This window comes from Trachemys scripta, chromosome 13 (genome assembly GCF_013100865.1).
Source record: "Trachemys scripta elegans isolate TJP31775 chromosome 13, CAS_Tse_1.0, whole genome shotgun sequence".
NCBI lineage: Eukaryota > Metazoa > Chordata > Testudines > Emydidae > Trachemys > Trachemys scripta.
Window position 1 is genome coordinate 41,782,014 of NC_048310.1, and position 69,558 is coordinate 41,851,571.

Below are 69,558 nucleotides of genomic sequence, written 5' to 3' on the forward strand. Positions count from 1 at the left end.
ATTTGGGGGGAGGGGGGTCATCTGTCCGTCACAGGAAAGCAAAACCAGAAAAGCCCAGTGCTCGTGCTGCACGACCCTCAGCAGAGCGGGGGTCTGCGTGGGGCCCGATGAGGTGACCGGGGGCTACTCCCCCCCAGATCACATGGAGCGCATTTTGAGAACAGAAAACCAGGCCATTTTTCGGACTGTGCCCCCAGGGGAGGAAGGGGTGGGCTGGAGGGGGGACGTGAAGAAGGGGGGGGCTGGAGGCTGGGCACTGTGGGAGCATTTGGGAGATGCAAAGGGGTCTACTGGGGTTGCTCCTGACGAGTGGGAGGTTGGGCTCCTTCCGTCCCTCCTTGGTCGCTGCAGCAGACCAGGGTTTAAATGCAGAAGGAACAGTGTTAAACATTTGCACAGGGTAGTGATTAAAGGAGCTGGAAAGAGGAGGGGGAGCTGTGGGGAGCCCCCCCTTCGCCATACTAAGTCCCGTCTTTAACCCCTGGTGCACCGCCTAGCACAGTAGGGTCCTAATCCCTGTCGGAGGCCCCTAGGTGCTGCATCAGTACAACTAATCAATACAAACACTAAGAGGAAAGCTAGGGCAGGGTGGGGAACAGGGGAAAAGGGAGAGTTTCACACACACAGCGGGAGAGTTTGACAAATCTTAGTAAGGAACCAGAGACATACAGTCATGCGGTTGTCAATGGGACGAGCTGGTTTGCTCCGGCTGGATACTCCCCTCTGGCTGGCTGGCTGAATGTAGTCCAAAGCCCAGGGCAGGGAGAGCTCCAGTGAATGGTCCAATGTGAAATCACTCCTTCCTCTCCACCCTTTGTGGGCATTTCTGTCTTATTTCAGTAAATCTCCTCCTCCTGCTGTCTTCGTCCTACGTGCCATTCCCGCTGCCAACCAAAACAACACCAGATAGAGAGAGCGCTTGCGTCTCCATTTTCACTCCTTATCTCCCCAAGCCCCAAAACACACGTTGGGATCAGGGTGAGCTTAAAAAACAAAACAAAAACAAAAACAAGCCTTGGAGATACTTCTGCTGTTCTGCTATTTATTTAGATTTAAAAAGTCCCCGCAATGTACAGCCCGCCTCACAGCACGCTCGGCGCCCTCAGCACAGACTTATCCAACTGAAGGACAGCACATCAGAAATGGCTAAGAGGAAATCCTTTTTCACCAATGCACAGCTAGTTTGTGGAACTCCATGCCACAAGACAGCACCCAGGCCAATTGTTTAGCAGGGTTAAAACAAAAGGAGTGGACATTTATATGGATAACGGGAACCTCCAGAGTTGTCATAGTAAGGATTAAAATGACTAGGTGTTTTGGAAGGGATCTAAACCTTCATGCTTCATGGCAGCAACCAAGTTCTAACTCAAGTGGGTCAGGAAGAAATTCCCCTACGGGCAGGTTATTCCATAGCTGCTTACTGCTGGCCATTGCTGGAGACAGGATACCAGACTAGGTGGATCATGGGTCAGTTCTGCAGTTCCTGTGTTTCTAATCCATCAAAGAAGCAGCAGCCCTTCTGCTTCCCCACTCCCCCAGCCACATCTCACACTAATCAGTAGTCAGCAGACCCAATATGGATTAAAATCATGCCCTATACTACATTTTTCCCTAAGAGGGAATCCCACCCCCAGCCAACTCTGCTTTCCTCATTCCAAACAAATCTGTAGGCAGAGAATAAAAATGTTTCTCTGTTGCCCTTTCTTACCCTTTTAAAATAACCCATGTGAGTGCTTCTCTCCCAGCAGTCCATGAGGGAGCAGGATGGAAGTCCTGCGAGAGCATGGGGAAGAGGAGGAGGAAGAAAAGCAAGTCTTTGTGATTAGTAATGAACTCCAAGACCTGGAAGAGAAGCTGTCAGAGATCCAAGTCCATATCCCAAATGTTGTACCGTAAGTAGGAATCTGTGTGTGTGTGTGAGAGAGACAGACAGACAAGAATACATGACAGACTGCATTTCTGAAACAGCGAAGATGAAATCCATTCTCACCAATGCATAGCTAGTTTATGGAACTCCGTGCCACAAGATAGCACCAAGGCCAATTGCTTAGCAAGATTTTTTAAAAAATCCATTTAGCTGGATAATGGGAATCTCCAGAGTTACCAGAGTAAGGACTAAAAAGACCAGGTGTTTTGGAAGGGAGCTAAGCCCTCATGCTTCATGGCACAAGCCGCGCTCTAACTGGCTCTCTACATTGCATTTTTCGTGTGTTCCCCATTGGATCAGGTATACAGAGATCATAGGAAGATACTTACAGGCCCACTGGGCTGTGCAGCTCACTTGCCATCACTGGGAGCAGCTTAGTTGGGTTTCCTGCCCTCCTGTTTTGAATTGGGCACTTTTCAATATGACCCCAAAGTTATTTAATTTGCACCAACTGCTGGGAAATAATAGAAGAGAGACCCTAGTGGTTCTTCAGACAGGATTAACCCATCTGAATCTCACTATGGTCATTATCCGTTTCTGTTTGCCTCCTCCCGTCGCATGAAGTGAATTTGACTGGAGTTCCATTGACACCTCCCAGTTACCAGCCTCCTACAAGACAAATTCTGCCAAGGAGCAGATGCTGCTGCAACTAGCTGACAATTTCCATCGACAGTATGCGCATCTCTGCCCGGATCGCCAGCCACTCTTCCTCCACCCATTAAATGAGTGTGGAGTGGAGGTAAAGGAACATCTGGAGACAGGGGTGTTGGGGACAACCTGGGTTTGCTTATGATAGCATATGATATGGACTATGTACAATTCTGCACAGTTACTTCTTTCTTTCTTTCTTTCTTTCTTTCTTTCTTTCTTTCTTTCTTTCTTTCTATGCTGATTATCTTTTTATTCATTTGCCTATATTTTTTACTGCAAACATATTTTAGCAGTAGAATTGTCCAAGGGCCAGTCCCATGTGCTCTCTTGCAATAGTCACAACCAGTGCTGAAAACCCACCAATTGTACAGTCAGTGCCCAGGTATGCACCGAGCACCCCAGTTAAACACCCATCCTACCAGGTGTAGTTCCACTAAACCAACTTCACACTTGACACAGCAGTTATACACACCAACTGTATACCTATCGCACTGACTGTATACTCAGCATACAGTACATTTGGGGAACAGAAAAAAGAAGTGAATCAAACTAAAAGAAATACCTGAGTCTAAGAGATCAACTCTGAAGACCCACAATATGCTCAGCCCTCGAGCTCGATCTGAGGCACAAAGTTTAGATCCAGATTTGGATCTTAGTCTGAACCTCTCCAGATGTTGGGTGTTCAAATATGGAGTCCTGTTTGGGCTGGTTATAGAGACAGGCCTGAGCTGCAGAGCTCGCGTCCAGTTCTGGGCCTGTCTCCCCCAAGTTAAGGATGGGCAGATCCAGCATTCAAAATTTTTACTGACAACATGTCAGGCACAACATGTGGAAGCTGGAAACATACAAGCTTTCTATGAACCGTGGCTGCCGGATGTGTAACAATAGGTGTGAGGCTTCCCTAAGATTAGAAGATAGCGGGGAAGGGCCCAATCCAACAATGGGCATCTTGAACTCAACTCCCATTGACTGCCCTGGGAGCTGGCGGTCGGACGCTGCAGCACTCGATCCTAGTTGCAGTTACCCAAGTGCTGAAGGCTTCATGTCCAGGTATATCCCATTGCTCTAGTCCAGCCAGGAAGTGGCAAAGGCAGAGGACAGACAGAGACGTATTTCAGAAGCTATGGTGAGACGGCCTCTCTGCCCACTGTATTTCCCATCTCAGAAAGAGTCAATTGTAGAGCAAGAAGGTTGATCAAACGCTTGCTATATTGTAGAGAGGAGTTGGACATTAGCTCTGGCCAGCTGGCCCCGGAGTCCCTCCCTGTCACCTGCTCTGCGTGCCGCTTTCCGATGGATTCCCCACCGCGTAGCCGCTAACCAACATCCTCTTGCTGCAGAAATTTGTGAGCACCACAGTGCGCCCGACCCTGCAGCCGTACCCGGAGCTGTATAATTGGGACGGCTGTGCCCAGTTCGTCTCTGACTATCTCACCATGGAGCCCCTCTCGTCCCCCATCACGCCGGTAAGAAATGGGCACTTCCTTTGAGTCTTCCAGTTGCCCCCCTTGGCGCATTGGGAGTCCCACATCATTAACAGTAACGGGTTTCTCATCAGGGTATCACACTGGCACAACCCGGGTTATGGAGCTATGACGAGTCTTGCCCTTTGACCCCTCCAGGAGCCTCCTCCCCAAGAGGGCCTGTTAAGAACCCTTTCTTCCTCCTTACTCAGGCAAAACTCCCATTGACTTCAGTGAGCCCTGTGCATGTGCATTATTTGGGCACACGACCATGTTACAGGCATGATCATTTCCCAGCTGCTGAGTGGAGACTCTGGGCCTCCCAAACCTGTCAGCCTTCCCAAGCCTCCAGCTAGCCTACTGGTCCTGATCCTGGTCTCACCCACAACCATGTAGCTCCATTGAAGTGGGCGTGTACAACGCAGATCAGGTGGTGGCTCCTTGCATGCTAAAGCATCAGGCTTCCCTTCCAAGGACCGGGAGGCTGCTTGCCTTGGAGAGGAGGAGCATGTACAGGGACAGAAGCTGGTAGGTCTCGGTGACCCGTTATGAGGCACCTCGATGGGATGTTGTCTCAGCTCCACAGGAGACTTTGAGGCACCCTGACAGAGGCTTCCAGAGGGACTGGGAACACAGTTAGAGATGAAGGATCAGATCCTTAGCTGGGGAGGATCAGCGCAGCCCCACTGATTGCAATGGAGCCACGCTGATTTATACTTGCTGAAGAGCGGCCCTAAGTTGTTCAAATTGGTGTGGGATTCAGCAATCAAATCCTGACACTTCTCTAGCTCGTTGTACTGACAGATCTCATAGAAAGTATCATTATCTCCATTTAATGTATGGGGAAACTGAGGCACGAGGGGTGAAGCGACTTGCCACGGTTGCACAGCAAGTTTCCAGGTCTCCTGGCTGCCAGCCTTCTGCTCCATCCATTAGCCCACATGGCTTCCTAGCAAAGGAATCTACAAAGGAGAGAACTCTGGGGAAACAGTGAACTCGGGCAGAGTTATTGCACATGCAGGGACCATAGATACAGGGAATAAACTCACAGGGAACGTGTGGGAACCAGAGGGCTCCGTTCTCTCCTACATGTGAGTCCCATTGTAGTTCTGCAGTGCCTGGCCCAGAGAATCTCACTGCGTCTGAGAGCCTGTGGTTTGTTTCTGGAGAAGGAGGGGATTCGAGGGTGGAGGTAAAGAGACCAAGAAGATGGGAATAAGACTTTAAGCAAGGAAACGTGTTTGCTCTTTAAAGCCCAGTTACCTCCCCTCCCCGACCACAATCCTGAAGTACCAAAGGGGGAATTGCTTTGGCTTCAGCGTGCTCCTGTGCTCCCTGCTGATCGGTGCGGGCTACGATGCCTACTGTGTGAACGGTTACGCCACCCGGGAGATCTGCATGATGGACGAGACCAGGGAGGTGTGCCCACTGCTGGAGAAGTCAAAGGAGGTGAGGAGCCCAGCTCACTGGTTCTGGCGAGTCAGCCACAATGCGGTGAGAAGGGCCAGGCATGCTGAACGTGACTGGCGTCCCATAGGTCTGTGACTGCCTTCTGTTTAACACGCTCTGGTACCGACTGGGGGCTCCAGTGTAAAAGGTCTGAACCAAGGGCAGTGTCCATGCAACTGGTCTTCTCTACGCCTGGGTGATCTGCTGAGTTCTTTTCCATGTCACTCTTCCACTGAAGAGGCCTGGTTGGGCTCTCAGAGTTTACTGAACCCCAGATCCATGAAGTACTAACCCACAGACTGTTAAGGGAGCTGAGCACCACGGGGTGCCTGTGATCTGCCTGTCCTGTGGGCTCCTTTACATCCCTAGTGGGTTAAATAATATATATTGGAGATATATCTATCTCATAGAACTGGAAGGGACCCTGAAAGGTCATCGAGTCCAGCCCCCTGCCTTCACTAGCGGGACCAAGTACTGATTTTGCCCCAGATCCCTAAGTGGCCCCCTCAAGGATTAAACTCACAACCCTGAATTTAGCAGGTAAATGCTCAAACCACTGAGCTATCCCTCCCCCAAATAAGGCTCTGTAGCCCTCTGCTCTTGTGGTTGCAGGTCCTGAAAGAGCCCGTGAAGGAGAAGATCAAGAAGTACGCGGTCAAGCCCCCACGGGACCTGCGCAGCAAGTTTGAGCTCCAGCAGGTGGCCAAGAAGGAAGCCGATATTGAAGCCGCACAGAAGAAGAAGCAGAAAGAGGAAGAGGAGAAGGTCATGGTGAGTAAATGTTCATGTGTCTCCATCTTTCTCCGAAGTCTCAGCAGCAAGATCCCTGACACAGCTAGTGACTGACTCATCAAGTTGCTAGCCACCTCCCATCATAGAATCATAGAAGATCAGGGTTGGAAGGGACCTCAGGAGGTCATCTAGTTCCACCCCCTCCTCAAAGCAGGACCAAACCCCAACTAAATCATCCATCATTGAGCTGTGAGAAACTCTCAGCCCCCACTGACTTCAGTGGGCCGGTAAGTCACTGTGTGTTTCAGCGAGTATTTAGCCTGGGAAAAGGCAGCATAAGGTAGCCCTGAAATATGGGTCAATATACAATCCCTTACACCGCCAAGATTTTCAGATGTTAAGTTAAGCTTCACAACCCCCTCCAAGACAGATGAGTAATATTAGCCCAGTTGTGTGAATGGGGAAACTGAGGCACAGTGCCATTGGGCCCTGGATTTTCAAAAAGTATCCACTGATTTTTTGAGATGATGAACACCTGCAGTTTCCATTGACATCTACTGGAAGTAATAGTGGAGGCTCAGAGCCACTGAAAATCAGGCCCTAAACATCTCAAGTTGGACAACCCAAAATGGAGGCAGGCAAAAATGGTGGCCGCTTTTGAAAATTTGCCCCTAAGCAGCTTGCAAAGGGGCACACGCAGAGTGGCAGAACGGGGAACAAACGTCAGGGGCTGGATCCTCAGCTGGTGTAAAGTAGCATCGCTCCGTTGACCTCCGTGGCGCTTTGCTGATTTTCATCCCTTGAGGATCTGGGTTCGAGGAGTCCCTGATTCCCAGCCTCATGCTCTGTCCCTGGTTCAGTGCCACCTCACTGACACTAGCGCCATGACTGACCTAGTGCATTCTGACTGCTGTAGAGACGAGGGGGCCACAGCTCAGCAGAGAGCAGATTGTCCACACAGACGTACGCTGTATAAACAGACAAGCTGCTTAAACGAATGAACTAGTTACTGGCCAGCTTTGGTTTTCTTTGGTACCCATAACAGTAAATAGTGACCTGGCATTTAGCAAGCTGATTAACTGGAAAGAATTCCAGCTGATATAAAGAGGGGATGTGGCCGGAACTCTGGGTTCCATTGCTGGTTGTTCCCATGACCCACTGAGTGACCTTGGGGACACACCATTTCCCCGCTCAGTGCCTCAATTTCCCTACTATAAACGGGGCTAATGATACTTACCTACTTCACAGCGGGGGCCGTGAGGTTCCATTAATCAGTGTGGCGCCTGGAGAGCCGTGGCAGAACGGTACCAGAGAAGGGCCAAGCACAATTGTTGTTGTGTTGGATTATAACTTCAGACCATTACTCTGTCCTGCAGGAAGCGGAAAAGCCAAAGCCGGACCCTTTGTACGGGTTACGTGTCCACGCCTGGGTTCTGGTGTTGTCGGGGAAGCGGGAGGTGCCGGAGAGCTTCTTCATTGATCCCTTCACAGCACACAGCTACAGCACCACCGACGACCATTTCCTTGGCATTGAAAGCATCTGGAACCACCAGAACTACTGGGTCAACATGCAGGATTGCTGGAATGGCTGCAAGGTAACGCTCCCGTTCTAAATGTTCCTGTCCTGCAGGAGAGCAAGCAGTTGGATTCGATGGCATGGGGCAAATGGAGACCCACGTGGCTGCTCACATTTCACTTGCCATCCCTCCCCCTTAGCTCTGCTTACACTGGCTTTAGGTCCAGAAGTCAGAGCAGCTGCCCCCCACGCCAGCGTCTGAGCCAGGGTGTAGGCCTGGGCCCAATTCACCGATGCTCTTTGACCACTTTACGTTGCTGTAGCCGGTGGGATGTGCCTGCAAAGCTACCATTGCAGCCCATCCCCGGGGAATATCCCCAGCCGGCAAAGCTGGCTGCGTGCCCCCTCCCTCAACAAGGGCCCCATACAGGGGGAGTTCCAGAGGCACATCAGGGATAGACCAGGATGGGAGGAGACGTGGCGAAGGTGTTTCTACACCCTCGCTATTCCCCAGCTGCAGCAAAGCCGTGGGGCCACGCCAGCCAGTGCACAAGTTAGAGCGGCCCTCGGGAATCCTCCAGCTGACACCAGGCTCCCCAAGCTGCTTCCGCTCACCGGTGCAGTGTTGAACTGCGTCCAGGGCCGTTAGTGAAGAGGTGCAGCCCTTGGGCGTCTGACAAGCTGCCAAAGTGGCCATGGACAATACCAAGAGGAGGATGTAGGACGGGGAAGTGCTCTGCAACTGTGCGGCCTTTTTCCGTTCCTCTCTGGTTGCACGCATCCGGGCAGAGTTCCACTAGACAGCTCTGAGGAGCAGTGGGCACTGTCCGGGGTTCTGTGCTCGGTGTCCCCCTCTGGATCCTTAGTTCTGAACCTATGACCCCTACTCCCGAACCTGTTATTCCTTAGTTGTCCCCAGTCTTCACTTGAGTCCCGGGTCCAGTGGCTCCTCCCCAAAGGTTGGGGGAGGGGTCTTTACACAGGGGCGGGCTTGTGCCCACCCACCTCCCGGAATTCAATAAGTCCCTCACTAAGGATAGATGTAATGCCCCACTAAAATCCTTAGAACTCCACATGGTACCGACAGGTTCCGAACCTCTGCTGCTGAGCGGGAGTCGCATGCAGTTGAGTGCTCCATGGCAGGTCATATGTCTCTTGGTATTAGCATCGTAAGCTGAAGACACCTTTATGGCCAACCCTGGTTGTTCTGTCCTGCTTAGGATCTCACCTTTGACCTCGGGGACCCAGTGCGGTGGGAGTTCATGCTGCTGGGGACTGACAAGCCCCTTCTGTTGCTTCCGGAGGAGGAAGAAGAGGAGTTAGCTGATGAGGATTTGGATGATTTTGTAAGTTTCCTATGTTTCTACTCAGACTTCTTGATAGAGGGGAGTGATGTTGTAATGAACTGGGCCTATGTGTATGTGTGCCTTTGCCCCCTGCTGGAGAGAATCAGAGGTGCTTCACTGCCTCAGTCCTATAAGGCTGGTAGACATTCTCCTTTAGCTCAAGTGATGGGGAAGGGACCTGTGCTTTTTGGAGCGGGAGGATCTAAATTCAAGCACTGCTGTTACTGTGTAATTCCCTCTGACCATGATTTGCAGCATAGTGGCACCACCGACATCCTAAGTGGTCACCGATTTGTTACAGCGCCTGCCAAGTTTTGATTGATGGGAGAACTGAAGGACGGGACCCATGTTCAAGGCCCACGTGCACTGAAGGCCACTAGCCTGCCCAGGATGAAACTGCTTTTTAAAAATCAAATTAAAGTATACAACTTTTCAGGACACCTTCTACTCGTCTCCCTGGGGCTGAAGGAACGTGGCAATGGGATTTGGAAATAATACATGTGTTTTTATAATATTCACAAAAGAAAATACTGTGTGTTGAGAGGAACAACATCTTAGTATGAAGGACACAGTGTGATAGTGTAGGGATGACATCAATACATTCTCTCCCTTTATCTAATCTGTTCATACCATGCCCATCACCATGGTATGCGAGTGCCCTTCTCAGATTAGAGGAAATAAACAAGCAAGTCATTGGTTCTAATGAGCACTGCCCTAGTCAATCAGTCCTGAGCTTCTCCACAGTCAGCATGATCTTAAACCAAAAGAAAGTGGAGTCCTTTAGGCCATGGCTGGGTTCTGTTAGTGGCAATGTGTGAGGGACTTCTGGATGGCGTGAACATAGCAGTGTTCCTTTAAATGGAACAGCCACGCAGTTACAGTGGAAAAAATCCAAGAGCAATTAGTTGTGAAGCATAAAATAGCACCCACTCTGCAAAATTATATGGTCAGAAATGTCCCACCGGCTCTGAGACTTTATTGACTAAACAACCTGTATGATTTTTAGTGTGAGCTTTTGGATGCAAATACTTACATGCATAAAGCGACAAAGAGTCCGGTGGCACCTTATAGACGAACAGACGTGTTGGAGCATAAGCTTTTGTGGGTGAATACCCACTTCGTCAGATGCGTGCATCTGATGAAGTGGGTGTTCACCCATGAAAGCTTATGCTCCAATACGTTTGTTAGTCTATAAGGTGCCACAGGACTCTTTGTCGCTTTTTACAGATCCAGACTAACACGGCTACCCCTCTGATACTGGTCACATGCATAAATATCTCATGTGTCTCGTGGAACTATGACTGTATAAACCATACTTTGCTGCATGACTGTATCCTCAGCAGTGTGTATAACTCAAAGAAACCATCCCTTACCGTACCACTGTGTCGCCTGGGAATGTGTATAACTTGCATGAACCGCAGTCTAATATAACAAGTATTTCCAGAGACAAACATGCTTCCTGTCATGGCAGGAGAGTACTGCCAGCTTTGCTCAGGGCATTGCTCACCTAATGGAAACCCCTGCTCTGTCTTGATAGGATAAGGAGGAGGAGGAAAAGGGTTTTGACATGCCAGCATCCTGGGTGGACCCGATTCAAATATCTCGGAAAGGTATTTGTTCTTCCTTTACCATGTTGCATATTCTTCTGATGGCAACAGATACAATTTTGTGTATTGCAATGAACCTTTATTGTAACATTCTGGACAAAGTCAAGCAATGAAATAGCAATAAATCAGGATACACAATTATTATTTAATTACACAGCTGTGTTTTGTGCCCATGGATTCTCCCAGAACCTATTATCTCATCCTAAATTGGGAACCTCTGCCCCCACTGTGGACATAGGACCTGGTTTCTTCCTTTGCCTGCTACCTGGGTGAATTCTACCTGCCAGGATATCTTTCCTGGCATTACCCATGTTACATGGCAGTTGATGCATTATCACGTATGTGCTGTAGCTGTACAAAGTGTCATTAATCATTATATGTGTCTAGTGGTTAAAGCCCAGGTTTGGGAGCAAGGGGATCTAGGTTCTAGTCCTAGTTTTACCATTGACTCACTGTGTGACTTCAGGCAAGTCCCTTAACTTTTCCGTGCCTCAGTTTCCTTATTTGTAAAACAGAATTAATAGCCTACTTCACAGGCGTGTTGTGAAGCTTAATTCTTTAATGTACTTTGCAATCCTTGGACAGAAGATGCTATAAGAGGAAAACCTTTTATATTTGGTAAGAACTTTAGTCAAGAGCAGCCTCTAGATAAATTATTTGTAAATGGGAAATTCAGGCGGTAATTCAGAAGGTATTGCCCACAGTCTAACCAGTCAGAGAGAAGTGAAAGGTTCCTCATCCCATTGCTAACCCCCTCTGGAATCCACACCCCCAGGACTGTGTCTTTCTTTTCTACTTTAATTTAATCATCACTAGCAGAAGATACACAGATGTTAAAGGACAATACCAATCCATACACTCCATTGCAGTATGTCGTGATTATGAAAATTAAAGACCCGATCCAGCTCCCAGAGACAGTTGGATCAGGCCCAGTCCTGTGAGCTCCTATGAGCTCTCAACATTCACTGAAGTCAGCAGAGGGGCCTAAGCACCCCACTAGATTGACCCCTCCCCGCCCCGAAAGTGCATCACCTTCCTGCAGCCATGGAGAGTATCAGGAACAATGTTCCCTCTGCACGGTAAGGATGTTAATACATTCTCAGGCAGCTGAATGTGACAAAGGAACAAATAGTTCCTCTGGAGTCCTTTATTTCTCCCATGTGAATTCCTTTTAGTGTTGGCAGCAGCTGCTAAACACAAGCAACTCTGTTCCTGTGCTCTCAGCTCTTGCGGCTAAATCCTTCTCCTTGCCCTCTGCAGAATTTGAGACCCGCTGTCCCCAAGGGAAGAAGGTGATCCAGTACAAGAACGCAAAGCTGGAGAAATGGGCACCGTACCTGAATAACAATGGGCTGGTCCAACGCCTCACCGTCTATGAGGACCCAGAATGTAAGGGGAGATGAATGATCAGCGCGAGTCCATTGAGACAATACACAAATGGGTGGGGTGCATAAGAACGTAAGAACGCCCGTACCAGGTCAGACCAAAGGTCCATCTAGCCCAGTATCCTGTCCACTGACAGTGGCCAATGTCAGGTACCCCAGAGGGAGTGAACCTAACAGGTAATGATCAAGTGATCTCTCTCCTGCCGTCCATCTCCACCCTCTGACAGACAGAGTCTAGGGAGTGGGGGGAAGAATAGGATAGAGAGGTGCCAATGTATCTCCTATCCTTTCTCCCCGTCCTTTCACACTTCTTGCTTTTCCTCTTCTGCTCCCTCAACCCCTTCTTCACATTGCCCTGTTCGCTCCCCTACAAACCCTTAGGCTTCCAGCACTGCTGGGCACTCTTACTGGAGTCTATATATCTATCCTAAGATGTAACTGCGATGCTGGTTGGTATCATTGATCACTTTTGTACCTCTGGGTCTGATTCAGGGCTACTCTCAAGGGCTTTGTCAGGTTTGGGAAGCATCATGGGTCACAAGCCGGATGGCAGGCCACTGAGCTGTAAGGTTCCCAGAAAGCAGTGCAGTCACTGTGCTGTTTGATGGCTTGATCCATCCAGGCACAGAGCAGTTTAGCCTGATCCAACAAAGCACTTAAGCATGTGCTTTGTTTAAAGCAGGTTAGTGATCCTTTCCACTCCCCTGCTTGACATTAAGCTCTTGCTTAAATGCTTTGCAGGATCGGGCTAGAGTGCTCAGCGCCTCTCAGGATCAAGTCCTGAATTGTGAGCAGGAGTTGTCTATAGTTTTCTCCAGTAGAGAAACGGTGGGATAGTGCTAACTGATCCCCCTGTCTTCCACTGATGTGACGGGGAGTCACGCAGCTAAATCTCTATGAAAATGAAGGGGACAGTGTGTGTTATGCTTAACTAAAGACCTTTCTTTATTTCTACGTCATGTCCATACGCAGTTGGTCCAGGAAGCAGGGTGTAAGCCCCTAACTGGACAAACAACCTCCTTTCCCCAGCATTGTCCTTCAGCACAAGTCACCTGATTTTCTCTCCCCTACCTCCCGTGTTACCATCACCACGGAATGGCTGATGTCTAAGATTTTCAAGGGGCCACATGGTTGTGCCATGGGGTTTTTCTCCTGCTAGGTATCAGAGTGCTGGAGGTGAAGGAGTGGTTCGAAAACAGAGAGGACATGATGAACATGAGACAACTGAATAAAAAAACAGAGGTGACGACAGAGTACTTCAGCCCGGGACACATCCAAGGTCTCAAAGGTACAATGTGGGCTGCAACCCAATGACCGTTCCTCCTAGGTTTGGCAAAAAGGCCAATCATGGGACTGTAAACTACTGGACACAGTCACCTGGTTCAGCAACAACAAAAAATCCTCCACCACGCAAGGTTCAAGGTTTCATTCTAGAGCCTTTGTAAGCACTGGTTACAACACAAGAAACTGAAGAGGTGAAATTCACAACTTGCAACCTAGTTGCTTAGGTGTGCACCTTCCCGATCCTGGGGTATCCTGGGTCTGGAGAGGTCCCCAATGCAACTTAGACAGACCTGGGGCCTATCTAAGATATAGCAGCTTCCTCCGGCTCTCCTATGGGCCACAGTGCTGCCTGAAATCTCTACAGCACTGCATGCTGCAATCTCACCTCCGACACGCCCCTCCCACCCCCAGCACATCCTTACATCGAGGAGTGTGAAGGGGTGCTCAGAAGGCAGCCTGGGTTGTCTTCTGCAGCTCCAACCTGGGGAGAATCCTTCCCCAGGCAGAACCAAGCTCCTTTATGCTGCTCTGGCCCTTTTACCTGGCATAAAGGGATCAGAGCAGGGACAAAGATCTCACCCAAGAAGGTTTTAACAGAAATAACTCTCCCCTTGCAGTTGGTGCTGACTCCAGAGCCCCCCCCCAGCACAGCGTTACATAGGGATGTAAAATATGAACTGGTGAACCGATAAGCATTAGTCTTACCGGTTAACAGTCTTAACCATTAACCCCCAGGCCTGCCAGCTGGCCCCAGCAGCCCCGCGCCGGCCAGCCTGCCGACCCCAGTGGCCCTGCGCCAGCTGGAGCACCCCGAGCTGCACCGCTCGACCGGAGCCGTGCCGCCCGGCCAGAGCGACCCCAGCCGTGCCACCCAGCGCAGCAGCCCCAGCCATGCCGGCTGGATCGGTCCCAGGCGGTTAACCGTTGAAACGAAATATTTTTAATCATTTAAACTAGGGCTGTCAAGCGATTAAAAAAATTAATCGCAATTAGTCACACTGTTAATCACAGAATACCATTTATTTAAATATTTTGGCTGTTTTCTACATTTTTCAAATATATTGATTTGAATTACAACACAGAACACAAAATGCACAGTGTTCACTTTATATTCATTTTCGATTACAAGTATTTGCATTGTAAAAAAAAATATTTTTCAATTCACCTAATACAAGTCTGTAATGCAATCTCTTTGTCATGAAAGTTGAACTTACAAATGTAGAATTATGTACAAAAAATAACTGCATTCAAAAATAAAACAATGTAAAATTTTAGAACCTACAAGTCCACTCAGGCCTACTTCTTGATCAATCCAATTGCTCAAACAAGTTCGTTTACATTTGCAGGAGATAATGCTGCCTTCTTCTGTTTACAATGTCACCTGAAAGCGAGACAGGCGTTCGCATAGCACTGTTGTAGCCAGAATCGCAAGATATTTACGTGCCAGGTGCACTAAAGATTCATTTGTCCCTTCACCCACCATTCCAGGGGACATGCGTCCATGCTGACGATGGGTTCTGCTTGATAATAGTCCAAAGCAGTACGACCGATGCATGTTCATTTTCATTATCTGAGTCAGATGCTACCAGCAGAAGGCTGATTTTCTTTTTTGGTGGTTCGGGTTCTGTAGTTTCCGCATCAGAGTATTGCTCTTTTAAGACATCTGTAGCTATCTTTAGAAATCTCACATTGGTACCTTCTTTACGTTTTGTCAAATCTGTAGTGACAGTATTCTAAAATGAACAACATGTGCTGGGTCATCATCCAAGACTGCTATAACATGAAATATATGGCAAAATGCAGGTAAAACACAGAGCAGGAGACATATAATTCTCCTCTAAGGAATTCAGTCACAAATTTAATTAATGCATTATTTTTTTAACGAGCATCATCAGCATGGAGTCATGTCCTCTGGAATGGTGGCCACAGCATGAAGGGACATATGAATGTTTAGCATATCTGGCATGTAAATACCTTGCAATGCCGGCTACAAATGTTCCATGCAAATGCCTGTTCTTACTTTTTGGTGACATTGCAAATAAGAAGACAGCAGCATTATCTCCTGTAAATGTAAACAAACTTTTTTGTCTTAGCAATTGGCTGAACAAGAAGTAGGATTGATTGATCTTGTAGGCTCTAAAGTTTTATGTTGGGGTGTTGTTGTTTTTTGAGTACAGTTATTTAACAAAAAAAATTGACATTTGTAAGTTGCACTTTCATGACAAGGAGATTGCACTACAGTACTTGTATGAGGTGAAAGGAAAAATACTATTTCTTTTGTTTATCATTTTTACAGTGCAAATATTTGTAATCAAAAATAATATACACTTTGATTTCAATTACAACACCGAATACAATATGTGAAAATGTAGAAAAACATCCAAAATATTTAATAAATTTCAATTGGTATTTTATTGTTTAACAGTGTAATTAAAACTGCGATTAATCATGATTAATTTTTTTGAGTTAGTCGCATGAGTTAACTGTGGTTAATTGACAGCCCTAAGTTAAACAGTTCACTTTTTAAATGGTATTTACATCTCTAGTGTTACGTGGGGTCATCATGGGCCACACCCCAGCCCTCTCAGAACTAGGGTTCATAATAGAGTTTCCTATGTTTCCGCTGAATGCTTGGCTGGATGTTTATTTAATGTTTGCAAAGAGCTCTGAAGTCTTTTGGGATAAAAGGTCCTGTAAACATGCCAAGTGTTATTACAGCTTTACAAAACCGATGAAAATGTATCAGCTCATGCTGTCACAGAGTCCCCAGGCGATGCTTTGGAACTGCTCCCCACAAAAGCCAGTCAGGACTTTGGGGCGTCTCCTCTCCCATGGAGTAGACTGTCTTTAGGGCAAGAAGCTCCCACGGCTTTACTTTCTGGGTCTGCCCTTGGAGCATTCCGCATATGCCTCTCCGTGCGCTTCCCACAGCGAGTTCGCCCAGGCGGGGTCCTGGGGAAGCCAGAGGGTCCTGCATGCAGCCCCACTTTGCAGTTAGACGTGACTCTCAGCCAGTCAGTAAAACAGAGGTTTATTAGATGACAGGAACACGGTCTAAAACAGAGCTTGTAGGTCCAGAGAACCGGATCCTTCAGCTGGGTCCATTCTGGAGTCCCGCGAGCCAGACACCCCCATCTGCCCTCACCTCCCGTCCCCAAACAGCTCCAAACTGAACCCCCCTCCAGCCCCTTCTTCTCTGCTGAGTTCCTTTCCCCGGCCAGGAGGTTACCTGACCTCTTTGTTCTCCCACACCTTTAGCATCCCCTTGCAGGGGGGAAGTGCCTGGCCATTAGTTGCTAGGCGACAGAGTGTTGGTCAGAAACTGAGGCACCCACACAGCATTTAGAGGAAACATTAAGAACAGTTCCACTTCATCACACATGCGCAGGCTTTACTCCTCCACCTCTCACTACGGGATCAATTGTTACTTTACTACAAGCCCCATGTGGGACAGTTTGCATTGTTGCCCTGCCCCGGGGGCAGATCGGGAACCTGATTGTTACTCAGGACTTGTTTAAATGTGGAAGTTATATCAATATAAACCAAGGGGTGAATTTAAACCAAGATAGTTATTCCAATGGAATTCCCTGTGTGGACACACATTCCAGTATAAGAATAGTTGTTTTTTCCCCCCAGTTTATTTTATATTGCTTTGGAAGGGGTTTTAGCTAACCTGAAAACAGCCACATGGGAGTTATATTGGTTTAACTATAGCAGTATAATTATACTGGTTTAACTGGTAGAACTATCCTGTTTAGGCCAGTCTCAAAGTCACAATTTGCCTCCTAGGTTTCCCCTGCTCTGGGGCAGACATACCCTGTAACAGCCATAAACCTAGTGCAGCACGTACCTCCAAGCCAGCTGCACACATGGAGGCCTCCAGGGGTGGAATCAAGGCTCCACCTACTCCCAGCCCAGATGCGTGGGAGGCTGCAGTGGCCCTGTGGATGCTGCTGTCCTTCAGTGCTTGTGCAGAAGAGTATAGGGCGTTTCCAGAGCTGGCTCCAGGGTTTTGGCCGCCCCAAGCAGCCAAAAAAAAAAAAAAGCCGCGATCACAATCGCGATCTGCGGCGGCAATTCGGCGGGAGGTCCTTTGCTCCCAGCGGGAGCGAGGGACCGTCTGCCGAATTGCCGCCGAATACCTGGACGTGCCGCCCCTCTCCGGAGCGGCCGCCCCAAGCACCTGCTTGCCAGGCTGGTGCCTGGAGCTGGCCCTGGGCGTTTCACATTCTCTTACTCTCCTGCACAGGTGCGTGGGACATTCAGGCTCTATGATGGCTGCTGGGGCAATCACAAAGCAAAGCTTGTCACGAGAGATGCTACTTGCTCACGCCTAGTAATATTTTGCAAGTCTGTATTCATCGTCGCTGTCACTCTTACATTTTAAGATTTACACAGCATCTCTGGCTTTCCTAGCACACACCTACAAGACGATGGAGCCAGAGACTGAGCGCACCATGGAGTTTTACAGCGAGACGCGAGTAGATGGCCTTCAGAAACGGGTTGAAAATGCCAAAGAGATGACGGAATATTTTGAAGGGCGGTCAGATTTCCTGCACTACCGGCACACAATGTTTGGCAAAAGAACAAAAAGAGCACAGAAGCTCCTCGTTAATACTGAATCAAACGCCCGGCCCATACTGGTACAAGAAGAGGGAAATATTGAACATTACCGATATTAGAGCTGTGCAGAACATACCAATTTCAGTTTTGTGTGAAGATTCAGATTCATTTTCACTTGGCATAGCCAAGGCAAAACTCCAAACGAGAGAAGGGAGCCTTGCGTATGGGCAAGTCTGACCCAGAAACCCCACCATGTGACCAATTGTCATGAGCAACTCCAATTGACCAATTCCATTGAGTAACCAAAATGAAATTAAGTCTTCTAAAATCTGTGCCAGACAAAAGATTTAGCTATGAGTTTGGACAAAAAATGTTCACAAGGACCCCCAAAATACTCCACTGGTCTTGTTTCCATGTTCAAGCCCCACACTAGCCAGGTTTGGGGTTTCATTGTGAAATGTGCCCATAGCTCTGCATAATGACACAAGCACTCTGATTTGCACCATGTCATTAGCAGGGAGTCATATAAGCCCTAATTCAGGACAGCATCCCAATCCATTGAAGGATATTAAGCAGCTACTTAAAGTTAAGCATGTGCTTCAGTGCTTTCTTGCATTAGAGCCATAATAATGACCCTCTCCAAAATAGTTGGTACTGCTTATCACAGTAAGACCTCGAAACCAACCCTTGCTGTTAGGTCCATGGTCCTACCTTGTTTCCCTTGTGCAGAGAGCTTGTAAGATGGAGATGCATGAGATCCCCTCCAGTGCACCCTCTCCCCCACTTGGCATTCCATCTCCCTGCTGGTCCTCAAAACCAAATCTGATAATGGGGGGGGTGCACACCCACATCTGACCCCCTGAAGCCTGGGTCACACATCCCACCTGTTAATATAGGGCCAGAGCATGTTTGGTTCTTGGACAGGTGCTCAAACGGGGAGGTTGCATCCTTTTCCCCCCTGCATGTGGGGAGCTCTCGGAGGCACTGGGTCTCTTCAAGGCATAATGCCTCATGGAGCAGATAGTGCAACTCTGGTCTTGTGCTTGAGGGGTGTAATCTACTCCCATAAGCAGCAACTCTGCTTGTTGCACTGAGCAGCTCTGACTTTGCTCCTTCTCCGTGACACTGCAGTCACAGGCGAGAACAGTAGGACCCTGGTCCTAGCATTGAGTGATGGCATCACAGTCCTAGTCTGGACATAGTTACTTCTTCCAAAATCTTTATCATGTTATAGACCTTGGAGTTGGAATGGGCCTAATTTTCACCTGGGATCTCTGTTTTCCACCTGTTTCATCTCAAATCCCCCCAAACCTTGTCATTTTTCTAGGCCTTATGTTTGATTCTGACCGGTTTATATCTCTTTTCCCGATCCTCCCTAGCAAATCAAGGAGCAGTTCCATAGGAACCCAGAAAAGCCCGCTGATGAAGATGTAGCAGAGCGCATCTTTATGATCTTGGAGGAGCGGATTATGCTGACGTATCATTGCAAGGACGATTACATCACTGCCTCAAAGAAGGAGTTCATCAAACGGAAGGATGTGGATAATAAGGGAAACAAGATCATCATGACCTCAGACATGTGCATCAGCTATCGGGTACGGAGAGAGTATGACAATGATTTGGAGTTTTTCAGCTCAAAAGGACACAAAGAGAAGCTGGAGGACTAATTGAGGTTTGGGGAGACCCAATTTCTGTAGTTCTGAGGCTCAAAGCTGGCTGTTCATGAAGGGAAAGCTAAAATCTCTCTGCATTTCTCTCTCAGGGGAGCGATTAAAGCAGGGGACAAGAAGTCAGGAATACCCACCTGGGTTCTAGCTCCATTTCTGCCATGGAGTTGCTGTGCGATGTTGCCATCGGTCCTAAACTCTCCATCCATTAGTTTGCCCAAGTTTAGGGTTTTTTCTGCAATCTGAATGCTTTTTAAAACGGTTGTAATTTTTTGTCACGTTGAAAAGAGCATGCAGACTGTAACGGAGAGGCTGCTGCCCTGTGACCTCAAGTGTGCAGAAAACTGGTTCTAGCCACACAGCAGCAGCAAAGAGGTGAACAATACACTTTCTGGCTCAGTGAAGTGTTAGATTCAAAACCTAGATGGAGCTAAATTAACTGTTAACCGTGGGCCAGATGGCGTAAATCAATATAGCTCTATTGAAGTCAGTGGAACTATGCCAATTTATACCAGCTAAGGATTTGGTCCCACATGTCTGGAAGACCCTGCCATCCAACACCGGTGTTTTTGTCTTTAGGTGGGGTCTTTTGTGAAAAACAAGAAGCTGCTGCATCTGTACGAAATGATGCTGAAGCTAATGGAAGCAGAAAAGCAGTCGAGGCATCTAGTCTGGGAGTCTGAAACAGAGGTGATGGGGAAAATCTCCTTGCTAATGTCAAAGTATGATAAGAGTCTGGAGCCAGGTTCAACTAACCATCTCTTCATGTCATGCCATATGTTCAAATATTATCCAGTAACTAAACAGTGATCAAAGTTCTAATGCTGGTCCCCACCCCAGAATATACAAATCATGACTTGCTTTTGTTCTGTGGAGATCATTCTTTGGAATGTTTATGAAAAGTCATCCTCAGTTCTTGTTCCACAGTCTAGGGGAAGGGGATAATCTAAGAGCAAAGATCTGCAACAGGAAGGGTATGTACTGGGATATCTAGCAGAAAGGGTACGTATTGGGATATCTGCTGACCAGAGCCGGGAAGAAGAGGAAGCCCAAGAAGTTGTATTGATTAAAATCTAGTTGCTAGCTAAGCACTTCTAAGGTTCCAATGGCCATAGTATCTAGGTGACTACCACTGTGTTATCTGTAGGGAAGAATTACTTTAAAATAGATGGATTGCAATGAGTAACACATTGCAACCGCATAGAGCAAAACCCATTCCCATGGCACTGATTGGAGAGGATTGACTGAGCACAGCCATTCCAGCATGTGAAGAGAAGGCCACTGGATCTGAAGGTGAGAAAGCTGCTTTGATGAAAGCCCTTTAGGAGTTGGTTAGGGAATGAAGAGGATTGTGGAGCCAGTCTGATGGCAAAGTAGAGGGCCACCAAAATACTAGGGTAAGATCCTTGGATTATGGGTCTATAATTCCATCAACGGGTTTTGGGCACCCATCTTTCACTCCCACGGTTCATAATGTCACCAGAATACCTCAATGAAACTATAACCCCATTGTTCACATTTTACATGTTGTTTATTCTATATATAACACAAACAGATTTTTTCTTAGGATTGCAGTGGTATTACCACATTTTGTAGAACAAGAGGAAATAGGAGAGGAGGAAACAGTGAGGGAGAACAGGAGAGGCAGTAAGTCTAGTGGTTAGACTGGGAATCAAGATATCTGGGTTCTAATACCAGCTCTTCCAATGACGTGCTGTGTATCCTTGAACAAGTCATTTAAGACCCTAGTGCCTCAGTTTCCCTATCTTTAAAATATGAGGCTTCTTTAATTAAATATTTGTAAAGGGGTTTAAGACCCTTGGATAATAGGTGCTGTGAAAATGCAAGGTATTAACAGTACTTATTAAGACGAAATGGATTGTAGAAGTACATATTGCAGAACAGTGAAGGGCATAAAGTGGTTTCCAGGAAATAACTTTTTAGACTCTTTCAGTCTTGACACATCAGCAGGTTAGCGTGTGGTTATATTGGTGAGTCCTGTTATACACTGGGATACAATATGCCAAAGCCAGCATTGCAATTTTTAGAGCCAGTGGGGAGTTTAGACTCTCAAAGAGTGAACCGATTTGGTAATTCTATCAAAGAGTCTGTAGAAAATCGTAGATAACATAAAGTTCTTGTTATTAGATATTCTTTTGGTCACATGGATATATCCTCAGCATATGAATACATACATGCTGCTCCCTAGCTAATATGTATACCAGCTCATACTACAGTCCCTGTACACAGAGCCTTGCATATGTTCTTTTAAGCAGACCAACCACGTGGGGGGCTTCATATTTTGAGGAAATGTCAGGGCGTCTTTCATTTTCTGATTTCACTGAAGGTGCTAGAAATTCTCAAGATCCGGGAGGAAGAAGCAGCCGCCAGCAAACTGACAGTTTCCATGTACGATACAGAGAGGAATGAAAAGAGCAAACAACAGCGAGAGACAATGGTAGGCAGCGGTGTCTAAGAACGAACTAACACAATTTTTCATCCCACCGTCTATCTCTTGTACTAAAGGCAGGTTTTAGTAAGAACCATGGGATAAGCCTACTCTGTTTGAGTGGATCAGCAAAATCCAGTTCAAGTTTTTTTAGCAGGGTTGGATTCAGAGTTCATTACCAGCAAGCAAAGAAATCCAGCTCAAATTCGTCCCTTCTCGGGGACTCTCTCCAGAGCCCATTCTAGTACCATTAAAACTCCCTGGGTGAGATCCTTGGCTGCAGTCAATCGTCATACCTCCGTTGATTTCCAGGGAGCTACAACCATTTATATTAGTTGAAGGTCTGGCTCCTTGTGCCTATGACTTTCTGGAAGACCCATGTCCAAAAAAATCACAACTTTATTTTGTTTAATACAATAAATAAAATAATGAAGAATGATTACACTCATTGTAGTTGGAGCTGTGGGAGGAGTTTGATAATTGTATCTAAATCTGCTCCATAGCCAGGGTTCATTTGGTTGGGAAAATATCAACCTCTTCCCCTGCCTCTGGAAATTTCCATGACTTGCATCTGTAGAAGTGAGGTTCTTACCCACGAAAGCTTATGCTCCCAATACTTCTGTTAGTCTTAAAGGTGCCACAGGACCCTCTGTTGCTTTTTACAGATTCAGACTAACACGGCTACCCCTCTGATACTTCACTTCTTCCCTGAGTACCAGGTTTGGAATAGATGGTTCCACCATTCTTAGTCTTTTTGATAACAACAATATTGATTTTGGCCCAGAATATCTCTTGAGGAATTAATACCCATATGAGTTTTCTGGACAAATGTAAGGATATTCCAGTCTAGCTATCTGAGGTTGTTACATGGCTTGTTTACAAATTCCAGTTCTCTACAAGATGTTTCTTTGGTATAGATTTTGTATTGGGCACGACTGTAACAGTAAATTCCAGGAACAATACTGTAGGTGCTCTCCTGATGAGAAGGGTAATAAAAAGAGGTACTAGATTTTAAAGTGTCAAGCACCTATGGACTGAACAGAAAATTGAGACAAGCAGTCCAGAAGCAAACATTTGTCAGCCAGTTCAACCAGGTGAATATCGCCCAGAAAGGTTTCAAATGCAACACATCCCTCCACTCTGAACCACTTCAAACCCAGAATGACAGTGTACCTTGTGGGGCCCTTCCCACGCCAGAGGAGATGACATTTCATGTATGGGACAAGCTCTGTATTCTAGGGGAATGGGGAGAGTTGTTGAAAAGCACAGCCAAAAATTAGGTAACAGAATAATAATCGGATTGGGGCTTTATGTCCCTGGCGGGGGGGGACAGCTAGTCTGCCTTTGGCTATGGTAGTGCCCTATACAGGGATGTTTGGGGCACTAGTTCTTCTCACCCTTACCCTCCAGGAGCGTCTGATGCAAGAAGAGAGACAGCGACAAGTGGAGCAGGACCTAGATTACCTGGCACCCTTCCTGATTCAAATGGGCAGCACAGAGAAGATGTCCAAGTGGCAAGCCCTACGCCTCAAGGAAGATTGCCTGAATGATTTCAAGCACCGTCTCATTGACAAGGCCAACCTCATCCAAGCTCGCTTTGAGAAGGTACCCACCCACCTTCTCTTTGTTCACTCCTTTGGTTTGGTCTCCTTTGCTTTGGGAGTGGGCAACATGTGGGGTTCTCTCTTCATTTTACAGCAAGTGAAAAAGCAACACTCCTCCAACATCTCTGTCTAGGAGGAGGCAGTATGTATGCCCTCATGTTTCTCTGTCTTTACCCAAGGAGAACAAAGGGCAGAATAGCCCTAGGACCAAATTCAGTAGATTTGTTCCAACTTATATCAGAGCAGAATTTGACCCCCAATGTTTCTTATGTCCAAGGAGGCAGCGCTTCTATGTTTCTCTCTCCTTCCCTTGCTTTCCATATTTTGCTTACTTGTTCTATGTGTCCTCATCTCATTCATTGCTTCTCACTTATTACATTTCTTCTTCTACGTTCTTTTTTCCTTCCTTTGGTTCCTTTAATCTTGATACACTACTTCTGTATCTCTCTCTCTCTCACTCTCCCTAATACACTGATTTGTTCCTTCTTCCCATCAGGAAACACAGGAGCTGCAGAAGAAACAACAGTGGTATCAGCAAAACCAGCTCTCTATGACCTTGGAGGATGAGGATGCCTACCTAACCTACTGCTCTGATGCCATGTTCTGTATCCGCATTCTGGAAATACGGCTTAACAGGTAATAACAACAAGTATTTAATGAATGTGTGGCAGTCTGACAAGAGTGATTTAAGGGAGATCTACAGATGGAGATTCACTGGGGCTTTGCATTTCAATTGTTTGATAATTTCATCATCTGAAAATATTCCACTTAATCTCATCATCATCATCTAATACAATGCAGCTTCTTCCTCTGATTTCCTCCTTATTTTAGACACAAAGAGATGGCGCCACAGAAATACATAGAACTGGAAGAGAAATTGTGCAAGGATCCTCGCCTGGCTGAGTATCTCAAATGTAACGTCTGATATAGTCCCTGTTCCCTCACAACAGTCACTGGGAATCAGTGCAGGAACCTGCACAGAGTTGGCTGAGCTAACCGTATGAGCTGCTGGAGAAAAACGTGGCATCTTTTTCCTACTTGTGTTCAATGAACCATTTGGGGTCTGACTGATCAAATTTCCCTCAGTGCCTCTCTCCAGCTTTCCCAGGAGCTGCTGGGATCTCCTCTGTAGAGGATATAATAGCAGAAGTAACTTCTTCTTAAAATTTCATTTCCACACATTTCATTTATCCCTTTTTTTTCATTAAATGTTTTCCTAGTGAGGCTTTTGTCCTGTGTTAATTATTTCATACTTGTATATCTGCCTTCTTGTTACCTTGCTGTTTTAAGGCCCACCTACACTACAATTACAATTGAGTCAAAGAGCTGGGGTAGAATACAGTTGTCTTCTAGCCAGTTACCTCATGGTTCAGTTCTGGAGTCTAAATGAGCCCTCAGCTTTAGCCTCTTACTTTATAAGTTGCTATGGTCAAGGTTACATGTTGGACACTAGAGTTTTCTCCTATAGCATGTCACATGCTTCACACGATTGCTGATATCTAGAGATACATTAAGCTTGTCTCTCTCACAGGGCCGGCTCTAGGCACCAGCAAAACAAGCTGGTGCTTGGGGCGGCACATTTTTAGGGGCGGCATGGCCGGCGCCAGAATGCCGCCCCTAAAAATGTGCCCCGGCCGCCCTAGCTCACCTCCACTGCTGCTGCCACGGCGTGCGAAACACCTGATTCGCGTGACGCTGCTCGCCCTCCCTCCCAGGCTTTCAAGCCTGGGAGGGAGGGGGAGCAGCGGCGCGCGAATCAGCTGTTTCGCGCGCCGCGGCAGCTCGGGGTCTCCCCCTCCCTCCCAGGCTCTCAAACCTGGGGGGGGCGGGAGACTCCGAGTGGCCGCGGGCAGGCGCCACTTCTCCCCCTCCCTCCCTCCCTCCTAGGCTTGAGAGCCTGGGGGGAGGAGGCAGGACTGGGGATTTGGGGAAGGGGCGGAGTTAAGGTGGAGCCGGGGCTGGGGTAATTAAAGAACGGGGGGGAGGGGCGGCCAAAATTGTTTTTGCTTTGGGCAGCAAAAGTCCTAGAGCCGGCCCTGCTCTCTCACCACCAGAAGTTGGTCCTCTAAAAGATATTACCTCAGGCACCTGGTCTCTTTGATTTTGAGAGACTGCATTATTTAAAGAGTTGATTCTTCTGAAATCCAGTAATTTCTGGATGTGCAGGAACTACTGTTCTGGCTATATAACTGAGACCACCAGTGAAATCTTTTAACTATATACTTGCTGGTTTTCCATAAATATAAGAATTCAGTGATTATCATTAGAATTACTCATTAATTCCAAAAGGCAGTAAGGAGTAGAACAGCTGTTATTTGATAGAATTTGCCAGAAATCCAGTAGTCCCAAATTTTTGTAAAGAAAAATATCAACCATTTTCTTTACTGTCACTAGAAAACATCTTTTTTAGAAAAATATAATTAGAGAGTTAAAGGGGTCTTTATTTTTCTCTCCCACTCTCCCCAGTTACAGCTCACAAATGTTGGTAGATACGAGGAAATGTCAGGAGTAAACCGAACAGTGCATTTCTAATCAAAGGAACGTTAGGTAATAAAGTGCTTTGGGAAACACAGTGCTTTGAAATCCATAGATGGAAGACACTATATAAATGCCAAGTATTATTCTTGTATGCAGCGTTGTTGTAGCCATGTTGGTCCCAGGATATTAGAGAGGCAAGGTGAATGAGGTAGTATTTTTTATTGGATCAACTTCTTGTGGTGAGGGAGACAAGCTTTTGAACTTACATAGAGCTCTTCTTCAGCTCTTTTTCACCAACAAAAGTTGGTCCAATAAAAGATATTACCTCATCCACCTTGTCTCTCAAGTATTATTATTTTGTAAGGTACGGAAGAGAAGAGAAAGTCACTTCATATGTATATTAGAGAGGCAAGGTGGGTGAGCTAACATCTTTTATTGGACCATCTTCTGGTGGTGGGAAAGACAAGCTTTTGAGAGCTCTTCTTCATCCAAAGTGTGTTAGGCATTTTACAGACAAGTCTGAAGACAATCCTAACTCACAATCCTCAAAAGATTACTTGTAATTATCACCTCTAACTAGGCTATCACAAGTCCAATCAAGCACTCCCTCTTGGCCACTCTTCAGACTGCTGTGAGGGGATCGAGCTGCTGGATCCCATGTGTTTTAAGCCTCCATAGTCTGAACACTGTTCAGACACTGGCCGTATTGTATGGCCTCTGAGCACTGTTGAGGTGCACATCTTCTGTCTGGTACCCCATCCAGAGATCTGAGACCATGTGGCTCACTGTCCTGTCCCCGGAACTAGTGCTGACACCAGTGCTGACACCTCAGACTTTCCCTGGTAGCTTAAACACACCCTCTCCAAGAACTCCATGTAAGGTGTGAGCCTTTTGAGTTACCTCTTCAAGGGACATAGTAGATGTAATGCATGAAATGCACAGACACTTTGCACAGGATCTAACACTCTATTGCTTTTTCTTTAATAAAATGAGAAATACATAGGTCCATACAAAAATAATGACCCCTACACACATTTCCCTGTCTCAGTTTCATCACCATACTTGAGCATTCTTTGGGCTGAGGTGAGAGTTGTCTGGGGCCATCCAAGGTCTTTCTGTTTCAACATATGACTTGGGTTCTGAAATAAGGAGCCTCCTCCTGCCCCAGCTCATTTACTCTGATCTTGGCTGGTCCATCCATTTCCTTCCTCCTGCCTAGAACTTCCTGTTTGCCTCTCTTGAGCCTCACCGTGAGTCCTTTTATAACCTCCTGCTTTGTCACCTGTCTTTTTGTTCTGTTTGGTGAATTTCCAGTCTCTTCACTCTCCACTGCATTCAGACAAGAAGAGTACATATCTTCTCCCAGCGCCAGCAAACCCACTGTCCCTAGGAACTAAATCAACTTTAATAGGTGGTCACAGAAATCTAATGACCCACTATTGAACCTGGTTTGGGAGGTACATGCTGAAGGGCTTGTAAGCAATAGTGGATACACACAGACAAAGTGGCATTCATGCTACAGCAATTTTGAAAGTAACAACTTTATAATAATTTCATGGGAATTCGTGTTGCACATAGTTCACCAAATCACATAGGTATACACTGATTACAATCTGGGGAAGTCAAAAACATATTTTGCTGTGAAATATTAGAATACCCCAATGCGGGGCATTGGAAGGGGAGAGGGGATTTACTCCTTGCTCTGAAGCACACAGCTTTGGCCAGCGAACAGATGGCCCATCTGTTACAGTGCTGCTACCCATCACAAATAATGTAGCATTATTAGGGGGTTGTTAGCAGATCCACTGGGACAGGACATGTCATTGAAATGTGGCCATTTTCTCTTGCTACAAAATATTTCCTCAAGATGTAACCATAATTTTATTCTTGATCTCATGGAGTCATAGATTTTAAGGCCAGAAGATCATCCAGTCCGACCGCCTGTATATAACAGGCCATTAAATTTCACCCAGCTGCCCCTGTACTGAGCCCAATAACTTGTGTCTGGCTAACACATATCTTCCAGAAAGGCAGCCAGTCTGGCTGTGAAGACACGAGGAGACAGAGAATCCACGACTTCTATTGGTGGTTTGTTCCAGAGGTTGTATCACCCTCACTGTAACACTCTGGGCCTAATTTCTTATCTCCATGGGTCTGGCTTCAGCTTCCAGCCCCTGGTTCTCGCCATGTTCTGCCGTGCGACACCGCTCCGCCCGTCGCGCCGCCACACCAGTTCTGGCAGGGCCACATTCTCCTGTGACCTGGCTGTGTCTCCTCTCGATGGCATCGTGTCCCCCTCCGAGGACGCTGTCCCATGGGCTCTCAGGGCTCCATGACCCCACCTCATGCCCAGGGACAGCCTCCAACTCACTGCAGGGGGGCGTTACCCCAGCCTCACCCGGGGGGAGGGGCAATGACCGGGCACGAGGGTCACTGGGGCTCAGGGCCCTCGCCTCAGAACAGTCAGGATAAGCCAAGTCCAACCGGCCTGCCCTCAGCCAATATGGCGGCCACACGGCTACACCACCCCGCTGGGTCTCTCTCTCTCCCTCGCTATTGGTTACCTAGTAGGGGCTCAGCCAGCAAGACGCGCTGTGAGTGGCCAGAAATTCCGCGGTTGCTAAGGCGACCAACCGACCTGTCATTGGTAGCGCTCATCCTCATGGGCGGGCTTTGACCCCCTTCGTGTTTGGTGATTGGTCAGTGTGACCGGAGAGGCGGGACGAGACACCTCCGCGGCGGCGGCTAGACGGCCGAAGAACGGCGGGGATAAAGGGCTGCTCTGATTGGCGGGACTGCCGCGGAGCGGGTGGGCCCGGATGCAGGCGGCGCGTGCGATTCGGCGAAGGCAGCGTGGGGGCGGGGCCAGGCCCGAGGTTTGTTGTGAGGGTGAGGGCCCGGTTGTCAGGCAGGGGCCAATCAGGGTGGGGGATGGGAGCAGGTGCGGGGTCGGGGCTAGGAGCCGCTGCAGGTAGGAGGGGGCGGGAATGGAGTCGGGTCCATCCCCCGCCCTCCGGCTGCCGGGGGCCCCCCGACCGCGGGGGGGCTGAGAGGGTCCAACCCCCCTCCCCGGCTCGCGGGCCCCGCGGCCTCGGGCGGGTCTGACTCGGGCCCCGGGGGCCACCCAGGGGCGGGTTGGGGGGGGGGGAGGGAACCCTCGTTCTCCCCTCCCCCGGCCGGGGGCGCAGTGTGGGGGGGGGACCCTCCTTCCCCCCGACAGCCGGGCGGGGACGTGTCAGGGGCTGGCTCCTGCCCGCAGAAGAGCGAGGGGGAGGGGGCTTGGCTATGGCCCCCCCGGTGCCCAGCCCCGCCAGGAGATCCGTGCTGTGGCTCTTCCCCCAGTGAGGGGTCTGGGGGCTGCTTGCGTGGAGAGGCGGTCCCAGGGAGACACGGGGAGGAGGGAGATTATTAGCACGCCGGGCCCACCCGGCTGAGGGGAGTCTTATAAACATGCTCTCCTATGAGCCCCGCCGGAGAGGGGTGGGCAGGCGGTAGATCCTAGGGCGAGGGTGCTGCTCTGCCGCAAGGATCCTATGTTAGCAATGCCAAGGAAAAGCTGCCACCTTCATTCTGTTTCTGTGCGGGGCTTGAGTGACCACTCAAGGGTTTAAAACTCACCTGCTTAACAGCAAAAACAACAAGGAGTCTGGTGTCACCTTAAAGACTAACAGATTTATTTGGGCATAAGCTTTCGTGGGTAAAAACCTCACTTCTTCGGATGCATAGAGTGAAAGATACAGATGCAGGCATTATATACTGACACATGGAGAGCAGGGAGTTACTTCGCAAGTGGAGAACCAGTGTTGACAGGGCCAATTCAATCAGGGTGGATGGAGTCCACTCCCAATAATAGATGAGGAGGTGTCAATTCCAGGAGAGGAAAAGATGCTTCTATAATGAGCCAGCCACTCCCAGTCCCTAGTCAAGCCCAGATTAATGGTGTTAAATTTGCAAATGAATTTTAGTTCGGCTGTTTCCCTTTGAAGTCTGTTTCTGAAGTTTTTTTGTTCAACAATAGTGACTTTAAATCTGTAATAGAATGACCAGGGAGATTAAAGTGTTCATTTACTGGCTTATGTATGTTACCTTCCTGATGTCCGATTTATGTCCAAATCGGAACTTAACAATGGCTTCCTTATAAAGGTGGAGTAGAACTTGACTCAGTATGTTTGGGGAAACTTTTGGGTGACCTATTAAGATAAGTGGTTGCCTAGTAAGCGTCTTCCCTTGTGCTAGTTACACTGATGTGTAAACATCTTCAGGACCTAGCCATTGAACTATTCTAATTATTTTAATAGTAATAATTAGTGTATGAATAACCCTGTGATAATCTTATTGAATTGAGCCTTGTTTTGCTTTTGTTGCTGAAAGCTGGGAGATGGGAAGCGGTCATATAGGCAACCATTCCATACTCTTTAGCCTACACTAGAACAGGCTTTGATCACCTTCCTCACTAATAATAATTAATTAATTACATATTTATTATTTGTATTGCCATAGCACTACCAGAACTCCATTGTGCTAGGTGCTATGACAAGCAGAACAAATAGATGATTTAAAAAATTTTATTAAGATGATGTTTAAAACAAGTGAACGGTACAGAGTTTAAGCGTAGAAGTTTCTGGTTATCAGGGAATAATGTACAGATTCTCAAGGGGTGCAAAGTTCGGTTTAAGATCAGATGGCGTAAGGTATACATAATCTGCAATATCCCCGATTGGGGGTAAAAGGTTAACAGGTAAAAGTGCAGACATTGAGATATCAGGCATGTTGTTCATATAATGGCTATGTTCAGGTGAGGAGTATAATGAGTGGATATGATGATGAGGATGGATTGACCCTCATCTGGTGAGATTAAACGTTCAGTGACTTTACCGTTCCAGTTCATATGGTCCAACGGAAAAAGTCTCTTGGTCCCTTTCTCGTAGTCGATGCACGATGTCGCTCTGGCTCACGCCTCCTGGTACTGTCAGTGTCTGGCGATATGTTTGGTGTAGATGTCCCTGGACCATCGGATGGTGTCTGAGATCATGAGGCGCTGCATGAGCTGTGCGTAGCGTCGACCGATCCCGCAGGTCCGCAGCACATGTTCATTGCAGGGATCTGACGATCAGGGCATCCATCTGCACCTCATAGCCCTTCGCTCTCAGGGTGTCAGCCTGGGGAGTGTACTTTTCCAGCTTACGAGCCCGGGCTTCGCGATAGGCCGGGGTCTTGTTCTATGCACTGAACTATGCACCTGCTGTACTGACTTAGCGGTATCACAAGACAATGCCATAAACATTAAGATGCTTTTTTTTTTTTCCCTCCAGGCAAACATCACAGTGATATGGAGCAAGACTAAGTCATAACTCAAGATCTAGCCTGTTGATTGGAGGAAACTGGCCACTGTTCTGGATACGACAGAATAAGCACTTTGAAAGGAATTTCATTGGCCTGAATGTGTCTGGACAGATCACCCAGCAGAAACTGAGGCCTGGGGGGTTGAGCCCCACACAATTCAGCAAAGTGAACCTTTGTTGGAAGGAAAGGGGGCACTTTTTCAGTGGCCATCAGAAAAGAACCGAATAAGGAAATGGCAGCTTCTGTTGCCACCAAGACATCTTGGAAGCTGCGTGAGTGTCTTTCATAGCGTTCTCTTGTCCTTCATTAGATTTCTCTGTTTGAAAATGGGGAAAGGGGGAGAGAGAGGCCCCTTGTTCTATCTTGTGGTATGAATTACGTTTTCCAAAGGAACTGTCCCCTCCCTTTCTAATGTGACAAAAGAGCACTCTTTTACAATTCAGTGGTCTGTTTGTGGATGGAGGGGGAGAGAGAGAATTGTGGAAGGGCATAGGGCATTCTCTGAACATCAGCCAGAGTGACTTAAGGACATAGCTAGATCTAGGGGATACGTTCCTTTGGGATTTGCGAGGATGAAGATAGGGCATCCTCCTTTCTGTCTTCAATTCCTGTTGTTTGAGGGGATTTGGGTCATTAAATCTCTCTTTTTCTTTAAATTTCTGGGTTGTAACAACCTGCTAATTCTTTAATATAATATAAGAACTGCTGGTGAACAGGTTGGAACTCTTATAAAGCCAAGCCTCCCTTGGAATGTTCCACTTGTTTAATGTCAGTATTCTTTTTGGATTGCTCTCCATTGCTGCCTCTACCATTGCTATAGGTACAGTAGGTTCTTGGATCACTGCAGGAAGGGTGGTCAGATCATTACAATACCTGTATGTCCTCTTCTCTTGATTATGTCTCTGGCTTCAGCATAAAAGATTGATGAGAGGTAGTGAACTTCTATTTTTAATTTTTTCTCCAAAGAAAAAGAGTGGCAAAGCAGCTCCTAAATGTCAAAAAGAGAAACTCAGAAAAATGCTTCTCCTGCAGATGTTGTACACTTTTTGTGAGGTTTTAGAGGATCAATAGAACAAGTAGGAAGTAGTTGATTATCCACAAAGGTACATTCCAGGTTGACTATTTGAGATCCAGAACTGGATTAGTGAGAATGTTGTCTGTCTGGGTTGCTGTATGATTAATAGAGTTAACTGGTATATACGATCAAAGGCTATACAGTAACTCCTCACTTAACATTGTAGTTATGTTCCTGAAAAATGCGACTTTAAGCGAAACGATGTTAAGCGAATCCAATTTCCCCATAAGAATTAATGTAAATGAGGGGGTTAGGTTCCAGAAGGAAAAAATTTTCACCAGACAAAAGACTACACACACACACACAGAGTATAAGTTTTAAACAAACAATTTAATACTGGTACACAGTGATGATGATTGTGAAGCCTGGTTGAGGTGGAGGAGTCAGAGGGTGGGATATTTCCCTTACTGCTAAATGATGAACTGGCAATTGGCTGAGCCCTCAAGGGTTAACTCTCTCACTCTGCAAGGCAGCAGGAATGGAGGGAGATATGCGCATTTCCCCTTTAAATACACTGCCTTGTTAATTAGATCAGCTTGCTGAGACCCCCTCTGTCCTGAGCCCTGGCGTGTCCCCCCTGCTCTATGGAAGATGGGGTAAGCGGGGTGCAGGAGCAGGGGGGAGGGGGAAACCCTGATATTAGCTCCTGCCTCTTCTGGCCCCCCCACCCCAAGCAAGCAGGAGTCTCAGGAAGCAGCTCCTAAGGCAGAGGGCAGGAGCAGCACATGGCAGTGGGGGGAGGGACAGCTGCAATTGCTAGCCTGCTGGGCAGCTGCCAGACAGGGAACGTAGGGGAGCAGGGAGCTGATAGGGGGCTGCCGGTCCACCCTGATTCCAAGCCCCCACCAGCTAGCTGCAACGGGCTGCTCTTCCTGCAAGCAGTAGACAAAGCAGGCGGCTGCCAAACGACTTTAGAAGGAAGCATTACACAACTTTAAATGAGCATTTTCCCTAATTGATCAGCAACGTAACAGTGAAACAACGTTAACCGGGACGACTTTACGTGAGGAGTTACTGTATAGCACCTTCCCTTACTGTATACCTGGCATCAGTTGGTGCTTCTATTCATATTTTCACACGGAGAAAAATATTTTTCTTACTTCCCATCCCCANTGGCTCAGCAACCTTTAAGCTCCTAATTAACCTGGCTACACCTTTTTTCTAGCACTTGAATGATTACTACTCTGAAGGTGGAGCTAAAATGAAGTAGGACATAGTGATATTAAAGATCAACAGCACTTGGTCAGTTTCAAATCTCCATCCCATTTCATTCGGCAACTGTGCCTGTGCTGTTGATCTTTAATATCACTATGTCCTACTTCATTTTAGCTCCACCTTCAGAGTAGTAATCATTCAAGTGCTAGAAAAAAGGTGTAGCCAGGTTAATTAGGAGCTTAAAGGTTGCTGAGCCAATGTGTAGTAGCTAATGAGAGAGCATTTTATGAAAGGGTTTGTGGGCTTAGGGAAATCAGCACTTCAGAGTGTGAGGGTTCTGCTACCAGTTTTTTAAAGTTTGCATAAAATTATAATCTGGCATTTATGTCATGGGGATGGAATGCTTCAGCAATGACTCTTAAAAATTATAATAAATTATTAATAAAAGATAAAGGGAGGCGTTGCGAATATTCACATTTCACAACAACATTCAGCATGTACACAATCCAATCTTAAATAGTCACTATTGGTCCCTTAATACCAGAGGAGGATTTATATAGCTATTATTGTATGTAACTTTGAATTGTAGGTGTTGACACATGCTCTGGTTTAGTATTGTCATGTAGAAATATTGGTCTTTCATTAAACTGCAAGTACATCCTCAGCAAATGTCCCTTATTTAATTAATAACCTAATTACAATTGTAACATGAAAGCTGTTTCTCTAGCTAATGTGAAAGTTGTGTGGTTTCGCTTTCTGTAAAGTGCTTTGAGATCCTCAGATCAAAGAGTATGTAATTATTCCTGCCCTCCGAAGTCTTGGAATATTAGTGTCACTTATTATAAATGAGCCGCTTCACACCCAGTTATCAAAACGAAGGCTGGATTGGTTATTAGCTAGCATTTTTACAAATGTTTCAGAACCATTTCATATACAAATCTAGTAGTCTTTAAAACACAAGAACTTTTTAGCTGTGATATTAAGGAATTGGTAAATGCATTTGGCAAAAACCTAACAATTTGGGTGCATTTTAAAGTGCCCTTAATGTAAAACAAATGCAAATCTGGCTGTTTATAGTGGGACTTCTCCAGAGTCCACCGGGGTATTGGGGCTATCTTCTCCCCCAGCCTTTATGAAAAGCTACTTTAAAAAAAACCCACCTTTTTAATTCTACTTCCTCATTCAACCCCTCTAAAGCGTATTTGTGTCCATCCCTCCAATAGGGACATCTTTTGTCACTGCCCCCAACTAACTGTATTGCTCTGCTTCACCTACATTACACGCTGAGAATATAGGCAAAGTCTCTGCCTAAACTCAAGTAGAAGGGAGCCCCACCCTTCCCAGGTGCTGAGTCTAATTTTCTCTGCAAGGTAGCACACTGTGCTACTGCAAACCTGCCAGTTTGGCTCAGATAGGACAGTCTTAACTTTTGCTGCTATCCAGAACAATATAAGGGAGCCTCTCTCTAAATGCTCGGCAGCTGCTTTGTACCATGCCAACTTCTGAGACCGTTCATCTTGCCAGGAGAGTTCACACAGGTACAGATGATAAATTAGCTTCTGTAAGGAGTGTGCTGGAACCAAGCAAATTCTCCTTTTCAAAGCTACTGGGTCACTATTAGTAAGATAAGATAGTGACTGTGAACCACATTGAGACTAGAGTGGGATGATGAGGGTTGATTGGCCCACATCACCAAGCATAGCAGATAGGGCCAAGAGGGGCTGCTGCAAGCAAGATAAATAGGTAGTGTGGCTTCTTATCTGAACTCTAGGTTACTGCAATTTGCCCAGTGAAAACTGGGAAGTCTTTCTGTAGCGTGAGGATTACTAGTCTTTCAGGAGAGGAATTGTGTATAGTAAAAATACTTGTTGTGACTGTTGTTTGCTTTATCTTGTGCAGAAGAGATCACAGCTCACAGCAGCAATGTGTCCTCGCTGGTTCTGGGCAAAAGTTCAGGTCGGCTGCTGGCAACTGGCGGAGAGGACTGTCGAGTCAATATATGGTCTGTTAACAAGCCCAACTGCATCATAGTAAGAGTTGGCTGTTTTTTTATTTGCTTGTGGTTAGGTTGGGGGAGGAGGCAATTGGTCTGCATAATGAGAGCCAGAGAGAGTCTGGCAATGTCATAAATCCCCCAACTAGGTTTTACCAACCCCTCTCGTCTGCTTTGGAGTGCTACAAAGCTATATTGGGACACAAACACAGCAAGCTAGCTGAGGTGGGCCACGCACAGTTCGAAAATGGCTTTGTCCCTTCAGCTCACATGACTCTGAACCAGCTATAGCTCTCTTCCCGTGCCCTGCTAAGGCCCGACGTGTGACAGGGACTTCCAAAGATGACAAAGGTCTAAAATGAGTGACATTTAAAAAAAATGGAAATGATTAATTTCTTCAACATGTAAATTTGTCTATTCTCCTAATATCTTGATTTATTCATTCATATTGGGGAGATCACCAGCTGTGTGAGGAGCAGAGGTAAATCTGGGTCTCTAGTAAGTGATATCCATTCAGTGAGGTGATAGGAGCAGGAGGAGTTCGCAGTTGGCTGAATATGTGGGGTGGGCAATAAGATGCCCTCTTTCTGTGTCCCTATAGTTTTTCTCATTCACCCCCAAATTAAACTTGTAATTCTTAATTCTTTCGAGAAGTCTGGTGGCACCTTAAAGACTAACAGATTTCTTTGGGCATAAGCTTTCGTGGGTTAAAAAACCACTTCTTCAGATGCATGGAGTGAAAATTACAGATGCAGGCATAAATCTGAAGAAGTGGGTTTTTTACCCAGGAAAGCTTATGCCCAAATAAATCGGTTACTCTTTAAGGTGCCACCGGACTTCTCGTTGTTTTTGTGATGCAGACTAAGACGGCTACCCCCGATACTTAATTATTTCATCCCTCTCCATTGCAGGCATTTCTTCTTTTTCCTCTACTCACCTTTTCTTCTTTACACTTGTCCCCTCCTCCTCCAGTCTTCTCTCCAAAATGTTACCTATTTTATCGCTCCTCTCCATCTGTCACTCTTCTGTTCTCCTTCCTCTTGATTTTCCACTTCATCTCCTTTACCCCATCTTCTCTCCCCCCCCCCCAACTCTAGCACTGGCTTGACTCAAAAAGCACTGGTTCCTTTCTCGTCCTCCCACTGAAGACAGGCCTGGGCAGGTCCAATCTCCCACTGAATGCCTGAAGATCTTCATGATGTGGGGGGGTTTGGAGAGAGCAGCGCTCCTGCCCCTGCAAAGTTCTTGGTTTTGTGTCTCATGTTCAGTGAGAGGGCAGACATCACTTCTCTCTGTTGAGCAGCTGAGTAGTGGGGTTGGGGTTGGAGGAAAAGATCTCACTAGCTCATAGCACGTCAGTGCTACTGAGTGCAGGATGACCAGAGTCTTGTTTCCAGTGAAGTAGGAACAAAATCCTAGTAAATAACTGATGGGAACTGTCTCTCAAAACAAGGGCAATCCAGCATGTCTGACTACCTTTAACATCAGTCCTAGCATTTGCTCAGACAATACATATTGGGCTTGCTGTTCTTTGCAGCATGCAACTATTACAGGGTTGCAAACGATTAAAGGCTTAGTCTTATGATATTTGATTTACAGATTAATATTCAGGGTGCTGAGGTTTGCACCTGGAATTGGGGCACATCCTAGGCCAGGCTGCACTCCCAGTTGCATCATGTCTACGGCTGACCAGCAGTTGCCTCTGCATAAAACTGTGTCAGGCTATTGTGCTGATTTGGCCATACGCTGGGCAGGGAGAAGCTGTGTGCAGCACGTTCAAATGCACTATAATAAGAGTAAAGCTACCACAATAATATGAAATGATGTTAAGTACATGCCAATTATAAAGGCAGCTAGCATTCATCTGTGCTACATCCTGCTTTGATGTTTGAGTTGGATGTAGGGGAGGTGGGCTAGAGACACTTGGTGTGATAGGAGAGTTGAGTTGAGAAAGATGGAAAGAGGAAGTTTTCACTTCATTTCAGACACGCCCCCCCTCAATCACTTGAACTGGCATCTCTCAGGAAATGTGAAGAGGATTAAGTAGAAATCTCTACCCCTTATCGGCAGTGCTGTTCCCTTCCCATAGGCTTTTGCAATGTCTCTGGAGGATCTGCATGGTGATGTCAAAGCAGTGCGAAACCAGAGCACTGGTTTCAGTGTAGTCAGCAGGGGCATAAGATTCAGCATCTCTTCACTCCTCAATTGAGGGCAGAGAGAACTGTAGTGCTAGTTTTGGACTGCTGTGATGTTACCATCCAGGCTTCTAAACATTTGCCTGGGTTTTCCAGGGAAGAGAGAGAAGTCAGGTCCTAGTATTTCTAGTGTTGTTTTAAAAAACACAACAAAACACGGGTTTTATTTGATGGGGGCAGGGGAATCGCTATGATTTTACTGCTTTGTGGTGTATAAAGATGTTCTCAAAGGGATTTTTGTTTGCTTTGAAGTTCACCTTTAGTGCTTGGTTTGCTAGGACCCCCAGTACCCTTCTGTTTGGGGAGAGGGGAGGCAAGTGACTTACAGCTTTGTGACCCCTGCTTTGAGTCCGAGTTCTCTGTTGCACACAAAACATTAACAGTTGCAATATTATAGAAAAGCAATCCCAAGCAAAAACTGCAGAAAGATCCAGGTGGGTTTTAACTTGTCACTCCCTGGTGTTACCTTAATAAATGTGAAGGGTGGGGAAAGCTGGATTGAATTATTCAAGGGAGCCGTTCTAAGGACAAATAAAGGAGAGTTTGGAATAATAAACATCGCTTAATGATACTAAAATACCTATAACAGCACATATTAACTAATTATTATGCACATATTAATTTGATTATTGGAACATAATATTTTTGTGTTATGTATTTTATGACACGGGCATTTTAACTAAATGGTTACCTATTGCACAATATCTATACAGTCAAGTTTTAGTAAGCACGTTCAGATCCTTGAGGATGAAAGGCACTGTATACATGGCAGTAATTGTTGCATGGTTCATCAAGCTAATGCTGCAGTAGTGTTGTAGCACTGTTGGCGTGGCAGCCATCACTGGCTGATAATGTGTACTTCTTTGCTTGGGAGAAGACTTTCAAATAGTCCTGCTTATGCTATAAGGACAGCTGTGGTTTTGTAACCAGTTCATGACACTCCTCTGACTCATTTACAACAAAGCTGGTCTAGTTGTGTCTATACAGCATATTTTTCACTGCATATGTGTGTGCTGACCTAATTTGTACATCCACACCTACCGCTTGACTACCCGTGTTTGTATCGGCACGTTCTGGGAAAATCTGGGCAACTATCTCCTAGTGCCTCAGCAAGAGATACAGTACTCGGAGGATATGCACGCAGCGTGACACTGGCAGTATTTGGCAGGGGCTGGGGGAAGCAATGCATCTTAGGATGTTATGCCCCACTGAGAGCTGACAGGAGGGGAGGACCTGCCAAATTGGCTGTGCAGTTAGGAGGTCCTGTCAGTTGCAAAATAGTGTGCCAAAGCACTTACAGGATAATACCATGTGCCAGCATAGGCCTTTTCAGAGTTACACCTCCAATCTCCTGACTGCTACTGTTGACTTTCCTTGCAGAGTCTGACAGGCCACACAACACCAGTGGAGAGCGTGAGGATCAATACAAATGAAGAGCTCATTGTCGCAGGATCCCAATCAGGGTCCATTCGAGTTTGGGACCTGGAAGCTGCCAAAAGTAGGTTTCCATTCTCCTTTGCATCTTCCATTGAAGTCAGCGGTGGTGCGTCATGCGTGAGCACAGCAGAGTGGTACAAACTATGCCACATATCCCCAGTGACCTGGAGAGGTCCTGACTAGGAAGGTCAAAAACCTGGATAGGCCTTTATCAACAGATAGTGTTTTCTTCAGCTCAAAACCTGTGGTGGTGGTAGAATGCTTTGGAGTGATGTTCTACTGAGGCTGCATAATGCACGTATACATTTGAACAGCTAGAAGTGTACACATGGTGTGTGTGTGGATGTACATAATCTCACGTTGAGCCAGACTTAAGAGGCTGGAGGTTTGGGCGTTTGGCCTGTGCATTTCTGTCAAGTTCATGTCCAGGTCATCGTTGTAAAACACCTGCCGGGAATCTGCAATAGATGAACCATGGTGCATTGTTAGAGCATTGATGGTGGAAGTCATGCTCTTGCGTCTAGTCAATTGAGGGCACATTTTATAAATAAAAAGTTAAGATAATAGCCAATGAAGTGTCACTTGAACTTCTCAGCCAAGAAATATATTTTTCCTGTTTCCCTTCTATGTATCTTCTTGTGGCTTGCATTAATGTTTGCTAACTGCATTACCGTGTAAAGCAGGGTCCCTGGAACAGTCCATTTAGGGCAGTGTCTTTGTTTAGCAGAAGTAGACTCAAGAACATTTTTATGAAGTGATGTACATGTCAGAATTCAGAGGAACTGCACCTGCATTCCTCCGCCCGTGGTGGACCCTGGAGCCCACTCTGGGTTCCCAGCTCCTCAGCTGTCGCTTCTCTTGGGCAAAGACCCATGTGTTTCTCCCCTCCTGACTGGGTTTTTTCCGGGCTGTACAATTCCCTGCCTATACTGTGATATGCCCAGCAAACCAGGCTGCCTAAGCAGGCCAATGTTACCGCTTTGCTGTTTTGCTGAAGGCTATGAACCATTCTAATTGCTAGCAGTGATAAGTTACCAGCCCTTTCTAGACCAGCACATTTATTCTGAAGATGAAAGCATTCGAGAAAACAACGAAAGAACCTACAGGCATGCTAATAGGTGCCAGACATCACCCCCAGCTCCAGCAAGGGCTCTGGGAGGAGTCAGTCCTTCAAACCCCACCAAGGGGTGGTTCTTGTTGACAAACTTAAATAGCCTTAGCTCAAAACTAGCACACCCGTGAATAGATCAGTCTTCCCTTTATATAGCTTGGGCCTTTGATGTTGAGACTCCTGGAACGGATAATCAGCAGACAATGGTCCCCTCCTCAGGGCACCACTTCAAAAGGCTGGGTGTTTGCACAAACAGAGATGGGGAATTTGTATTCAACTCCACAGGCAAACTGTTTGTCCCAAAAGTCCATTCTTGTCTGGCACATTGTTTAGTGTAGTCCAAGGGTAGCCAAACTGCAGCTCACGAACCACATGTGGCTCTTATACAGTTGAAGTGTGTCTCCCTGAGTCTCCCACGCCGCCCATTCTCCGCCTACCAGAGTGGGAGAGGGAGCTCGGGGCTTCTGCCTTGCGGTGGGGTGGTGGAGCTAGGGGCTTCTGCCAGAGATGGCTGGTGCCTGCTTGGGGGGGGGGGGGGCAGAATTTAAAGCTTTGCCCCCCCAGCAGCTTGAGTCATGCTCCCCCATACCCTCAGCGTCCCCTCCCTGCAGCTCCCAGGTGTAAGCTCCTTGTGGCAAGGAAGCGGCAAACAGCTGGGAGCTGCCAGTAGGTGCCGCTGCTTTAGTTCCATGGGAAGAGGCAGCAGCAAAAGCAGTGGCTCTCCCTGCAGCTCCCTGCTGCTGCCTCTCCCCACGGCCACAGCTCCCAGCTTGACAGCTCCAGCAGCTGCGGTGCAGGGAGGGGGCCTGGCAGCACCATGTGACTGAACGCGGTCAGCAAACCCTGGCAAAAATGAGGGTGGGGGAGAGCACATGACTCCACATGCCCCCCTCCAAACATCACCGCTGGGGCTCAGGGCTTCAGCTATGGGCCTGAACCCCTGACCCCTGGCAGGTACACCCTGGCTCTCGAACTTCTGAAGATTGTCGTCTGTGACTCAGAGGGCCAGTAAGTTTGGCCACCCCAGTATAGTCCTCTGAAGTTCATAACACTTCCCAGGATTCAAATTCCATGTCCCCCCTAGATAGAGATTACATGCCGTCCTGGCCCACAATAATACACAAGCCATTTATTTAATACGATGCCCCCAAACATGCTTCAACTTGATTCCATAAGGTCTCCAAAAGATATTGCAGGAAATTGCCATATCTGTCACAGTACATAGATGAATAAGCTGTGCACAGAATGGCCAGTGTACAATATCCGTGTGTGTTTAATGGTAGGAGGCAGAATGGTTGGACTTCTGGATTGTCTGTGGGAAAATTAGCGCTGACTAATGGGGTTTTTCCTCCCTCTCTGCGCTCCTTATCTCTTTCCAGTTCTTCGTACGTTAATGGGCCACAAAGCAAATATCTGCAGCCTTGATTTCCATCCTTTTGGAAGCTTTGTAGCTTCAGGGTCCCTGGACACTAACATCAAGGTAAGGCCAGTCTTTTCTGGAAGTACCCTCTTTATCCCCTGTGCATATGTGTCGGAGTGCCATGATTGTTTTGGCAGCAAAAAAGATTGTCATGTTGGAGGTTTGTAAAGTATCAGTTGCATGTGTATAAAGAGGTGTGTTCATAGATGCTTGTGAAATTTCCGCTTGTATTCTTATAGCTGAAATTTATCCTAATAATAGGAGTCTGGTTCATCTCTTAGGGTTTATGGTTTATTTCGCAAGCCTCTTGGTGTTAGATGCCAAATTAAATCTGGTGTAAGCAAGTGTGATTACATTGAAATCAGTGGAGCTACACTTGCCTATAGCAGGTCTGCATTTGGCCGTAAGCATTTAGCTTTCATGGTATGAAATGTCTTGCCAGCAGTCTCTCTCACTGAACACTTAAAGTTGCAACTTGACTCTATGCCATTCCTACCTGGGCAGGGGGAGGGAGGGCTAAAGAAATATACCTTGCATGGGCTTGTATTTTAGCAGTCTCTTTAGCTGCTGGGTACCTGTCCCATAGTCATTCTACAGTGATTATAGTCATAGGGAGACCTGTCATTCTGTTATGACTTTCAGGGACCTTCATAACTGTCGTTCTAAGCATGTTTTTTGTTTCTCTTCCCTGTAGCTCTGGGATGTAAGAAGAAAAGGCTGTGTCTTCAGGTACAAGGTAAGGGTTGCTTCACTATCATTTGGGGGAGGGGGAGAGGAGATTCTCTCTGATTTATGCAGGAATCAAGATGAGATCACCTAGAATTAATTTATTAATCCCTTGGTATTGGAACTTGGACTGATGTGACTGGTGAAGTCCATGCAATGATAATAAATGGCCTGACCACTTGTACAGAGCCTGATTGAATAGAGAAGCTGCAAGAAGTGGTTCGTATAAGAGTAAATGTACTATGTGCTGTCGGTGTCAGTGGTGCTTACAAGAGCATCCCATGAGTGAGTGTGCAGTGGGGTGATGCATTCTTATTCACAGTAAACTGATGCATTGCCCTTGTGCTGGAGACTGTTGAATTTTTCATGTTCTGCAGGGTGTGACCGGGGTCCCAGGGAGCCACACTGGAGTTACTCGGTTAGGGTGAACTGCAAAGAATGGGGCAAACAATCCCCAGAGCTGGTGGATATTCCAATACTTCGATTTATCAAACCAGCACAAAACAGCTTCAATAATACCTCCCTGGTTACCCAGAATCCAAAAACACAGTTCCCTTAAAGCCACCCAGCCTTAGGCCTCCACCCAGACACCCAAGTCAAACATTACTGCAAATCTTATTAATCATATAAGAAAGTTCTACCAGTCCCAAAGGATTGGACACATTACCTCCCAGGTTATTGAATATTCCAGCTCTTACCCAAATACATGCATACAGCCAATTCTTAACTAAACTAAAAATTATTAAAAAAGAAAAGAGAGAGTATTGGTTAAAAGATCAGTATACATACAGACATGAGTACAGTTCTACGATCAGATTCATAGTAGAGATGGTGAGCTTTGTAATTCATAGACTATCAGGGTTGGAAGGGACCTCAGGAGGTCATCTAGTCTAACCCCCTGCTCAAAGCAGGACCAATCCCCTAGTTGCAAAGAGTTCTTTCAGAATTAGTCCAGAGGTTGTACTCCAATGTTCATATTCAGGGTGAATCTAGGTTAGGACTGGAGATATCAACCTTTTGGCTTAAGCTTCCCCTGCATGAAGCATCAATCAGATCTGAGATAAAAAGGACTGGACATTGTTATACAGTTCCAGGTCTTCCTTGGCAGCTTGGAGTTCTTAGGCAAACAATAGGCAATCATGGATACGTTGAATTAGACTTATTTCCTAAGCATCACCGGTAATTAGCTATACAGATTAACATAAGACAGTTGCCTGTTTTTCCACCACTTGCAGATGATTTGCTATACGTTTCAAAGAGAGATGAATACAATGATATTACTGTGTGTCAAGGCTGATTCCCCACTCTGGCAGTTCAAGTGCAGAAGTTTAGGGGCCCACAAGGATTCTAAAAATTAATATTGGCCACTCCAGGCTTGTATTAAACTCCCAAGGTTACAGCTTTTCTCTGACCTTGGATGGGTAGATGCTGCCACCACCCAAGTGCAAAAAGCCTCTTTGAATCCAGGAAGGCGCACTTGGGAATTCCTCCTTGTGGGGTACCTTCAGGCCCTTTCACTCCCCCTCCAGGGAATAGCTGAGAAAGAAAACAAAGGAAATCAGCTGTTGCCACCAGCTAATGAAACAACATATGCACAAATCTCTTAGGACACAAAAAACCCAATCCTTTCTTTAAAAAGGTAAATTTTATTAAAAAACAAAAAGAAAGAAAATACATCTGTAACTTAGGCTATTGCTAGATTTAAAAAGAGCAAATATCATAATTAAGCATCAAGAATGGTTTTCTTGAGGTCCAGCAAAACAAAAGCTTTTGGGGGTTAGCACAGAGGAGTCCACAAGCCTTACAGAAATAAAAGAAATAACCTAATAGTGACTTTCTAGACATTTCCTGATCTACTTACATATCTGTGGTTTCAAACAGAGTAGTTCTAGGTATGATCTCATGATTTTTCATACCTTGTTCACAGCTTTTTACAGCATAGCTTTAGCCCCATCTCTGCTTTCTCCGGAGAACAGACAGACACGGGATGTTTTTTTCCCAATTTTAAAAAGTTCTAACCCTCCCATTGGCTCTTTTGGTCAAGTGCCCACTCACTTCCTTTTACCTATGCATGCAGTCAGACTTTTTAACTCTTACAGGTAAAGCAAGTAGAGAACAGCTACCAAGAGGGATTTTGTAGCCAGCTGGCTGGCTGGATGTCCATAAACGGCAGCTACCCCCCCCCTGCCCCACACACTTCATTTATCACACTATGTTTATAGTTCATTTAAATGTTAACATGTCCTTTTGATCTCTGAATCAATAGCTATAGTGACAGACAGGAACTGTTTGTTTATCTGGCTAACATCTGACAAGATGTAAGTACACACATACAATTAGTATCACCTCCAGGTGTCTAACAATATAGGTTTGTATTTCAAAGTTCTAGCCTATCTATCATGGAATGGCCCTACTTACCATTGGTATACTTTTCTGACATGTCTCTAAAGGTCGAATCTGGGTCATTTTATCCTTCAGGATGCTTAATCCTTTCTGGCCATGTGTCACACTTTGTATAAGATTCTTCGTTGCAATTATATAACAGTGGTAGCAACAATGATTTGCATGGTCATATTCTAATTAGATAAAGTCACACAGGGACCTTCCATGTGAGCTTTGTCACCATACTGTGGAATCTTTCAAACTGTAATAATGGTTACTTGATTTTGTTTTGTTACAAGCCCAGGATAAAATGGAAAGAGGAAGCTGGGATTTCCTGCCAAGGGCACAATGAAGGCACAAAGCCATTGCGAGCTGTATGTGGTTGTGTTTTTTAGGGTCACACGCAAGCAGTGAGGTGTCTCCGATTTAGTCCTGATGGGAAGTGGTTAGCGTCCGCTTCAGATGATCACACTGTAAAGGTATGGTATTCATTATCAAGAGCGTGGCAAGAGCAGTTACTCTTTGTGGCATGTGGAAGGGCAGGGGTACTGTTCATAGAATCCTAGAATATTAGGGTTGGAAGAGACCTCAGGAGGTCATCTGGTTCAAAGCAGGACCAACACCAACTAAATCATCCCAGCCAGGGCTTTGTCAAGCCTGACCTTAAAAACCTCTAAGGAAGGAGATTCCACCACCTCCCTAGGTAACCCATTCCAGTGCTTCACCACCCTCCTAGTGAAATAGTGTTTCCTAATATCCAACCTAGACCTCCCCCACTGCAACTTGAGACCATTGCTCCTTGTTCTGTCATCTGCCACCACTGAGAACAGCCAAGCTCCATCCTCTTTGGAACCCCCCTTCAGGTAGTTGAAGGCTGCTGTCAAATCCCCCCTCATTCTTCTCTTCTGCCGACTGCTGTTCTTTAATTTGCGTTACCAGTTCTCTCCCCCACCCACTCCAGCTCACTTTGCAGTGATGCGAGCCCCTTAGCTTCATAGGGTAAGTGTCTACGCAGGGACAATTGTCCAACAGTGCAAAACAGCCAGAAGTGAGATATGGCGAAGTGAAATATAATTCCTTACTGTCCAACAGACAAGGCGGTGTCCTACATCTAAAGGTTGAGAGTACGTTGACTGCCAGGTGAGTTGAACCTGAGGCTGAAAATGAAAGCTCAGCCAGTTGGATGGTTAAGCATGTGCATTCTCCAAAGAGCTGTCAGGGACACAACTTGCCGAATGCAGAGAGAGAGAATTCAGCAAAGTATCTGTTCTAGCAGCAACTCTTCAGTTTCTTCTGCTGTAGTATGGAGGACTCTGGGCAAGAAGCTGGCTTCATTTTCAACCTCCGTTCAAATGAGCTGGTCAGTCATTGCACCCAGGGTTTATAATAAAAAAATACTAGATGGAGATATACCTATCTCATAGAGCTGGATGGGACCCTGAAAGGTCAGCGAGTCCAGCCCCCTGCCTTCACTAACAGGACCAAGTACTGATTTTTGCCCCAGATCCCTAAGTGGCCCCCTCAAGGATTGAACTCACAACCCTGGGTTTAGTAGGCCTGTGCTCAAACCACTGAGCTATCCTTCCCCCCCTGGAGACTTATAAGTGAAGACCAGATGATGTGAAAAGTTTATCCCTGCAGGTAGAATAGCATAACACATCATACCTTAAAAAACGTCTTATTTTAGCTCCTGAAACCTCCTCTAGCACCACTGTATTTTCTTGCCAGTCTCCAACAGTGATAGAGGTTCTTTGACAAATCTCCAAATAAAAACAAAACTGGAAATAACCCTCATGGTCCTGGTCATTACCTGCCAGAGGCAGGCTTGTGGGCTAGCAGATTTTCAGTGGAGAACAATCCAGGGTAGACAAATCCTCTCTAGAGCCTGATTGTTCTTTTCTTCTTCCAGCTGTGGGATCTGGCAGCTGGGAAGATAATGTTCGAGTTTACAGGACATACAGGCCCAGTAAATGTTGTTGAGTTTCATCCCAATGAATACCTCTTGGCCTCCGGCAGCGCTGACAGGTACATGCAAGGAAAGAAAAAGCAGGAAGTTTATGCATCAGCTCCCGTATTGGTCTCCACCCTCCTGGGAGCATTGCTATTCATGTAGGGGGCGTGACATTCCCACCACTGGAGAAGCTGGACGGTTGCACTGCAGATTGCACCTGTGGTATGATGCCATGCAGATTCTACCACGTTCTCCCACAATCTAGTAGTAACTTCTGTCATTCTAGGAATCAACGAGCTAGACTTCTCAGTCACACACTAATGCAGCCACACCAGGCAGCCTTTCCCCACTGAGTCATCCATGGCTTTGGGTCAGTGCTAGATAGCTATGGAGCCAATAAGCATATCCCTTTGCATCAGTGGCTGGATCCAAATTCTGCTCTAGCATTACCTACTGTTGGGGGGTCATCATTAGCAATAAACTGCGATCATTAGCACATAGTATTTTCTATTGCAGTTTATTGCTGTCACATGCTATTACAACGGTCTGGGTTGGTGGCTTGCTAGAATACAGCAGACTTCCAAGGAGATGTACAGTTATTCTTTCCTTTCATTCTTTCTGCTTACAGGACAGTCAGATTCTGGGACTTGGAGAAGTTTCAAGTGGTGAGCTGCATTGAAGAAGAGGCCACTCCTGTCAGGTACGTAATACTTCTACCATAGCGTGTTAGGTAGCGACCTAGCATGAGGGTTTGGTCTTGTTAAAGGGCCGAGTTCTCACTAACCGGACACTTTGCTAAGGAAAGTTCATGCTGCTGAAGTTGAAGCTCTAGGGCATTTATGGCACTTGTCCACGGTGTTCTAGTGAAGTGAGATGTTCAGCCCTGGTGTCCTTCAAAGACTATATGAGTTAGTAAAGTCTTGGAGACATCTTGGTCTCTTTTCTTTTCCAGGTGTGTTCTTTTCAACCCAGATGGCTGCTGCTTGTACAGTGGCTACCAGGATTCGCTGCGTGTGTATGGCTGGGAGCCTGAGCGCTGCTTTGATGTGGTCTTGGTGACCTGGGGAAAAGTGGCTGACTTATCGATCTGCAACAACCAGCTGGTGAGTTCCCCTTCGTGAACTGGAGAGAAGAGTCTCAGAAATACCAAATAAAAAATTCTCTGGGCTGCTTACTGGGCCTCTGACTTCTACAGACTGGCCATGTTCGACTGTCACAGCTCATAGTTGGCCATGGTCAGTCTTCACGCTTGCACCGTGCTCCTCAGCAGATCCCAGAATGATGGATACATGTGGGGCAGCATCATTTTCTCCTCGGATCATTGCTTGTGTAGTTCCACATGCTGCTCCCTCTTACCCCACTCCAAGTATCTCTGGCTTCCTGAGGAACAAATGGGGGTGGTTGGGGCTCTAGTCCCTTTTGCACCCTGGAGATTGAATATTTGATACCATGAGCATGTGGCCCAATGGAGAGTGCTAGTTAGCAAGGTTTGAGCCCCAGTGCCAAGAGCATGACTGTATGCAGACAACCATCATGAAGAAACACTTAGGAGTAGTGGCCTTTCTATCCCATCCAACAGGTAGAGCGAGAATAAGAAGGTGAGGTGACATGACCAGCTCTAAGGCTCACAGTGAAGTACTTGGCTGAGCCATGGATTGGACCTAGGTTTCCTGAGTTCCACTCCCATTCACTAGCCCCTCTGCCAAGCGGCTTCTCTTTTTCACTAGTGCAGCCGTTTGGCATATACACATAGTGCCCTTTTTCTGCTTGCTTTAACCCGTGTCTGATCTGTTAATTGATGCCCTGTGACACATTCTCAGTAACTTTCCCTGGTAGATTCTTCCATACCTTGCTTACACTCCTAGTTGCTAAAGGCCCTTCTGGTCACTGTTTTGGGATAACACCACAGAGAAGCCATTCAAAACAAGTTATGTAACTCCTTTAAAGGAGAAGAAACCCTAAATCCAGTCCAAGGGACCTGAGCTTAGAGGGGCTAACGTTATGCTGGACTCCTAACAAGTTGCCTTACTCTTGCTCTCGGCAGATAGGGGTTTCCGTCTCTCAGAGTACAGTCTCCTCGTTCGTTGTGGACCTCAGCAGAGTCACAAAGTCTGGTTCTGGTCTTCATGGACCAATCAAAGATGATAGGCCCCTGGCTCAGCCCACCCTCACAGGGTCCTCCCTTCGACGCATCTATGACAGGCCATCGACTACCTGTAGCAAGCCCCAGAGGTAAGGAAGAATCCGATGGGGGTGTGCGTCACAGTTCTAAATGCTTTATTGGAAGGAGCAGAGGAGTTAGTGCTCTTTCTCTCGAACATACCCTGCCAGTCTGCTCCTGACGGGGTCGCTCTTATTGGCAGAGTGAAGCACAACTCGGAGAGCGAGCGGCGCAGTCCCAGCAGTGAAGATGACCGGGATGAGAAGGAATCAAAGGCTGAGATCCAGAATCCAGAGGATTACAAGGAGATCTTCCAGCCCAAGAATTCCATCAGTTAGTCCCAGACTCTGTTCTGCTTTCCGGGTGGTAGCAAGGTCAGGGTTTGAGGGCTTCGGACTTAATCAACTCTAGGGGGAAGGAGTGATCTTTGGCTAATTGGCACTGCCTGTGACTATTCGGAGTTCAGAAAACTCTATTTAAAATTCTTTAACACGGGACTCTGAACCAAGGGCTACGTTGGCAACTTACTAAAAGGCTGTGTCTAACTAGCATATGGGGAAGCAAACTGCAGCCTCTCGTTTGCAATACAGAGGTATGGCCCAGAAGCCGACTGCTCCATCTTGTGCGGGATGCCTTTCTGTTCAGCTCAAGACGGACCCCTGGATTGTGAGATCTCTTTTCACTTAGAATTATGGCAGTAGGTACCATACCGCACAAACCCCATAGCTTCCAGGGGCTCCCATTTAAGGTGGGTAGGTTAAGTGTCTACTCCAAAGCCCAGCTATGACCATTTAGAAGGCCAGTAACAGGTTAAAATTATATCAGATGTCTAAGGTAGTAGTAGTAGTTATATTAACTTCCTTACTGGTGTAATTAATAATCTCTTATCTTTTTATACATTTTTCTGCTTCACTAATCTAATTCATTTGTCAGCATGTTGCCTGACTCTGCACTTCGCTCCTTTTTGAATTATGGGAACATATTGGTCTGTTTTGCTCCTCTCAGCCACAGTGGCTGCAAACCTTCAGCTGAAACCCCACAATAACAACATTTAAGCTCTAGAGGAGATAGGACAGTTACTGACACTGCAGACTGGCTTATCTGCTTAGTTGTTGTGAGTTACACCAGTCCCAAGGCTGCCTGTGCTAATTTGTGGCCTTGGCTTTCATTTTTTTCCCCTTTTTGTAGCTCGAACTCCACCACGAAAGAGTGAGCCCTTCCCAGCCCCTCCCGAGGATGGTGAGTTGGGACTGTCCACCTGAATGCTGGGTGAGGGTGGGATGGGAATCGGGGGGCAGGTGGCTGTTTCAACAGGATGCTCCTTGTCCAGAGAGACACATGACCTGTACGCGGACACTTGAATTATGTAGAATCTCTGCTGAACGCTTCTCCTGAAAGGGATAGAGTGTGACTTGTCCCTCTTCCCCTTCCCTCCCTCACTCCAGAGCCTGTCATCGTAAAGGAAGCAGCAAAGCCCAGCCAAGTTGTGGACATTCAGACCCCACTGCCAAACCAAGAAAATGTACGTACCACGTGAGCCATGGTATCTGTCAACACCCCCATTCCCAGTGAATTCCAAGCACTGGAGATTCTGGCGTGTTGCTAATCATGCCAGTTCCTCCAATGCACATCAGTGGAGACCAGTAAAGGGGAAAACTCTGATCTGGGCAGGGCCAGGTGTAGCGCTGGAGGCCAGAGCAGATCCATTTACAAGCAGATGTTGACTCTGCTACTTTACTTCTGTTTCCACAGTTCTAGTCTTGTCTCTGATGCCTCAAAGCCCCAGTGTGCGCTGAAGAGAAACAGCCGTCAAATTTCACAGGATTCTTAGACCGTGGCTTCTTTGTATCTGAAGATTAATTGAGCCCCACGGGATGGGGCCTCTCCATTCACATTCAGGCAGCCCTAACGCCTTTCAGTGTATCTCCATGCTCTTCACAATCGTTAATTAAGCCTCACTACATGCCTCAGAGTCTCTCTGTCTCTGAGCCATGCCAGCAAACTTTAGATTGCTCCAGAAGGAAGTGGGTGTGAGACCTGGGGCAGAGCATTGCTGCTGTAACTTCTATTCACTTTCTCCTGCAGCCTGACCTGGTTCAGAGGCCACCAATAGCCTCCTCAACCCCTGTGACCAGAGCAGAGCCATCAGTGATTCTTGCAGCCAGGAATGCACCCATCGGGCTGAAGGCCTCTGATTTTCTGCCAGTAAGTAACTAGCTTGTTTTTAAGCAGGTGGTTTGGGAGCAAGGGATAGCAGTGCCGTAGGCCTGGATTGGTTGTGAGGCAGTACAGCATTGGTGCCATCTCTGACCACACATTCTGCAGGATTTGCTTATGTTCAGCCTTGGCTTAGACCACTAAAAAAGAACACAGAGGGGACAAACCCTGTGAGACTGAGTTGGGATGTGGGGCACCTCTGCAATAGGGCTCTTCATACTGAAAAATAATCACTGCTCCATGGGAGTGTGTTTCAGATCATTGAATGAGGCCTCAGAGGGACACCACAGGTCTCGCCCTCCCCCTGCTCACGCCTTATCAGTCAAGGGACCCTCCCACCCCTCATTACTGACAAGCGGTTGGTTGGTTGTGATTACCCAGGACCCCATGGTGTTAGCTGCTGTACAAACACAGAACAAAAAAGTCCCTGCCCCAAAGAGCTCACAGTCCAAATCGGAGACACGTGACAATGGATGGCTCCTGAGACGTGGGAGTGCATGAGACAATACGGGTCAGCATGGCGGCAGTGAGCCAGCACACCACCTGCCTAACATCTGTCAGCTTTTTTATAGGCATTCCAGCAAGTGTCTCTAAATGATCTAAATCCGTTTGTCTCTTAATTATTTCACTTTCACCTTTGTCTCCCAAATCTGGGATTGCGCCTCGAATTTCCTGAGGGAAAAGTCCTTCCCTCTCCACTTCAGAGCAAGCCGAGGCGCTCTTCTGATACCAAGCTAGGAACACGGTCAGGTGGAAGGGACCTTCCAGCTTGGCTCGGACAGAAGTCTAGTTAAGCCCCTAATGAAATCCACAGAGCGGTTTTTGTTTTTTTTAACTCGGGTTGGTTGAATATTTTGTGATTGGAATTTTTTTTTATTGGAAATGGGGTTTGTCTGAAAACAAACTTTTTAACAGCAAAAATTTGTGGAGATTTTGTTGTTGTTGTTGCCTTTCCAGCATTTTGTAACTGTTTTCTAAGGCTTGTGAGGTGGGTAACAGTCAAAAGGGTGAAGGGGGAACCCACCCACTGTTAATTAGTAAAAAGGCATGAAAGATAGGTTTACCACACTCTCTCTTCCTTTTTTTCCAATGTGGGGAGAGGGTGAGGCAAACACGTTGAAAATTAAAACAAACATTTTCCTGTTTGAAAGAAACAAACTGAAATATTTGAATATGAAACAGAATAAAAAATTTTATTTAAAAATGTTCATTTTGGACTTTCGTATGGGAAATCAATGTTTTCCAGCTGAAAATTTTCAATAAAGACTGTTTTCTTGTGAAAAATTCCACTAGAAAGACTCCCATTTCTCTCCCAGGTCTAGTTTTTACTAGCTGTGTTCAGTTTGTGCTTAAAACTTGCTGAGAACAAAAGTCCAGACTTGGAGAATATGAATTCTTTACCATGTCCTTATGCTGCCAGAAAGGTCAGACTCCGTTACACTGAGATTCATTCTCATATAGCCCATATTCCTACTGCCAAGGGAAGCAGGATTAGACCTAAGAAGGTCTCCTCTTTACCCACTTCCCACAGTCTCAGACCACAGCATCTTGTTATGTTGTCACCAATCAGTTGGTGTTTTCTCTCTCTCTGTACCTACAGGCTGTGAAAAACCAAAGCCAATGCGAGATAGTGGATGAGGAAGCCATGTCGCAGATCCGTAAGGGCCATGAGACTATGTGTGTGGTGCTCACCAGCCGCCACAAGAACTTGGACACGGTGCGAGCGGTGTGGAGCACTGGTGACATCAAGGCAAGGAAGTGGGATTTACTGGAGTTTAGGGACAGGTCAGATTTACTTTGTGGGGTGGAGGTAGGAGAGCAATTGGACATCTCAGCTTGTGCAGAACTGGCTCTGAACCCCCAATTATAGGAAGATGAGATATCCAAGCATCGGTTCCTACCGTTGCACCTTGGTGTGCTGTTTGATTCTTTTTATAGGATTCAAAAGAAATGCGGAATGAACTGTAGCGTGGCTGAGACTGGAACTAGAGTAGCTGTGAGCTTCTCTGTTTCCTACATAGGGACCTTGTGTGAATCAGTGGGTGTGTTGCTAAAAGTGTTAGGATGGCTAATGGCAGGATGCACTTCTCTACTCTATTACCATGTCCCTGTGCCTGGTATTTAGAAAGTGATTCTCATAATGATTACATGGGGTCTGTTAGTGTAAGCCTCACAGTAACTTTTCTCTACCTCCTCTCCCCTTGTCTCAGACATCTGTGGACTCTGCTGTGGCTATCAATGATCTCTCTGTTATAGTGGACCTACTGAACATTGTCAACCAGAAGGCGTGAGTACTTTGGAGCTATTGCATCTGTGTAATGCCCAGTAGGTACCTTCTACGTTCTATGGTTGCTTTATCTGATCTTGACTAGACGTATCCTAACATCCACTCATCTCCTATGTTGGGCATATGGCATGTCTGTACCACACCAGTGTAAGAGCAAATTCATTTTAGTCACCTCTTTGAGCCTGCAACGCTAGTGCTCAGGTCTTTGCATTGGTTCTTGCAGTGCCTTAATTGTTAGCAGTTAAGGTTTCCTCAGGAAAATGAATGTCTTGTAGAAAAACGTGAGCCAGTCCTTCAGGAATCCAACCAGAAATGACCAGAGCTGCTATTATGCCACTTTCCGTCACAAGGTGGAGTGAGTGAACTCAGTCAGCAAAGCGCAAGCTGAACAGGCTGAGTTTTTAGGTCTGAATGCATTACTTGTGTTGAATCAGCAAATCCCCTGAGGCTTGTCTCCAGTTCTCTTGGAGTGTGTTCTTTTCTTTCCAGGTCTCTTTGGAAACTGGATCTGTGTACTATAATCCTGCCTCAGATAGAGAAGCTCCTTCAAAGCAAATATGAAAGGTGAGGTGTCCAGGAAGCTACCTCCTTGGAGGACAAGCAGGTGGATAGTAGCTTTCTTAGATGAGTTTCACCGGGTATTACATAGTGGATCAGTAAAGAAAATACCAGAAAACCATGTAGGATACAGTTCTGCATAGATACAGCATCTGGAAGAGAAGGGTGCAGTGGCCAAAGGTCAGGAGGAGCACAGGGAAACCAAGAAACTTGGGGGATAGGGTTTGCTTGGGGTGGGAGTTGTTACTCACTACAAGAGGGACATTGAGAGCAGCAGATTGTTCTAGATATTTTTGAATTGAAGGTAGCTATGGCAGAGACAGGGATGAGGTTGAGGCAGAATAGTTGGGCTTCAAACAATGAAGGGGCCAAAGATTTTTTGAATACTCCACCTGGAATTTATAACCACGGTTGGGAGAGGAGATGGTCGAAGGAATGAATTGGAGTTGAGCGTGTAGGACACAGGTTGAAATGTTTAGTCACAGAACAGGAGCACTTGGATAGGTAGGAGGGGAACCAAGACAGCGAGGTGCTCCAGATACTGTGGACCTGGACACGGGAACCGGTCATGAGGCAGCCTCTGAGTCATTTTGAAGATCCTGTGTACTTCGTAGATGCACAGTAAAGAAATGCAGGATGTCCCTCAAGGAACGACTTCCGGCTTTTACTCTTCAGCCATGAGTATTAGTGAGTTTAATGGAGATTGAGTCCCGAGGCAGAACGTTTCTGTGCTTGGACAGAAGGTTGCTGAGCAGGGGTCAAATGTCAGTGTCTCTGAGGGTGTGGGCATAGTTTGCTTCATCATTTGTCTGCTATTTAGGCCTAGCTGTTGCTTTCCTTCCTCCTTCCCTCTTATGAGCCTTCTTCCCCAGGGGGCTCTTTCGTACAGGCTGGGGAGGTTTGCTGAGGACACCAGCCTCAGGTCACTAAGTTGGTGAGTGAGCTGTAGGACACGTTCAGCCAGGTGGGTAAATATGGGAGTGAAAGTCAAGTGACATCTGACCCTCTATGTCTGTGTGTCAGTTACGTACAGACTGGCTGCACCTCCTTAAAGCTGATTCTCCAGAGATTCCTGCCACTGATCACCGACATTCTTGCTGCGCCGCCGTCTGTTGGGGTGGACATCACAAGAGAAGAGAGGTAAGTCGCCCTAGGCGCCGCCACACCTCCTCCTGCCATACAAGCCCTTTCCTGATGTCATGGCATCATGCTGATTTTTCCTTTGGGCGGTTAGGGGCTGGATGGACTCCCTCCCAGCCCCATCAGTCTTGCTCATAGAGTTAGAGGGGTTGCTGCAAAGCTATGCAGGGTATTCCTCCCCCTCCGCCTGCAACACTGTATGTGTAGCACCTGGTGTTAGGGGGTGACGGACCATGCCTGAGAAGCAAATTCAGGCACTTGGGCTACTACTTTCTTCCCCCAACATGCACAGTGTCCCGCTACTCCGGGAGCGTCTGTAGAATACCAAACAGCCACTGTCCTTTAAGGCTGTATTCCAGCGCACAACTGGCTTCAGCCTGAAATTGGGTTTGTAGCATTCCTCATTTAAAGTGCAGTTTTTCTTTGAAAAGCGGCTCTGTAGAAATGGCATCTCCATACATCGCAGACCGGCTCCCTTGGGGGGGGGGAACAAGCCGAAAAAGAGCTCTTGGCTCATAGCATCCAAACATCTACCCACACAAACCCATTGATATTTGTCTCTTCTAGCCTCAGAGAGGCAGGCGTTCCTCCTCCTCCCCATCACATATCCACAGGAACCCCAATGAGTGCTTGCCATGGATTCATGCCCTGTCCATCTTCTTCCTTTGCAGGCTCCATAAGTGCAAACTGTGTTACAAGCAGCTGAAGAATATCAGCAATATCATAAAGAACAAGTCTGGACTGAGTGGCCGCCATGGCAGTGCCTTCCGTGAGCTTCACCTCCTCATGGCTGTCTTTGAATGACAGCTGCCTCCTCCTCCACACACGCAAACACACAGGTTCACTTAGTTCCATCTGTCTCACTCCGTGTCCATCCCTGTTCCCCAGAGCACAGCAGGGAACTGAAGTCCCCACTGGCTAGCCGGCTGCCTGCCCCACCTCTGGTGCCTTAGGAGCTGGATTGAAAACCTGATTGGAGGTGTCTGGCCTACATGTGGGAGGGGCCTGGCTGGACGAGGACACTGCAGCAGAGCTCACACCTTTCTACGGTTCTGATGTGGAGCTAACTGAAGTTCAGCTCTCCATAGAACTTTTACCCAGCTCCTTCTCTGCTAGACCTTCTCCCTGGGGTGGGGCTTGGAATCTGCCTTCTCCCGCTCCCATGCTCCTCGCCAGCACACTTGTTACCTGGCTACTCCAGCCACGGAGAGGCTGTGGATCAGACCAGCTGGAACACTTGAGTCTGGAACTGGAGGCCTGCCCTGTTTTCCCTTCGCAGTGAGATGAGCGATGGAATCCCTTTTCCAGGAGCTTCCATCTGCTTGGGTATTGCCAGTGCAGCACTGCAGAAGAGCTGGCTCTGGGCAGAGTGCCCCTTTCCTAGGGCATGGACATGGCTAGTGCTTTTCTACTGGCATCTGGGACCGGCCCCTTCCTTGTTGAATTGTTTCAGAGGATTTGAGCCAGGACATCTCTCAGCACTAGTCCTGCTGGTGTCACACCTGAAGTCTCAAGGCCCTGTTTCCAGTGGAGGCTGTCTTAAGGGGGGTTCTTAAGATCCCCGTTAGTGGCTCTGGACTGTGTAGCTTTAGTTATGTTAAAAACTAACTAGGAGTAGGTGGGGATGGGGCCTACATGATCCGTTTGTAAATGGGACTTAGCCAGGACTTGCCCTGTGTGTTTGCCTTTGGGGAGGGTTTTGAGCTGGGAGTGTGCGGGCGGGTCAGAGGCAAATGGACACAGACCAACCTCTTGCTACACCCGTTGGACTCTTAGAGATTTTTCAATAAATGACTGTCAGAACCTTTGTCCATTCTTGCTTCTTTCCTGTAGGGAAGGAGGCTCCTGTGCGGAGGGCTCCCTCCCCACCCTTCATACACTGGAGCCTGCTGTTCAGGAAACTAACTTATAATGAATTTTATTAAAAGATTTGTAACTTATTTGGAAAATCGTGTGAAACGTTTGAGTCTCTAAACACCCAAAGCCCTGCCCTGCCCTCTGTCCTGCTGGGGACGTTGTGGTGAAAGGAGGACTCAGCTTACTAATGTTTACAATGGGAACCACACTGCGGTCTCGTCTCCCGCAGTCCGGTGCTGCTGACCAGTGTCAGTTTGCATGTCACGGCCAAGGCGCGGCCCCTGAAGTTGGAGAGGGCACCAGCAAGCGCCTAGTTCCCATTGTACGGGACATCTTCACTCTACTGTCTTATTCCATCCTAGAAGCTTTAAAAGAAATCTCCATTCACAGCTTGTCCTTGAATGGACCAGTTCCCATGTCTGACGTGGATCTCCTCCTTTTCCTGTGACACAGTTAAGGTCCCAGCTTTAGGGTTTTGATAAGGAACTTGGTCTGAATTACTCCCTTGGGTTGCAGGCAGGAGACGCAGCAGGTGTATGATGTACAAGAACCAAAACCCAAACCTGGCTAACGCGCTCACTGCCCAAGCTAAATGCAGTGGAACCAGCATCAAGTAACCCAAGCCTTTCCAGCACTGCGTCTTGACAATGTAAGGGCCGGGAACAAAAGGGAAACCCATCCGTGTTTTATTCTCAGTCTTCCCCGGTTGCCGCTCAGCCTGAGGAGGGCCATAACTCTACCTTTTGGTGGAGGTAACGTGTTCAGTGTGCGGTGCTGACGTGTCTACAGCCGTGCACAGTGGGTGAGCTGTGCTTGGACACTTAACAGGTACCTGCCCTGAAGAATTGAGCCTAATGACCCAGGGCTGCCGACAGTCCAGTCAGTGGGACTCCATGGGTGAGTAAAGCATGGCCGTTGCAGGCACTAGTGGTGCGCTCTAGGGCAAAACGAAGGGCTTGGTTGACAGAGGCGGATCCAAGTGTATGAGCAGTCTGGAAGAAAGCACAGAACGAGGGAGTGAAGAGGACCCCGGGCTCAGACCAGGAGCAAAGGCTGCATGTAACAAGGAGCAGAGGACATGACTTGAGGCTCTAATCCTGTAGGATGGTTCTGAAGGAGCAGCAGGGGTTTGTCATTCAGGATGGCTGTGCAGTGCAGAGTGCTGTGTGGGAAGCTTGCACAGCCACTGCCTGGAGCCAGTGGTTCAATTCCCTGCTTCCTTAAGCATGGCCTCCACACACACTCTTTTAAAAGTTACCTATCAACCGGCATCCTGCTTGCTTGCTGCGTGGTGAAACCTGCTCCGTCATGGTCACGGGTAGAGAGGTTCTCTAGCCATAAAAGCGCTCTAAGGGTTTATGGCCATGAAAATTCTTTGATCCACACCTGTCAACAATGCGATCTTCAATTCACCCCCCTCTGGTCTGTCTTGTGCATTTACTGGGCCACACAAGAGTGGTCTGAGCGGTTCTCCAACGCCTCGGTGTGAAATAGCAATGTGGAGAGAGGTGTCAGTGGAGGCTCAACCTCTGTAGCCATAGAGCAAGACCCTTCCTGCTATGGTGGTGGCTGTGGAAATCAGATCAAGACACCCGAGGAAAAGCAGAGCAGGGCTGAGGGTGAAATCTGTCCTAACGTTTCTGAGAGTAGTGAAGGGACTTGTGAACCACCGGCTGTCAGCCTCCCTTTGTGGTTGCTGTTCACTGCTGCTTTGTGCCCTAATCCAGGCTGTTTTATGGAGCTACACCCATGTCTGGGTTTTGTTGAAATGAAAAATGCTCAGACAGCTGCATCACTCAAGTTAGAAACGGGGGTAATTGAGAAACGAGGACAGAAGGGAGAAGAATTGGGTAATCCTGCACACACTTCAGCGCGCCCAAGGCAGAGTGGCATGCAGGTAAGGCTTGCCCAATACTCACTAGACAGAGAGCTTCTTATCCTGTGCCAACTTTGTAAGTAAGCAATGATCCATGCTTGGGTGAGGATTACCCTGGCACTCTCTGTAGCTCGGGTGCAACTGTGCCAGAAGGCCAAAAGCTGCAGGTTTATCATCTAAACATCTGAAAAAGGCCAGGGTACTTGGTGAAGGATGGAGGAAATGTTCTGAAAATAACAACTTGAGCTGGAGGCAAACTGCCTTTCTCAGCATCAGCGGTTTCTGCATCAGAAATGGCGCAATTGGTTGTTTTTCTCTCTACCAGACTATTTGTCTTTCACAAAACACCCAGTAATGCAAATAGTCATTCTGCAGCTGTGTGTGTGTCCGCATGGAGCAGCTGAACAGAGAGGGAAAGGTGGTTTCTCTCCTAGTGCATGTGGTGGGGAGAACAGTTGAATCAGAGCTTCTCCTTTTTTGGTAAATACAGCGGAGCTCTGTAAACACAATTATATGTTAAACTTCTAACACTGGCCTCTTCAGCTGTGAAGAGACAGACAATGTGGTTCTAGGGGTTGGGTGCAGCCTTCTCAGGCTAAGTGATTTGCACCCTGAGACCACTCATCAGTTGCTTTCCATAATTCTTTGGAGAGCTCTGCCAGCCTAAAGGAATTAACCTCTGCTGGGATTGCTTCAGAGCAGCATGGAGCAAATGCCCAGTTGCTTGGTTGAGTTTGTGACTCTCGCTGAGATGCAGTAAGTAGGTGCTTGGTGGGTTCAGTGGAAAAGTCCTGGCTCCACTTCTAAGCATGGTGGCTCATGCCTCAGACTGTGGTAGCAGATGTTCTTCATGGTTAAGTGCATAGAGGTTTAGTCTGCTGCTTAAAATAAATATCCTGGCCAAGGACTAGCTTTCTGACATGCGGGAACGCCCCTTGGTTTTAGCCTATCATTGGCTCCTTGGGGTGCCTCCTTTGTTGTTTGCCCATGCTGTATCCTTTCAGCTTCTGCGATCAGTTAGTAGTCTAGGAACTGATCCATCGTGGTTGGTCTTGGAGTTTGTCTCTCTCTCCATCAGGCTGTCTCTTGGAGCTGTTCGTTTGTAGGCTGCTGATTAACGATTTGTCCACCAGCTCTAGGGGTGTTGCAAGTGTTTCCCTATAAACAGGTGAAATAAATAATAGTGTGTCTGGTAAATGAAATTCATTTCAGGTTAAATCTGAATCTGCTGCTGTCTCCAGCACCCCACTCCCTAGTTTCAGTTCAGCCGTCATGTGAACTCCAGAAGTGAGGGGGAGAGCAAAGAATAAATGTAGGGAATCTACTCTCTACTACTTTCTCCCTTACCATTCCTGGCCACCTGCTTCTGGACCATGCAGCCTATGTGATGTCTACAGCACGCCCTGTAGGCTTTGTAAAGTTTCTATTCCTTTATAAAGTCTTGTGTGTGACAAACATAGTTAATTCCCCACCCAACTCGACCAAGCACCACTCCTCAACAGGACCACCAGAACAATAGAAGCGCATCGTCTACTGGTCAAGCTGGCTTGGCGCTAGGATGAGCCAAACTACATTGAAGGGAATTTGTCTGAAGAAAACCCTGCCCCCTCTCCCTTAAATGCCTTGTCTGACTGAGCCCGCATTGTCCATACAAATTTTGCTGTCCGTGTTAAGATCTGGTGTGAAATTTCAGGTAGATGGATCTGATTTTGGTAAAGTTCAAAGGTGTGTTTGGGTCAAATGTAGGTATATAATAGGCAAGCTAGCGTCACCTTAACGAGGCCACTCTTCATCCCACCACTGTAGCGGTGCATTTTAATTACAGTGTGGTACTGCTCGGCGGTGGCAGAATGTGAAGTTGGGGCTGGCTGTGCTCACTGGTTTCTGGTGCCGTCAGAGTGCTGTGCTGTTTTCTTACAAGAGGAAAGAATGAAACTGGTGTTGGTAGCAGAGTCCCTTTTTACGTGATTCCTGTGCACCTAGAGTTCCTCACTTGCCCGCAGTTCTGGTCTGGTAGGAGATCAGCTAACTCCAGGGCTGCTGTCTAGCAAAACTGCAGCTGGTTATTTGGTGGATGAGGGGCAGCCAGGGGGTGCTCTTGCCCTGTGTTGATTGGTCCTTTTACTCTTCCAGGTGGGGAGTTCTTCATTGGGTATGTCGGGGAGGGAGACTTTTGTAGAGCATAGGCACGAGGCTGAGCGGACTCAAGTCAGGAACTTCTGAGGCACAGGAGAGCAGAGTAATGTGGAGCCGGAGTTATTGTGTTTGCTCTGTACTGGAAGTGGTACACGACTGTTCTTACCTGACTCACCTGTGTTCCTGATTTGTATGGAGTTGGACTGAGTGTTAGCCGAGGAAAGGGGCTGACTATTGCCAAACACTGAATCTCTCACAAACTAAACAACCTTAGTTAAGGCGCTGGAGACGCTATGGCTTAGCCCAACTCCTCCTTCCCCACACAGCAGCTAATCTAGGCAACTGCAATGCCATTCTTTCCATCCACCTCCTGCAAGTCTTTTCCTGTCCCTGCATCCAACATGACTCTATACGTGCATCAAGAAGTGCTGCCCTTCAGTTTCCTCCCCACTTACAGGCTTGTGCACGGAAGCCAGCTTGAAGCTGTAACCCTCTCCTTGTCCTAATTTACTCCTGAGGGCATGTTGTGCCAAAAAAATAAAAATTCTGCACATCTTTTTTGTCCAATAAATATGGAGACTCTAGCATGGCAGTGGGGAACACAGGCCACTGGCTGCATCCAGGTGGGAGATCACTGTGAAGCTTTTCCCCCTCCCCTAGGATATGAACTCAGTGGTGAGGCTGCACCCAACCCTGACAGCACAAGGACTGGGCCTACCCCAGGGCCCTGTCCACTAAGTGGGCAAGGCAGGATGCAAGTGTGGAGGGGCTTAGTGTGGGGGGATGCAGGTGTGGGTTGAGAGGGTTCTGTGGGGGGCAGTGTGGGTGTGGGCAGCGTGGGTGTGGGTAGCTCAGTGGTGGATCCTGGTGCAGGGGCTTTGGGGGAAGGGGAGTGTTTCCTGGGTGCAGCAGTAATGGAACTCTGCAAGGGAGTCCAGGCAAAGGTGGTTGGGGGGCAGTGGGGCAGGGTCTGGGTATGGGGGGATAGAGCTTGACAGGACTGAGGGGTGGGTGGGTGGGGCTCAGAGGGGAGCCCAGATGCTGGGGGAGTGGGACTCGGTGGGGATCCAGGTGCAGCTGGTTGGGACTCAGTGGGGTGGGGATCCAGGGGGCTCATTTGGGGAGGAGGGTTCAGGTGTGTGTGTGTGTATGGGGGGGGGTCTGAGTGCAGAGGGTCTGGATATGAGGGGGTCTGGATGCATGAGTGTTGGGCAGATGGGGGGGGGCAGCTCCCTGTACAGGGATCCCTCCCCATGCAGCTGAAGAGCAATGGGTGCAGGAAGCAGGGGGTGTTTGCAGAGCTTCCTGCATTTGGGGGAGAAACTGGGGGTGAGTCTGCCCTGGCCCTGGATGCTGTGCAGGGGAAGAGGAAGTCCCATCCTCCCCAGCCCAGGGTAGGAGCCACCAGCCGGGTCTTCGCCAGTCCTGCCTCCTGCCCCACAGTGATTCACCTCTCTGCTGGCTGCCCTGGACACCCAAAACATGACCGCTCTTGGGGCTTCCCTTTGCTTCCCCATCAGAAAGTCATTTTTCTGCAGGGAAGCAAAGAAAGCTGTGGGGGACATAAATTCTGCGCATGTGCAGTGGTGCAGAATTGCCCCAGGAGTGCAAATTGGCAGGAGGATGATACATGCTGATTAAGGTTCTGTTAGAAATGGGAGATCCACATTCTCCCTTCATTTTCTGACTCGCTGCAGCGAGCAGGCATGTAATCCTTTTCAGGCCAACTGCACTAGCTCCGAGGAGGCAACAAGCTAGGATCGAGTCCCTGCCAGGAACCATCCCTACAGTGCCCTGTCAGCTGTGGCCTCTCTCCCTCCCACCCACCGCTAAATAGAAAAGAGAATAATTCCACCCTGTGCCAAAAATGACAAGTTTAAGGTCTGTGATGGTAAAAGCACCCAAGTTTTTGTATGTTTCTCAGGCAGCGGCTTGCAGAAGCCAAAGCTGCACCTCAGATTGTAATAAACAGCAGCAAAAAGAGAGATTAAATAGGCACTTTAGGATAAAGCATAGAAAGACTGATCAAAGCAACACATTTTGCAAATGGCCGTAAAATGGGAACGGAAAGAATTTTAAGCTGTTGCAGCAGCCAGCGGGAGAGAGATCATTAACTAGCATGAAAGCAGTTGCTTTATACAATTTATTTAAAATAAGTTTTGTTACAAAACAGGATCTTTTTATTAAAATACATAAAAACATCGAATCTTACAAAAGGCGAGAGGTTTTAAATCGACTCCACGGCACAAGAACAAGTTTAGAAAGAGCCAAGGTGGAATCAAGGCTTTCTAAGACGGGGAAGATTGACAAATGCAGCCTGGCCGCTGTAACGCAGGCCAGCACACCCTGTTGGGTGTATTTGGGCAGCTGCTCTAAACAACAGCTTGAACTCCATCCACCGCGCGCACACACACCCCACAACGTTAGACAACATTCACACTTCACTCTATTAACCAAAGTTTGTTGCTTGTTTCTTTTCAGTCGGATACTGTAAGAGAGGATATAAATATTTCTGACACGTCCGTGAACGAACACACTGATCTGTTTAGAAAGAGAGAAGGAGGTTTTTAAATCGCTTTACAATTAGCTTTATTTGAAGCTTTTTTAAATGTTCGATCGCTGCTCAGCGGCAGCCTTACTCCACTGGCACATTAACAGGTGCCTTTTGCACAGCCCTGTATGTCAAGTACTGCATGCACCCTGGGGGTGGGGGTAGTGGTGAGAAGCAAAGGGACGGTAAGAAAGGGTTCTGGCTCCAGTGTTCACACACAGTGGGGCCTGATCTTGCTTTCAATGGGAGCAGGATTCTCGTCTTTGCTGGACTATGCAAGCGTCAAAATAAATAGATGCCCTGGTCCCATCTGGGAGAATTTGGCACGTGTTTCGGCAGGAGTAGGCTCAGGGAGACAGACTGATCCTGGAAAGGAGGTGGGAAAGGATTGATTCACTTTTCTAAGCCCAGTGTTAAGACCCCCTTGGGCTTTGGCAAGCGAGATAGCGCCACTATTGTTACCACCTGGCTGCCCCAGCTTGTTACAGCTTCCTGCAGAGCAGTACCAAGTTATATCTGCGAGATAGCTGGGAGCCTGGGTCCTAGCTACAAGGAAAACACCACTTAAAAGTCAGTAGTTGCTTTTCTCAGCTCTAACCTTAACCTCTGTACCCCTCTCCTGCCAGATGGATACCGGTATGAAAGTCACTTAAGAGCTTCATTTGCCTCTAGAGTGGGAAGAGTTGGATCCAAGGAACTCTGGCTGGCTTTGAGGAATCCTTGGTTTGAGGCAGACAGTTCAGCTGGTTTTAGTGGTGGCTGGTTGCTGCTTTTATATGCAGCGGTTGCAGGACCCGTCATGGCAGAGTGCCTGCTCCTTGGGTAAGTTCTGCCAAGGGACAAACAACAGGGAAGGGCTAAAACATTTCGGCCTCAACATTTACCCTAATGACCAGCAAACTTGCTTTCCTGTGCGGCTATCCCCACCCTCCCCAGCTATAATCGACTAAGGAGATGAGTGGTGGAGGGGGAGGACTGCCTGAGAAACGGCAACGTGGGTTCAGAAGATGGTACTGCTTGTATTTTTAGGGAAAGTGGGTGAAGAGGACAGTCCCCTCTGCAATTTGCAGAGGTAAAAATCATTGGAAGACTGCTTCAAAGTGAATGGATTGTGAGCTTTAGCACAGCAAATTATGGCCTCTGGATCCCTAAATGCTGTTTAAATCCAGGAGTGAGAAGCACACACCCTTACCTCTGAAATTCACCCTTCCCCTCCCTTTGGGGGGGTGTCAATGAAATAGCATGTGTGCAAGTATGTCAGCAGGAAGTTTGAACCAGGGCCAATGAGGACGTCCCTGCAGTAAATTACCTCCTGTTTAGGTTGTCCTCGACCAGATGACACCTACACAAGCTTTACCCCAGCTATGTATGAAGCGATGAAGATGGTGGCATCAAAGTCTGTGATCTTCCCTTCCGCAGCCCTCACTCTGGCACCATGAATAGATCCAAACAGACGCAGCCCTGGTCATTGCACCAAGGAAAGCACAGACACGGTTGGTTGGTTGGTTGGTAGGTTTTAAACCAACAGCTTGGTGATACTCTTTATTCATTTAAAAACAAAGCCAGGGGCAGTGAGATGGGAGAGGCCCCTGGCAGCTCTACTCTCCCTTCAAATCCATTAAAAACCTCCATATGGCAAATAAAAGTGTACATGCATAAGTGCCACAGGTAGGCAGGTAAAGTCCCCTGGGCTCAGTTCCACCAGAATCCAGCTCCAGGGGCATCCATTGCCAGCAATGGGGTCTGTACTGTGCACGGCCAAGCTTGGTGCCCCTATGTGGTGACCCGAGTCTCTGGGTGGGGCTTTATTTCTACAGGAGTCTTGGTTCAGAGATGGGAGAAGGAGAACCGGCACCTGACAACCTGGTTTCACATCTGCAGTGGAGCAACTTGTGTCCATGCTTCCAAGAGCTTCTGCCTCTGCCCAGGAGCCTGGAGGGAACTGTCTTCACCTTTGGCTCTTGGATCCCACAGAGTCCTCCTCTCTCCTGAATGTGTGACAGGGCACAGTAGCGTGCACTGTCAATCCAATGGGAGAGATGCGGGGGAGGAGGAGAGAGTCTCTTTCCGTTTTCACAGCTCTTGAAACGCAGGAATTCTCCTTCACACCATGAGCTCATTGGGTCTGGAGCAGTTCCCCAGGTGCGTGTGTCCATCACACAGGGACTGGCCTCAGCTTTCCTACAAGGAAAGAAGAGAGCATCAATACTAGGGCAAAGGGGAGAATGCGTAATTCCTGCCCCAAACACCAATGTGCAGACAGTGCCCCTAGGGTCTGAGGGCTTCTCCCTGCTACCACCATGGATTGCCAAAGAAAAAGCGCCCTGCATTAGAGACTGCAAACCACCGCACACCGTTCCTGAGACACAAGCCCCCTTTGCCAGTTACTGAACAGACTTGACCGTCCCCCTTAAGCATTTGCTGAAGTAGAGACCTTCACCGCTTACAGAAAGGCTGAAACCCGACTGCCCTCCATACCTGCACATGCTCACTTGGAGGCCAGGACTGCCCCTAATTTCAGGCTGAAATCAAAGTGAACAACAGAGTTTCATTGGAGATGAGGTTACACATGTTCCCACCCCCTGCAACAAAGCCTCCCCCTTCCCCCACCTTTTCTCTCCGTGCTACAGGGAGGAGGGGAAGTTGGCAGTGGGATTCAGAGCAGTGCGCAAAGGGGATCAATTGAGGCTGGTTATGTAGCACCACCTTCTCTTTCTGCCCCCTTCAGGAAGGGCTGCCAAGGGTGGTTTTTGCTGTGCTGCCTTGTCAAACTATATGGCCATTACTGGTCTTTAAATGAGGCGGTGACAGCTTGCAGTCTGCAATGAAAACCTCTTCCCTTGGTCAGCACCGGCTCCCCACCACATGGATGCTGGAGCAGAGGCAGAGCAGGTGGAATGAAGATCTCAGACCAGGCGGCGTCACCACAGAGTTAGGATTAGGGTCCTCTTCAGAGAAGGGAGGTGGCAGAGGTTTAACTGGGACTGTGCCAGATAATTTGTGTTTAGCTAATGAGCTTATTCCAGGCGAATGGGCAGTTAGTTCTCTGCTGCAATAGCCCCGGCTGTTACCAACCCTCTTTTCCCTAGTCATGTCTATTCTGGAATTTAGCTGGAGAAATGACCGGTGAAGACCCTCAAAAGGCAACATGAATAGAGCACAACACATCAGAGCAGGTGGACACCTCAGCTCCTAGGATGGCTCTTCGCACACCGGGCCTGGATGTACAGAAAAGCCCTTTGTCACAGTTCAGGGCAACGGCCCTGTATTTTCCCTAAGTGACCCAGCAAGGGCACCAGGATTCCAGCTCCCTTTCTTGGGTGGAGACCCCACGTCTCGCTCCCTTCTGGCTGGGGTATTTCCAGGCTGCACAGTTCCCAGCCTTCACTGTGGTATTCCCAGCAGCAGAGACAGACTGCCCAAGCACAGGTGCTTGCTTTCTCTTCAGAGATGGTTAACAGTGTTCACCGTATAGCCCTTTCTAAGCAAGCCTCTTTTATTCTTAAGGTAAAAGCACCACACCGAACACCTAGTAAAAACAATGGAAGAACCTACACACATGCTAAAAAGCTTACCAGAGATCACCCCAATCCTAATATGGGCTCTGGCAGGAGTAGTCCTTCACCCCCCCCCCCCACACCACCCAAGGGGTTTCCTTGTGGTTTCAAGTTCATCACAGCTTCAGCTCAGAACAAGCACACAGTCTTACAGGGCCTCAGTAGGTCCAGCCCTTCCAACCCTTCCCTCGGCTGGGGCCCTCTGTGGAGCAGGGGTCCTGCCCATTGGCTGGAAGAAGGCCCTGAGCCAGTTAAAAACCAGGCTATTTATCCAAAAATCCCCTTTGTCTGTGGGTCCCCAGAGAATCCAATTTGAAATCCAAGGAGGGTGGCGCCAAAGAGTGGATAACCAGAGCAATTACATTAGTTTGTCTTAATTCCCTAAGGTTTGTCCAGGATATTACAGGATATAATCAGTCTGTCACACCATCATCCACTCATACGAGCCTCCTAACTTTGCCCTATTAGGGGCTTGTGAATTTACTCTACAGCCTATGTGCCACTAGATATAGCAGCTTGCCGGAGTGAGATCTAAGGGCTCTGTCTGTTGCTGCAGAGCCAATGCTCACACATGTATGGTAAGACAAGCCCTCTGGGTCAGCCTTTTGTGCAAACAATGCCTTCAAAAGAAGTTCTCTTCTTGCTGGGCGGGACTCAGAAACCATAGCGGGGTGCGGCGGTGGGGGTGGGAATTAATACCGTTTGGACGGAGGGTGAAGAGTCTGGAGTTTGTTTTTCACATCCACGTGTCAGGAAGCATTATCGAAAATAGGGGAGCACAGCGAGGCCAAAGGAGACCTCTCCACTACACCTACCTGAGGTCTGGAGCTTCCTCCGGAATGAGCCTGCTCGTCTTGTAGGTGTCCCGGAGCTAGGAGAAGAATGTGTTCGAATGGAGGGCTGTGCTGCAACTGGTGAATCATTCTAGAGAGAGACGGAGACTGGGATCAGACTGCAAAGAAAAGCTACAGTGACTGCACCATTAAGGATTTTTTAAGACAAATCACCCCACTGGACCAGTCTAGTCAATCTGTCACTTTCCAGGCAGCCATGTGAAGAATGCAGGACCAGCATAATGGAATCACTATTGCTCGAGGCAGTCAGAAAATGGGCTGTTGTATTCTGAGCAGGCTGGTGTATTCTGGAAGGCCACTCAGAGGGCGTTCCAAAAGTCAGGCCCTGGGGCTGGTGAGAGAGGGAGAAAGACTTCCAGGGTGGAGGCGGCTGTGTGTGTCGCAGAGAAACAGAACGTGAACAGCGCACCATAGAAATGAACAGAACAATCTAACGAAAGGCAATGGAAGCGTGCAACAGGGTTGGTTCGTTACCTCTAAGTGCTCCTGACTAGACCAGGACACTAGTTCTGCTCTCCTGGATACAGGGCCCAGTTCCACTGAGCGAACCCTCTCAGCAAACTTTAGGGAACAGAGAGTCTCACTTGTGTTCTTCTCCACTGGAGAGACCTGGAGCCAGACAGAAATACACAGCATTCATTGCCTTGAACTCTCGCTGCCTCCCTCCCAACATTCCCATACTGCTCGCAGCGGGGAGCTGCCGATCCCTAGCAACAGGAGGGGGGGAAGGACTGGAAGAGCCACGTTCACTATCAGACAGCAGTTACAGTGTGAGGCTGGAGAGAATCTAAGTTCCAGCTCTCAGTCCCAGCAAGAGTATTTCAGTGCTGCTAGGACACTATGATTAATAACAATCATTTCCCATTATAGCACTGTACATGTATGTGGTGCTTTACAATCAGAGTCAAACGTGTTCCCTGTAACTAACCCTCTTTGTTTGTAGGAGAGCTAAAATAAGCTACAGCAGCTGGCAACCGCTCAGGGGCTCTTCCGTAAGGGAATAGTGGAGACACAGGCATTCTAGTGATTTAGTGGTGAAATTCCTGGTGGGGAGGGGACACACAAGCTGCAGGGAGGTTTAAAAAGAAAACAACCCCAAGCCACCGTGAACAAATAGAGGTGAGTAGAGAGAGACTATTAAGAATCTGATAATGCCAACCACAGAAAAATACACAGAGGAGAGGGGGAAACCCACCCCAAAAAGCCACGTGTTCCCTGGCCTGGCTACGTTTAAAGACATCGTTTAGTACGAGATTTCTCAGACTTCCATATACAAGTAGATCTCTGTGACCTGCCCAGAACTAGAATCTGTGAATGGATTTACCAGCTTTCCTCCCTCCTCTCACGCACAACCGAGCTCTCCTTGAGTAGAGCTATTAGAGAGACGATTGAAAAGGATGAGTTTTGCTGGTTCTATTTCAAGATCAAGTCTTTTCCTCACACCAGTGCCCCCAA

The 69,558-nt window shown here is 47.5% G+C and overlaps 4 protein-coding genes across 9 annotated transcripts in view; 2 read left to right on the forward strand and 2 right to left on the reverse strand.

Moving 5' to 3' along the window:
• Positions 1–1,023, reverse strand: part of LOC117886667 (uromodulin-like) — a 15,342-nt gene extending 14,319 nt beyond the window's left edge. Inside the window, exon 1 of the mRNA XM_034788675.1 lies at positions 670–1,023. Coding sequence (XP_034644566.1) covers positions 670–675 — 6 coding nt within the window. The 5' untranslated portion in view covers positions 676–1,023. The remainder of the gene's footprint in view (positions 1–669) is intronic.
• DRC7 (dynein regulatory complex subunit 7) overlaps positions 1–24,856 on the forward strand; it is a 25,358-nt gene extending 502 nt beyond the window's left edge. Inside the window, exons 2-18 of one of the 2 annotated variants that reach the window (XM_034788670.1) lie at positions 1,746–1,892; positions 2,492–2,666; positions 3,919–4,044; positions 5,296–5,490; positions 6,103–6,261; positions 7,599–7,817; positions 8,959–9,084; positions 10,622–10,694; positions 11,952–12,080; positions 13,236–13,364; positions 17,777–18,003; positions 19,303–19,518; positions 20,170–20,280; positions 21,938–22,048; positions 23,450–23,644; positions 24,140–24,279; positions 24,475–24,856. In XM_034788670.1, coding sequence (XP_034644561.1) covers positions 1,765–1,892; positions 2,492–2,666; positions 3,919–4,044; positions 5,296–5,490; positions 6,103–6,261; positions 7,599–7,817; positions 8,959–9,084; positions 10,622–10,694; positions 11,952–12,080; positions 13,236–13,364; positions 17,777–18,003; positions 19,303–19,518; positions 20,170–20,280; positions 21,938–22,048; positions 23,450–23,644; positions 24,140–24,279; positions 24,475–24,568 — 2,553 coding nt within the window. In that variant the 5' untranslated portion in view covers positions 1,746–1,764 and the 3' untranslated portion in view covers positions 24,569–24,856. The remainder of the gene's footprint in view (positions 1–1,745; positions 1,893–2,491; positions 2,667–3,918; positions 4,045–5,295; positions 5,491–6,102; positions 6,262–7,598; positions 7,818–8,958; positions 9,085–10,621; positions 10,695–11,951; positions 12,081–13,235; positions 13,365–17,776; positions 18,004–19,302; positions 19,519–20,169; positions 20,281–21,937; positions 22,049–23,449; positions 23,645–24,139; positions 24,280–24,474) is intronic. The other variant, XM_034788671.1, reaches the window with a different exon arrangement.
• A 3,999-nt stretch (positions 24,857–28,855) lies between these two features.
• On the forward strand, positions 28,856–57,075 carry KATNB1 (katanin regulatory subunit B1). Of its 3 annotated transcripts, none has more exons than XM_034788534.1 (20): positions 28,856–28,997; positions 31,434–31,736; positions 35,594–35,724; positions 39,263–39,380; positions 41,810–41,910; positions 42,545–42,586; positions 45,354–45,437; positions 46,868–46,983; positions 47,538–47,609; positions 47,862–48,012; positions 48,954–49,141; positions 49,273–49,403; positions 50,259–50,309; positions 50,516–50,592; positions 51,156–51,275; positions 52,888–53,037; positions 53,498–53,574; positions 54,064–54,138; positions 55,156–55,272; positions 55,944–57,075. In XM_034788534.1, the coding sequence occupies exons 2-20, from the start codon at positions 31,697–31,699 to the stop codon at positions 56,074–56,076; spliced, it is 1,974 nt and encodes a 657-aa protein (XP_034644425.1). In that variant the 5' UTR covers positions 28,856–28,997; positions 31,434–31,696; the 3' UTR covers positions 56,077–57,075. The 3 variants fall into 3 exon arrangements, with proteins under 3 accessions (XP_034644425.1, XP_034644427.1, XP_034644424.1); XM_034788536.1 differs by having other exon boundaries at positions 28,978–29,010; XM_034788533.1 differs by lacking the exon at positions 28,856–28,997 and adding an exon at positions 29,009–29,092.
• Positions 57,076–65,193: 8,118 nt separating this feature from the next.
• Positions 65,194–69,558, reverse strand: part of KIFC3 (kinesin family member C3) — a 39,490-nt gene continuing 35,125 nt past the window's right edge. For all 3 annotated transcript variants that reach the window (XM_034788389.1, XM_034788388.1, XM_034788390.1), the window contains 3 exons: positions 68,578–68,712; positions 68,065–68,173; positions 65,194–65,873 (listed from right to left, as the gene is read on the reverse strand). In XM_034788389.1, coding sequence (XP_034644280.1) covers positions 65,848–65,873; positions 68,065–68,173; positions 68,578–68,712 — 270 coding nt within the window. In that variant the 3' untranslated portion in view covers positions 65,194–65,847. The remainder of the gene's footprint in view (positions 65,874–68,064; positions 68,174–68,577; positions 68,713–69,558) is intronic.

Bases quoted from the DNA above. Each gene is read 5' to 3' on its own strand.
- KATNB1 (XM_034788534.1), top strand. From the start codon at position 31,697: ATGGCAGCTTCTGTTGCCACCAAGACATCTTGGAAGCTGC. The intron at 49,404-50,258 runs GTTAGTCCCAGA...CCCTTTTTGTAG, and splicing joins CCAGCCCAAGAATTCCATCA to CTCGAACTCCACCACGAAAG. The intron at 54,139-55,155 runs GTGAGGTGTCCA...TCTGTGTGTCAG, and splicing joins CTTCAAAGCAAATATGAAAG to TTACGTACAGACTGGCTGCA.